Genomic DNA, 72,089 nt, shown 5'->3' with positions numbered 1-72,089 from the left:
GGCTATGAGGATGGTCCTTGAACGGGGAAGAAAAAAAGAGATAATCCTAATGGTTTAACTTTCCCCTTTTTCTTCCTAAATCCCTAATAAGGAATGAATTTTAAATTTATTTCTCCTTAAAGGACCTAAATACCCTCTATATTCATTCATTTATACAAATTGGTCATAAACACTATTCCAATCATTTCCCTTTTTATCATTTATATAATTGAGTCTTTAAATTTTAAATCTTTTCAATAAAGTCACTGGCTTGATATTGGGTATTACAAATAATCTCTCTAAAATAATAATTTTTTATTTAAGAGTTACTTCTATACATGTAATAGACTCAATTTATCATTTTTGTCCCTATGATATTTTTGCAATAATTTAAGCCCTCCAAGTTGTTTAATTACATTATCCTAAACATGGACCCTAAAATTAACTTAAAGCCTTAAATCATAAACCCTACACATTAATCTTTAAACTCTAACTTAAAACCTAAACAATAGTAAATATTTTAAACATTGATGCAACTAAACAACTTTCGAGGGTTAAATTGATGCGAAAATATTATAGGAACGAAAATGGTAAATTAAGTCTACTACATAGGCATAAGTAACCCTTAAAGCCATAATTGTTTTGGTCCCGACTTAGCCTAAGATCTAAATTAATAATTTTGATAATAAGATAAATTTATGGGCCCTTCAACATTATAAATTAATATTTCTATAAAATACAATTATAATTGTGACAACTTAGTAAAATATGATCATAGAAAATTTGTGCGACTGAGAAAGATATTGGGGTATAAAAGTTTCATCGTCTCTCTTACCTTCTCCAAAATTAGTTCTCCGGACATGCTTACATATTCTTTGTATTGGAGAAATCACTCATAGGTCTGTATTGATTGATATTCCCTCCTTTTTTTTAAAGTTAACCGAAAGGTACTCAAATGATCGCTTAAGTGTGTTCGATATAATAGCTTGACTAACTTTCTAATTAATTTTTTTGTCAATCTACTATTGTAAATTTTTTGAGTGTTAATTTCTCTTATATTCACCTTTTGCTTTATGTATTTGATTTGTTATAGTTGATTTTTATACACCTTTTAGATGTGAAGCTATAATTAGTTGGTATCTGATTTGTTATAGATGATTTTTAGACACCTTTTAGATTTAGTTGGTATCTAATTTGTTATAATTGATTTTTAGACAGCTTTTAGATTTAGTTGGTATCTAATTTGTTATAATTTATTTATTTATTTAATACTATATATTTTCCTTACGAATACAATGTTTACATGTTTTCTTTATGAAAAGTAGAAATTTCTTTAATTTAACTCAAGATCTGTATCTTGGTGTTGAAGATTCTATTATTAAAACTAAATATATTCTTCAAATAAATAGACAACTTCGAAACTTCGAAATTCACAATTCTATGAAAAATATGGAAACCAAGTTTTGCAAACCAAAAGCTTCAAACTTCAATTTCAGGGCACTTTCAAAAGAAAGAGCCCTCCAAAAATAGGCGTATGCCACTATCTACAACAATCACACGGTATTCTTTAGTAAAAGGCGAAAGAATAGTTTGCTCTGTGCTCACTGCGTGACTGCATGATTTTTTGGTGTTAACTTTCGGTTATTTATATTGGATCTAGTACTCACGGCGTCTCTGTCTTGCCAATGTGGGATTATTGCTCTAAACCTTTGTGCTAAGATACAGAAACGTCAATGAACCATGAAAATGGACCACAATGCATTGCTTTTAACTCTAATAATCATTTTTTAATAGTACATGTAATTATAAAATAATATTTATTCAAAGCCCTTTTGAATTATTGATAACGTACACACAATTTACAAACGTAATTTTTTCGAACATAAAATTTAAGAATTAAGTTTTAAATTTGATAGAGTAAAATCGAGATGCATCAGGTACGATTTATGTTATTCCTTGCAGCTTGTATATATCTATATGATAGTTTTTCATTTAAAAGATTAGCATTTAGCCGAACTGAATTAATTTAAAACAAATAGGTTCATATAAATAAATCGAACCTGGATCGAACAGTGAAATCTAATACAAATCAATTTTTTTTCTTTTTCTCGATTTCATTTCTCAATCTCATAGGTTCATATGTAAGTACATATTAAACTCCTCTGGTTATTTATTTTATTATTCAATAATAATATTCCTTGACAGCCAACAATACAATTGTCTTGTATCTGTCTTTAAAATGTGAAAGAAAAAACAATTTTACTCTCCAATTCAATAAATTCCATAGGCAGCTCAAACTTTGAAGAATTCAGCAATTGCTTTAATTTGGGCCAGAGAAGAAGTTGTTAACAGAATAACCAGAATACGGTACAAGCTTTGTCAAAATAACCAGACTTCAAAAGGAGATAAAAATGAAGGCATGCTTTTTTACCTGTAACCTCGTTCGTTGTCATATCAGGAAACGAGTTTCACCAAGTTCCCGCTCCAACCAATACCGGCCTTGGCATCGAGTACGCTCGACCTGCATCAACATTCCATTTCAGGAAAGTTTTGGAATTTATATAAATAAAATGCAGAGCAACTAGAAGTCGTTACATGAAACTTGCCTGCTGTCACCAATGAAATATGTGGAGACAACATCTTCTTCAATGTAACTCAAAATTCCTTTAAACTTGTTCACAATTTATAATAAGACTTCTCTCAAAATTCAGGTTGAATCGGATTTTACTTGAGAAGATATACTTCTCAAGTCAAGATTGGTTTGAGTGTAGAGTTATGTTTGGGTAGAGTTTAGGATTCGAGTATGTTAATATACAACTCTTAACATGTACTAAGGAGTACTTCTGGACTTTAGTTTGAATAGAAGAGACATTCTTTTGAGTTAGATCATGAAAGATTACAAGAGCTAATTAGGAGTACAACTGCACAGCTCGTTATAATACATTTTGTAGAGACCCGTTTTTGTCCGGGTTCTCGTTTTTATTTTATTATTATTATTATTATTATTACATTTTTTGTAGGCCAGCCCAATTACTGTTGAAAAGTCAACATTCAAGTGGCCAAATTGATGGCAAATTTCGGTGGAAAGTGTGTATAATAAATGCACCGAAATTAGCTGGAAATTTGGCACCGAAAGTAGCTGGAAAATGTTAATTTTTTGGACAATGGTAATATCACAATTTAGTCATTGTACTTTAGAGTATTTATAAGATTAGTCCTTAAGCTTCAACTATAAATATTCTAGCTCATTTAGCTTCAAAACCATCCCAAATCATTTTAGCTTTCTCCCAATACTAGAGAATTTAGAGAGTTTCTTGAGAGTTGTTTTCTCCTTTTTATCAAGAGAGAATTGTCATTGTTTTCTCCTTGGTAGATCGAGAGAAGTTGTAATTGCTATTTTCTCATAGTGAAATTCTTCTACTGTTGCCCGTGGTTTTTACCCTATATTATTTAGGAGTTTTCCACGTAAATTTGTGTCTTCTTTACCTATTTATTTTCTCAAATTATCAGTTGCGATTTTGCTCTATCCGATAGCCGTATTCCGCAACAATTACAACTACAAGCCCAACACCAAGCTTAGTTGACTCAACTCAGCTAACCCATTACATTAACCCAGACTCGCTCAAAAGCCCAACTGCAACATAGCAACCCAGGACCCGATCCGACTCATCTTGGCCCAATAACTGACCCGACCTGGCTTAGTTAGGGTTTTAAACCCTAATTTATCCAGCCACCGCCGCCATTGGGAATATGAGCAGTCCGTCGGCGCATGAGATGCACGCGCTCCTCCAACCGCTGCGTGAACCACCATTGATTACTTCCGAGCCGATACCATCATCCACAGTGCACCAACAACCACAAAATTAACAGAAATATCATCAACAGTGAACCAAATCAAAACCCCATTTTAAAATACCCTATAATCCCGAAAATTCGGGATTCAACCACCCAAAAATCAGAAATCTAATATCTAGCCTAGATATCATCATATCACGAGAAAATCAACAAAAAGGGACCATAAGACAGAGAGGGAGGAGGATTGGAAGAAGGCGAAAAAACCAGAAAGAGGAAAAAATAGAGAACCATTCGTGGAAAAAAAGAGATACCAAAACCATATTCAAACAAAAGAAAATACAGAGAGAAAGCCTTACCGTTCCTGGCTAATCATGGTGGTGGTGCTCGGCGGTGTAAAGGAAAATATCACAGAAGGTAAAGGGGGCCATCATTTTTTTACAGGCGGGTTTAGGTTCTAGAGGTTGGGTTCTCAAAGGAAAAAAGAGAGAGAGGATTGGGGAAGCCGTTGTCGATTCGGCTTCCTATGACATCGTCGCCGCCTTGTGGTGGATGTGGCTCTCAAGTCGTCCCTTACGGCGAAGGAATAGAGAGAGGGAGGAGAAGAGTTGAGAGAATTTTGAGTTGAGAGAATTGTTCTCTCTCTCAGGCAGAAACAAAAAAAAAATGAGGGGAGGGAGTGTTTTAGCCTTAGACTAAGGCTTATATAAGCCTTATAAAACGACGTCGTTCAGGGAAGGACCTGGGTTGTGTTTTAGCGTGTGGTTTAATTACGCTTTGGGCCATTTGTAACTTTGTATTAATTCATTTTAGTCATCAATGAATTTTCAGTTCTTTTTACTTTGAGCTCTTTATTTGTTTATATTTCATTTTAGCCTTGTATTTCTCGTTAAATATGTTTATGTTTATATTCCCATGTGGGCCATTGTATTTTCACTTATTCGCGCTTAAGCATCATAAATTGTTATTGTTTCATTTTAACCATCTTGTTCATATTGTTGTATGTTTTTGCTAAGTTTTTGTTTTGGGCATGACATTTTACCTTTTTTATATTTTGGTCCTGCATTTTGCTTTGGGATTAATTTCTGCTTTAATACTCAGGTTATATAATGTTTACACATTAGCAATGATTTTATGTTTGTTTATTATTATGTCTCTAAAGTTTCTATTTTTGACTATTTAATCCTTATTTACTAGGTATGATTAAATTCTTATTAATATTTTAATTTATCATGTTTGTAAATGTGTATTTTAGTCCAAATTTGTAACTTTGTTTTAATGATCATTTTAATTTCATGTATGTAAATTATGTAATTGTTGTAAGCATTTTTTTGTATGAAATTTTATTTCTTTGTTCTGCATGTATATATTTATATTATTATTTCCACCTTGTTTTTTTTATAAATCATTGTTTTCTAATATACGACAAAATGAGAAAATTTCATTGTGAGGGAAATTTATCCCAACTACAAGTGAAGGTATCTTTTTGAGAATTTTTCACACTGATGCTTTTTGGTTCGATAGTTTTCTTCGCTTTACATTTATTTATTTTGATTATATTTTACCTCTTTTCATTTTTATTTTGTTTCATTTAAGTTTATTTTATTTTTGTGGAAAATATGAAATAATGTCTTTTTGTGATGGGAATCTATGGAAAGTCTCATAATTACAAAGGAATGGCATTCCCGAAGATTGTTCACACAAAAGGGCATTCATTATCCGAAAATTGACACTTGTTGAATAAAGTTGAATAAATAGAAGGATCATAATTTAAATATATTTTGAAGTTGTAATTCCTAATATTTAAACACCGTATAATCGTTTAAGTACCAAATTTGGGCGTTGTGGGGGTGCTCACCCTTCCCCTCACGTATTCGACTCCCAGACTCTTAAAATGAATCTTTGGTAAAACGCATACCATTTTTTTGTCGTTTAAAGTTTCCAACCTACCTAACTTAAAGGTTGGTGGCGACTCCAAAATCAAATTATTTTCCAAATTATATCTCATCACCTTCCCCTAATTAAATTTTATAAAGTCTAACGGATCCCAGAAGGAAACATTATGACGCATTTTACTGTGGGTGTCCAAATTTTATTTGTCCCCACTCGATGCAAAACATAACTAGGGTAAATGTTTACCTGAAATTCGAATTTTCCTCGAATTAAAATTCTCTAATATTTGTGCCCACTCGATGCGATGCAAAACATATCTAGGATTAATGTTTACCTGAAATCCGAAATTTCCTCGAATCCAAATTTCTCTATATTAGATGTCAGTTGTATTCCAAAATTTTATTTGTACCCACCTCATATAAATAAATAATTTCAATAATTAATATATATCTCACTTCAATAATTAATTAATATATGTGTGCCCGCCTTACTAAATAAATCGCTAGTCCTATAAGTATAACTTCACATGAGCAAAAAAAACCTATATACAACCTTTCGAAACTGATTTCCATGATTGCTCAAACAAGTCCTCTTCTTGGGGAAGAACCAAACATAGATCACAACTCTACTCATGCTGAAGAAACAACCAATGTTTCTATAGAAATAGAGAAAAGTGATCTCTTAAAAACTCAATTTTCTTACTGAAATTACAGGCCTTGAAAAACCAATATATCGAAAAGTTAAACTCTTAAACTCAGATTTTAGGGCTTATTCCAAAGAAAAAACCCTCCAAAAATAGGCGTATGCCACTTTGAGCAGAGAGCACACGGTATTCTTTAGTAAAAGGCGAAAGAATAGTTCGCTTTGTGCTCACTGTATGGCTGCGTGCTACTCTGAGTTTAATTTGCGGATATTTATACTTTTTCTGGAATGCGGGGTGCTGTTTATTGTCCATATGGGATTAGTGCCCTGCAGCTTTATTGCTAGACGGGCCAACCAGACTAACTTCAATAAATAAAGAAAAAAGGGACCAAGATGACATTGCACTGAATACAATATATATATATATATATATATATATATATATATATATATATATATATATATATATATATATATAGTACTTCGAATAAACATTTTAAAATTTCGTATAAGTAAAACTCAAGATGCATCCAGTACATTTTATATTTTTCTAGCAGCTTGCGTCGAACCCCAGCTGTGTGCAAAGTTTTTCACTTCAGAATCAGTCTCTAGTCGCTGAAGACAACAAATTTGTCTGCTACAATGTCACAACCCTCTATGAAGCTTTGATTGGGATTGAGGGTTTCCACAAGATTTTCTCATCGGATAAAGCTCAAACGAGGAGGCAGTGCTGGAAGTATGGGACAGTCTCCATTATCAAAAATGATAAATGAAGACCAGCTCTCAACTGTGGCTTTGCTTGAGGAGGCAGTTTTGGGTTCACAGGCCAAGTGTGCTACTTTCGTCACTGAATTATCCGATTCATCGTTTTCGGAGGAGAATCATCGTTTGTATATTAAAGAAATAAGACAGAAACTAGATAGCATGCAGAGTTTACTGGTGCAACTGCAAGGTCAGATGTGAAATAGAGCAATTTTCTTACCATTCTTTGTTGTAAAACTCAGGTGGCATCATATAAGTTTGACTGTATTCTGTGTAAGAAATAGATATAGTAATTCCATAAAGTAATAATCTATCTAAAACAATAATTTTTTATTTAAGAGTTATTTTTTTATCTATATAATAGACTCAATTTATCTTTTTTACCCATATGATATTTTTACAACAATTTAAGCCCTCGAAGTTGTTTAAATATATTATCCTAAACATAGACCCTAAAAGTAACTTAAAGCTTTAAACCCTAAACCTTAGACATTAATCTTTAAACTCCAACTTAAAACCCTAAACAATAGTAAATATTTTAAACATTGATGCAATTAAACAACTTTCGAGGGTTAAATTGATGTGAAAATATTATAGGAACGAAAATGGTAAATTAAGTCTACTATATAGGCAAAAGTAACCCTTTAAGCCATAATTTTTTTGGTCTCGACTTAGCCCAAGATCTAAATTAATAATTTTGATAAATTAATAAGATAATGTTTTTTCGGAAGACTCCTATATAAATTTAATAATTTTGATAAATTAATAAGATAATGTTTTTTCGGAAGACTCCTATATAAATTTATGCCCCCTTCAACATTATAAATTAATATTTCTATAAAATACAAATATAATTGTGACAATTTAGTAAAATATGATCTTAGAAAATTTGTGCGACTCAAAAAGTTATTGTGGTATAAAAGTTCCATCATCTCTCTTACCTTCTCAAAAATTAGTTATCTGGACATGTTTACATATTCTTTGTATCGGAGAAACCACTCAAAAAAAACTTTCTTAATCTCTAGATATTTTATAGGTTTATGTTGATTGATATTTCCTCTTTTTTTTAAGTTAACCGAAAGTTACTCAGATGATCGCTCAAGTGTGTTTGATATAATAGCTTGATTAACTTTTTAATCAAATTTTTTTGTCAATATACTATTGTAAATTTTTTGATTGTATGTTAGTTAATTTCTCTCATATTCACCTATTGCTTTACGTATTTGATTTATTATAATTGATTTTCAGACACCATTTAGACGTGAAGCCATAATTAGTTGTATCTGATTTGTTATAGTTGATTTTTAGATACCTTTTAGATGTGAAGCTATGATTAGTTGGTTTTAATTTTGGTTGACTAATGATGAGTATTTTGTTTTATTATATAGCGATTGATTTCTACACCATATATGAATTTATGTTAAGTTATAATTAATACAACATATGAACGTAATTCTTTTAAAGAGATATATTATATTTAATTAATCATTTTATACATGACATCCTTTAATTAATTAATATATAATTTACTTATGACAGCAATGTGTACATGTTTTACTTTTGAAAAGTATTAACTTCGTTAAATTGAACTCAGGTTCTGTATCCTGGTGTTGAAGATAACTCTCCTATAAAAACTAAATATATATTTCAAATAAATAGACATCATTGAAAGTTCGAAATTAACACTAAAAGGAAAAATATGGAATCCAAAGTGAACAAACCAAAAGCTTCATTTTAAGGTCACTTTCAAAAGAAAGATCCCTACAAAAACAGGCGTATCCCATTATCTGTGCAGCAATCACACGGTATTCTTTAGTAAAAGGTAAAAGAATAATTCACTCTGAGCTCATTGCATGGCTACGGGTTTAACTTTCGGTTATTTATATTGGATCTAGTGCTCACGGCGTCTCTGTCTTGCCAATGTGGGATTATTGCTCTAAACCTTTGTGCTAGGATACAGAAACGTCAATGAACCATGAAAATGGACCACAATGCATTGCTTTTAACTCTAATAATCATTTTTTAATAGTATATGTAATTATAAAATAATATTTATTCAAAGCCCTTTTTGAATTATTGATAATGTACACACAATTTACAAATACAGTTTTTTCGAACATAAAATTTTAACAATTAAGTTTTAAATTTGATAGAGTAAAATCGAGATGTATCAGGTACGATTTATGTTATTCCTTGCAGCTTGCATATATATGTATGATAGTTTTTCATTTAAAAGATTAGCTTTTAGCCGAACTGAATTAATTTAAAACAAATAGGTTCATATAAATAAATCAAACCTGGATCGAACAGTGAAATATGATACAAATAAAAAAAATATTTTCTCAATTTCATTTCTCAATCTCATAGGTTCATATGTAAGTACATATTAAACTCCTCTGGTTATTTATTTTATTATTCAATAATAATATTCCTTGACAGCCAACAATACAATTGTCTTGTACCTGTCTTCTAAAATGTGAAAGAAAAAACAATTTTACTCTCCAATTCAATAAATTCCATAGGCAGCTCAAAGTTTGAAGAATTCAGCAATTGCTTTAATTTGGGTCAGAGAAGAAGTTGTTAACAGATGGCATGATCTGAGGTGGTCTCTTGCGGATAAACTTCCTCAGACCATGTTCTGCATATTTTTCACCTTCTTCAAAGTTCTCAAGAATTCCAGCAGCCCTCTTTTCTTTGGTTACCCTATGTCAGATACAAAAACGTGTGCCTTGTTATCTCAATTTTCTGCAATCCAACTTTGAATACTCTGAATCTAACTTTGGGTAAAATCAAATTACTCAATATATATATATATAATGTATACCTGACTTCAGGGTTGGTGGTGATATTCCTCACAAGTTGCATAGCACAAATGCCAACGGCGACACTCACCGATGCAAATAGCGGATACACCTAAACAGGAATTGAAGGGAAGAAAACCATGAGCAATTGATTTGTTTTTTAAGATTTGTAAATGAAACAGAGTTCTAAATACGTTGGCATTAGACAAATATTCAAACATGAATACTATACGAGTGTTGTTGATGATCTGAGTAAGGAGGCTGTTTTAAATGGTTCAATTTTTTTTTAGATTAAGCAAAAAGACACAGTCAATGATGGTATGGAGAAAGAAAATAAAAGAATTAGAGAAAACAATAAACCTATTGTGTCAAACACAAACTTTTATAGATTCAATGCTAATTTGATGAAACAAGATAAGATCCAAGTTCAGGCCTCAGATTCATATATCAGCATGAATGTATAAGACACAGTCTATGATACGAGATTTACAGATCATAACATAAAGAATACCAAAGTATAATTGTTCCTAATGTACCTAACATTTTCATAGTTTTGTTTTTACCCCAACGCGTAGATCTGTTCTAAACGAACAAGAAGTTAAACATAAAATGAATATATCGTCTTTAAAGATCACAACAAAGGATGAATTAAGAAAGAGAAGTGAAAAGAATACCTCAGGTCTGAGCCATCTGTTTGCAGAAGCCATGATTACGGATGAAACGAAGAGAGAGATATAAGACAGAGCGAGCAAAACGCAAGGGAGGGAATGACCCCTTCTCCAAGAAACTTTTTAAAAGGGAAGCAATTACACGTCAAAGGCAACTTCCCAACAAAACACCTATTCCATATATATATACGGATTATATTTCCAAGTTTGACGCGTCTGGGACACAGCTTTTAGAATTTTGAACAAACTCGTTTTCTTTTTCCTTCTTTTCCTAAACACGAAACCCTCACATGGGCCGTGAGGAAAAGTAGTAAGCAATTTACAGCCGCCGACCTTTACAGTCAAATTATTATATTTTTTTTTCAATGTATATTTTGATGCCTTTTTAAAAAAAATATTTAGTTTATAATTTATAGAATACGATTATAAATATAAATGATGTTTAGTAACAGATTTAGGATTTTAGGTTAAGAATATAAATTTATATAAAATTATATTAGAGAATATAACAAATTATCAACAATTTTGTTTTAAAAAAAAATAGAAATGCTACTGTCCATATTACTCCATAATCTATCCTTAGACGAGAGTTGTGACCACGAGAAAGATGAGTGGGTAGCCACGACCATTTGCCAAGTGGGGCTGCCGTTCTATTTATTCGGCTTGCAATTCATGCATCTATGCCTTGGAATACACTGGAAGATGTGGTTAGCGGAAATGGTTGCATTTGCAATAGGTAAGCATTTCCGGTAGCATTTCCGTTTGACTTATCTCTTGTATTATATCAATATTGTTTATCTATTTATATTTATATTTTTATTTAGGGTAATTATATAAATAATCATCCAACTGTTAGAGATTCTTTTTTCTTAAATACAAAATAAGTGTTTAAACGATAACATTTTTGACAAATAGATAGTTAAATTACTTTTTGGAATCATTTCGGCCACAGACCATTAGCGGTATTAATTTTTTTCTGTTAATTGATACATGCCACGATCTATTAATTTAAAAAAATTATTTAAAATTAAAAAAATTAATATATATATATATTTTAAAAAATACAGAAAATTTGAAATAATTCCAAAATTTTGAAAACCTTCTTTTCAACTCTTGCCCACGTCGACTGCCGCCCTTTGCCGTTGACGAAGCTCCACCTGATCTCACCTCCCTTGGCGACCAAAACCCTTATAAAATCGTGACCGATCGACGACGAATTGACGTTTTATACCCGTGAACCCTATGATGAAAATCATGATCCCACGCGATTATGAGGCCAACCGACGGCAATTACGACGGGGTATGACTAAGAATTGAGCTTTTTTTATTATAAATATACTCATATTTTTAATGTTTAAAAAAAATTCAAAAACACTAGATTGTGACACGTCTCACTTAACGGAGAAAATTAACGCCATTGACGGATCGGATGCCTAAAGTGGTAATGTTTGTAACGATAGACACCAAAATCATTCAGAAAATAGTTTAGGCACATATTCGTGAAAAACTCTATAGTTTAGGTACTTCTTTATATTTAAGCTTTTTTTTTATTTACAGCTACGAAAAAGAATGTTGATGGACCATCAATGAAGGACAGGAGAGGTGGTAGAGCTGCTTCCTTCAACATCATTCCCAGCAGCACCGATGCTGCCTAGGTATATTTTCAAACCTGATTGGATTTAGTCCTTATTTTGCGGTATTTGTGGTTAGCTTGGAAATAAGTAAAGATTTTTAATGTTGAGGTTCTTATATATGTACTCGACGATACTTGTGAATATGTTGGCTGTTGGAAAGGTTCTTCCTGCCCTCAATGGGAAACTAACCGGAATATCCACCCGAGTTTCAACTGTTGATGTATCTGTCGTGGACCTCACCGAAAAGCTCGAGAAGTCCGCACCATATGATGAGATCAAAGCTGCTGTCAAGTAAGTCTTATTATAATTTGTAGACAAGCTTAAGGGAATTTTGGGTTACATTGAAGAAGATGTCTCCACAGATTTCATTGTCATTGGTGACAGCAGGCAAGTTTCATGTAACGACTTCTAGTTGCTTCTGATTTTATTTATATAAATTTTGAAAATTTCCTGAAATCGAACGCTGATGCTGGTCGAGCATATTCGATGCCAAAGCCGGTATTGCTCTGTACGGGAACTTGGTGAAACTCGTTTTCTGGTATGACAACGAATGGGGTTACAGGTAAGAAAGCCCCCTTCCTATACACTTAACAGGCACACGCCTTAACCACTCACCATCACTTTGTTTGCACTCACACGCCTTAACCACTCACCATCCTTTGTTTGCACTCGAATCTGCTATGTATGTACGATCATCTCTCAAGCTGTCGTTGTTTTCCAGCCAGCGATCATTCTAGAAGTCTGTTGTGTTCCCGCTTCCCATATTCCATAACAATCCTACTCAAATTTCATCCCAGATATCATTAAGCCTTTCCAAACTCGAGAGCTATCTATCTTTGAAATTGAGATCGGTGCAGGTTTTACAACCCCATACTTAGCAGGTAACACTTTGGTCCAGAGCTATTCTCAACATAAAATCACCCGATATGCTAATTTCAACATAAACGTCGCATTTTTGGATTGTAGTCTTTGAATTCCTAAACCTCCTACTTTCAAAGGTTTGCTCACGTCCTCTCAACGGACAAGGTAGACTCCTCTCTTTTCTTCAAAGTTTTTCAGATAAAGTTGAATGAGTTTCTCAATCTCATTGGGCAAATGAGTTGTTTGCATTGAATATGTTGGGAGCGCAGTTAGCATGCTTTTGGCCATAACTATATATCCGCTCAGCTAGGATATAGTTTTCGCCTTCCAACCCGCTAACCTTTTCTTTACTTGATTGATTAAATAGATGTACGTTGCATGTGTCTCTTTTGTGGAGAAACGTTACTCCCAAATTTTTTCCTAGCTCATTCACACACGTGAATTGAAAGCTTCCACTGATTTCTTCTCTTAGGTGCTCTTCTGCATTATCCGAAAAGCAATATTGGTCTTTATGAGGCTCACTTTATGTTAGAAGCTATTACAAAAATATGTCAGCATTCGTTGAATCACATCCATTTGTGACAAAATCGCTTCCGCAAATAATACAAAATCATCTACGAAAAATAAATGGTATAGAGCAAGGAAATTTCTCGATAGTTTTATGAGCTTTCAGGAGCCATCATCCACAGCGACTGTAGCGCTTGTGCAAGGCAATTCATGCTAGAAAGGTGTCTGTTAAGGCTTCAAACCAAATAATTTGGGTTGAAACTATGGAGATACAACTCATAATAAGTTAACGGGTCCCCCTCGAACAACCAATATCCCATAACGTATCATCAATGTAAGACCATTTCAATCAATCACAGTTTTTTTCCAAATCTTTTAATAGCCACATATCCCTTCTTCCCTTTCTTTTTTTCACACTGAGTGACAACCTCCAAAGTGATTAATATATTATCAGGTATACTTCTACAAGGAACAAATCTTGTTTAACCTTCTGAAATTCATTTTGTCAATAAATGATGCAGGGGGATCTGAGACAGATGATGCTGAGCTGTCAGATTGCACGTTGATGGCGCTGAGATACCATGAGTTGGCAGATCAGCGCAAAGGCGGGAATTGATTGTGACATGTTCCTTATTGGGGTCGTTTTGAGTATGTTTCAGTCTTTTGGCCATAACTTTGGCTACAGGTGTCAGAATCGCGCATAAGACCCCAATCCGGAAAGCTCTTTTCGACGCGCACGCTCTCCACATTGAGCTACGCTCCATGTGGCCTTTTTTTCAACCTCAAATTCTGCCGTTTTCCCCTCCGAATCACTAGATTTAGTTATTTTTTACTATTTATGGTAATATTTCGATTGTTAATTAGGAAGTCAATTTAAATCCGATTTAGACCGGATTTTTGGGAGATTGCTTATTTTATTTCGAATTTCGATTTAGAGTGATTTTCGGGATTTTGCTATTTTTGGCAAAATTCGAATAAATACGATTTTTGCTATTTTTGGCAAAATTCGAATAAAGACGATTTTTTTTAGCTATAACAGTCCGGCTTGTGGACTGTTTTTGAGACAGTTATTGATTTTATAATATTTTATTAAACCCTAGAGACTTTTTTCTCTGGTTTTTGGGCGAATTTTCTCTTGTGAATCGTCTGTCGGAGCTAGCCTACAGGATAATCACTATTCTGTCTGGCGTCAGTTGGTATCAGAGCTTCAACATCTTCTTGGGAAATTTCACCAGTTTCAATGGCTGGAGGTCGTGGTCGTGGTCGTCGTGAGCAGGTTCCGAATGAGGAAGCCCAACGCCGTGATCGCAGCGTTCAGGATGTGATGATTGCGGATTTGCAGAGGCAAGTCGCAGAATTAACCCAGCGCCTAGCGGCGCAGGATTTAGAGGATCGTGAGGCCTCTGATCACGATACAAATTCCACTTTCGAAAACCCATATCACAATCGCGCAGGATTCCGGGGCGCAGGATTCCGGGAGCACCGTGGTCGGGAGGAGCGTCATGGAGACCTCGGTTTTCGGGTCGATCTCCCTGAGTTTTCTGGTACATTACAGGCCGAGGGATTCGTGGATTGGATTAATGAAGTGGAGCGTATTTTGAATATAAGGAAGTCCCCGATCGTGTGAAAGTGAAACTGATCGCCATCAAACTCAAGGGCAGAGCATCTGCGTGGTGGGAACAGTTACGACGTTCACGAGAAAGACAGGGCAAAGCCAAGATCACTGATTGGGAGAAGATGAAAAAGAAGATGAAGGGCCACTTCCTTCCCTTCGGCTACACGCAAACCTTATTTCAGCGACTTCATGCGTTGAGGCAGGGCGCGCGATCAGTCGATGATTACACGGAGGAGTTTTACCAATTGGTCGCCCGGAACGATTTATCTGAGACGGAGGAGCAGATGGTGGCGCGATATTTGGGGGGTTTACGCCAGCCCTTGCAAGATGTCCTCAGCCTTCATTCATTGTGGAGTGTTTCAGAAGCATACCAGCGTGCACTTGCTGTTGAAAAACAGCAAAACAGGAGACCAGTGATCAGGAGCGATCACAACAGTCGACCAGTTCGCCCTCAAGAGTCCCGTCCTGCTCAGCAGCCACCGCAGGGTAATTCTAACCCTACTATTAGATGTTTTCGTTGTGGTGAACAAGGGCATAGGGCGACTGATTGCAGGAAGCCTGCTAGTCAAAAGGGCAAAAATTTGTTGATTGAGGAAAACGTGGAAGACGAGACTGAGGAGATTGGCGAACCCGTGTATGACGATGATGAGACTGATGATGTGCTGTATGGAGATGGTCATGAGACTCTGGTCGTTCGCAAGAGTCTACTTACCCCCAAGGGCGATTCAGGGGACGATTGGTTGAGAACCAATATTTCCACACGACTTGCACAGTTGCAGATAAAGTCTGCAAAATGATCATTGACAGCGGCAGTTGTGAGAATGTAGTGTCCGAGGAGGTTGTCCAGAAATTGCAGTTGAAGACGGACCGTCATCCTAAGCCATACAAGTTGTCATGGCTAAATAAAGACAGTGAGGTAACAGTTGATAGGCGATGCCTGGTGTCTTTTTCAATTGGTAGAAAATATTTTGATAATGCCTGGTGTGATGTTGTGTCTATGGATGCGTGTCATATATTGTTGGGTCGACCTTGGCAGTATGATCGCAGTGTCATTCATGATGGACGGAAGAATACATATTCCCTTAGCATCAAGGGAAAAAAGATTGTGTTGGCACCCCGGCGGGAAGGACTTACTCCTACCCCAGTAACCCATAATACTAATCTGCTTTCTATGTCCAGGTTTTTAGATGAGATTGAGCATGGCGACGTGGTCTATGCCTTGCTACCTTGCGAGAACAATGCAGTAGACGTGGATACAGATTTACCAGTAGAGGTGCAGCGGTTGCTAGCAGAATTCTCTAACTTGATGCCAGAGGATCTTCCTCCTGGACTACCACCTATGAGGGATATTCAGCATCAAATTGACCTTGTTCCTGGGTCAAGTTTGCCAAATCGACCAGCATATCGCCTCAGTCCCAAGGAGGCCGAAGAGTTGCAGCGACAGGTGGAAGAGTTGTTGGAGAGGGGCTATATCCGAGAGAGTATGAGCCCATGTGCAGTCCCTGCTCTGTTAGTGCCAAAGAAAGATGGTTCTTGGCGTATGTGTGTTGACAGCCGAGCGATCAACAGAATTACAGTGAAGTACCGGTTTCCAATTCCCCGTCTAGATGATATGTTGGATCAGCTATCTGGTTCTAAGATCTTCTCAAAAATTGACCTTAAGAGCGGCTACCACCAAATCAGAATAAGGCCTGGAGATGAGTGGAAGACGGCGTTTAAAACGCCACAAGGGTTGTATGAGTGGATGGTCATGCCTTTTGGGTTATCCAATGCGCCCAGTACATTCATGAGATTTATGCATCAGGTCTTGCGGCCTTTTATGGGGAAATTTGTTGTAGTTTACTTCGATGATATCCTCGTTTATAGTCCGACATGGACTTCACACTTCGATCACCTCCGTGCTGTTTTTGAGATGCTGAAAACGGAGTGCTTGTTTGTCAATCAAAAGAAGTGTTCTTTCTTCACTACTTCTGTGACTTTTCTTGGTTTTGTTGTGTCTACTGATGGTGTTCATGCAGATCAGTCAAAAATAGATGCAGTCTTGGAGTGGCCCAGACCAAGAACCTTACATGACATCCGAAGTTTCCATGGCTTGGCGTCTTTTTACCGTCGATTCATTAGAAATTTCAGTACTCTGATCGCCCCTATCACAGAGTGCCTCAAGGGGCGTGATTTCCAGTGGTCTGAGGAGGCAGAGGCCAGTTTTCAACTGGTCAAGCAGAAGATGACCGAGGCTCCAGTTTTGGCACTTCCAGATTTTGACAAAGTGTTCGAGGTAAATTGTGATGCATCTGGCGTTGGCATTGGTGGTGTTCTGAGTCAGGCAGGTCGTCCGGTTGCTTTTTTCAGTGAGAAGCTATCGGGATCAAAGAAAAATTATTCCACTTATGATCTGGAGTTCTATGCCATAGTTCAGTCCCTGAAGCATTGGCGTCACTACCTAGTACAGAAGGAGTTTATTCTGTTTACCGATCATGAGGCCTTGAAGTACATCAATGGCCAACACAAGCTGAGTAGACGTCATGCCAAGTGGGTAGCATACTTGCAAGAATTCACTTTTACGCTGAGGCACCAAGCAGGGAGTTTGAACCGCGTCGCAGATGCCCTGAGCCGTCGTACCTTACTTCTCACCACCATGAGTGCTAAAGTTGCAGGATTTGAGACGTTCACAGATATGTATGCAGCTGATCCTTCCTTTGGAAGGATATTTCAGGAGGTAACTGAGGGTCACCGTCATGATTTTGTTTTGCATAATGGGTATCTGTTTCGTGGATTACAATTGTGCATTCCAGATTGTTCATTGAGGCAGCAAATTATAAGTGAACTCCATAATGAGGGACACTTTGGCCGAGATAAGACATTGGCCCTTATCTCTTCTGAATTTTATTGGCCCAAGTTGACTAGTGATGTGGCCCATTATGTGGACCGTTGTTATGTGTGCCAGCGATCTAAGGGAGTTCTCACCAATGCGGGATTGTACACTCCCTTACCTGTTCCTGAAGCTCCTTGGTTCGATGTCAGCATGGATTTTGTACTAGGCTTACCCCGCACCCAAAGGGCCTCTGATTCTATCTTTGTTGTGGTTGACAGGTTTTCCAAGATGGCTCATTTTGTAGCTTGCAGAAAGACTATGGATGCTGACCGGATTGCCCATCTATTTCAAGGAGATTGTGCGTTTACATGGTGTTCCTCGATCCATCACTTCAGATCGTGATACTAAGTTCATCAGTCATTTCTGGAAGAGCCTGTGGGGGAAACTGGGAACGCAGTTGAATTTCAGTAGCGCCTACCACCCCCAGACGGATGGCCAGACTGAGGTGGTGAACCGAAGTTTGGGAAACCTTTTAAGGTGTTTGGCAGGAACGAAGCCGAAGCAGTGGGATTTGGCATTGCCTCAGGCAGAATTTGCCTACAACAGATCAAAAAACAGAACTACAGGTTTAAGCCCATTTGAGATTGTCTATGGTCAGAACCCATCCGGGGTGTTGGACTTAGCCCCTATTCCACGTATAGGACGTTTCAGTCCTAAAGCAGATGAGATGGCAAAGTATCTTCGGGGTATCCATGAGCAGGTGAAACAGACCATTCATGAGAGCAATACCAAGTACAAGACTCGGGTCGACAATCATCGTCGTCAGGTACTTTTTGATGTTGGTGATTTGTTTGGGCTGTATTAACTCGTGATCGTTTTCCTGTTGGTGAGTATAATAAGCTTAAGGATCGGAAGATTGGACCTTGTGAGGTCGTGCAGAAGATCAATGATAATGCTTACAGGTTGCGACTTCCCAGTCACTTGAAGACTTCTGATGTCTTTAATGTGAAGCACCTGAGTCATTGTTTTGTGGATCCTGATGACACTACTCTGAACTCGAGGACGAGTTCTTTCCAACCCGGGGCGACTGATGCAGGGGGATCTGAGACAGATGATGCTGAGCTGTCAGATTGCACGTTGATGGCGCTGAGATACCATGAGTTGGCAGATCAGCGCAAAGGCGGGAATTGATTGTGACATGTTCCTTATTGGGGTCGTTTTGAGTATGTTTCAGTCTTTTGGCCATAACTTTGGCTACAGGTGTCAGAATCGCGCATAAGACCCCAATCCGGAAAGCTCTTTTCGACGCGCACGCTCTCCACATTGAGCTACGCTCCATGTGGCCTTTTTTTCAACCTCAAATTCTGCCGTTTTCCCCTCCGAATCACTAGATTTAGTTATTTTTTACTATTTATGGTAATATTTCGATTGTTAATTAGGAAGTCAATTTAAATCCGATTTAGACCGGATTTTTGGGAGATTGCTTATTTTATTTCGAATTTCGATTTAGAGTGATTTTCGGGATTTTGCTATTTTTGGCAAAATTCGAATAAATACGATTTTTGCTATTTTTGGCAAAATTCGAATAAAGACGATTTTTTTTAGCTATAACAGTCCGGCTTGTGGACTGTTTTTGAGACAGTTATTGATTTTATAATATTTTATTAAACCCTAGAGACTTTTTTCTCTGGTTTTTGGGCGAATTTTCTCTTGTGAATCGTCTGTCGGAGCTAGCCTACAGGATAATCACTATTCTGTCTGGCGTCAATAAAGGATTCAACTGATGTAAATCACCTTGGTGACAGCTTTGTATAGAATCGTGCAAAGACTGATAGGTTGGAATTGTATAATATTTTCCGACGTAACTTTTGGGATAAGAACAAGTAAGGTTCAATTCATGTCTTCAAGAATTTCTCCCTTCTCAAAACATTTGCGCACTAGTCTAATTATATCAAATCCAATCACATCCCAATTTTGTTGGCAAAGAAAGTATGGAATCCATCCACCCCGACGCCTTAGTCGGGTTCATTTCGAAAATTTCATATTTAATCACTTCACTGGAGACAGGTGCGTCTAGGGCATTCATCGTGCGTTGGGGCACGACACAAAATTTACCTCTCACGTGATATGAGTGTTAAAACCAAACCATAAATAAATATGAAAAACTAACCAGGATCTAATCATGTCAAACCATCAAGAATAAAATAAATACTAGATTTGCGGAAGCATACCTGAATCCATTGTTGAAGAATCACCTAGAAGGTTGAGATCTTGAAGATTGTCTTCTGATTGTGATCTTCCAAGAAGATATAATTATCTTGAGTATAAACTCTGTTATGGGTTTAAGAGAAAATACGAGATATATATTTCTTGGAGACCATAACCCTTTATGTAGATGATTTAAGAATCAATTATTGTATATACTTATAACTTTACCCCTCATTAAGTTATAAATACAACTTTAATAATATCTATACTTTTATTTCCATCACACTTCTAATTCCTTATGAATTTATAACACAATTGGTCACTTAATTTATGACATATTTTATTATAACAATATATATTATAAATATGTGCTCATAATTATTGATTTTAATTAACAATCTCTCGCTTGGGCAACATATGTTTCCTGATAAATGTATAACCTTATGAGCTCAAAACTTGTTATCATGCAATAGATATTCTATAATAATCTCATCCGTCAACTATATCCAAATAGCATCAAAGTAGCCTTTGCCTTATTTATCATGACTAGACTCATCAATGGTCACGTATACAAACACAATCAAATGACATAGATCAATCATGGAGCGTAGCATAGAAATACATGCAATGTGAACCTCACATGTGTGTCATAACCATTTTTTTGAAAAACAATTAAGTTTAAAAAATTTTATGACTTTATTTGAAAATTAGCGATTTTGAATTAAATTGAATAGGAGTCACCATCGACCTTTGGGTTAGGTAGGTCGAATACCAAAAAACATCTTTTAAAACAATTTAAAGAAAAATCGTTTTTAAGACAAAAATTGGTATGTGTTTACCAAAACTCGACTTAACGGGTCTGGGAGTCGGTTACGCGTGAGGAAGGATAAAACACCTACAACACCCAAAATTGGTACATAGTCGCTTACATATTGTCGCAGTAGTGGAAATTATGAATTGAATATAAAGTTAGAATATGATCCATTTATGAAAGTTTAGTTAATTTGCTTCGAATTATTTATTAAGGGAAATCCTTTAATTCGAAAAGAAAATATCGAGATTTGCTCATCCTCTGACGGGAAGACTATCTCTTCTATTTCTTTCCTAAAAAGAATATTCCCTCTTTGAATTAAAAAAACGCAAATCGAAAATAAATTAAACATCAGTATTTACATAAAATAATAATTTGCTATTTAGAGAAACATACATTGCATTATTTGACTTAAAATAAAAAATTAATTAATTAGCAAAATAAATTCGATTAATTTCAAGTTCACATTTTGTTCGAACGTCGTATTGGATCGCACTACTTCGATCAAGCAATGTTTTCCACGCCCATTCTACATATTGGTGTTCTTGAAAATATTCGATCATAGCCTTTATATGCACATAAAGGACTAAAATGAAAACAAACAAAAATATAGTAAAGATCACAAGGCAAACATCAGAAACTAGGTTCACTTGGTTATTCAAAGGACCACTTGGTTATTTAAAGGACCACAATAACAACAACAAATATTTGAGAGACCCAAACAGGAATACCAAACAAATAAAGGCTATGATCGAACATATTAAACAATATAAGTGTTGGAAACAAAATTAACCCATAAATAATATTAAAGACTAAAATAAACTAAACAAGAAACATAAAAGGGCAAATAATAATTATACCTAAATGCGTTCAGTATACAGAACGATGACTGAAAAGAAACATTTACAAATATCGTGACCAGAGTCAAACATTAACAAAAATGACATAACAGATGATGACTTAAATACAAATATTGAAAAATAAGTGCTCGAAACAAAATAATATAGTACTTCATTCAATGGCCCAAATGGTGATATTACAAAATACGGGGACCAAACATACTATTTTCCCCTAAACTTATGAAAACACGGGAATGGAGTGAAACAACGTCGTATTGCCTTGGGTATTTAAGCCCAAACCAAGGCTTAATTCACTCAACCAAGCCATTTTCATCTTTGTTTCTGAAAAGGGAGAGAGAGAGAGAGTTCCTCAAACTCTCTAAACTCCCTCTCTCGGGAGAGGGGGCAACCGTTCATCAGTGTCATTTCATGGCCACTCACGGTGGCCAGAGGAAACAAAAAAACCCTAAAATGCTCCTCACATCCTCCTCAACCCGATTCTTAGCTCCCTTTAGCCTAAAACCTCCCATAGAGTCTTAAATCTAGGTTTTATACCTTTCGAATACTTTAAAAATCGGTGACCTTTGGACTCCCGACTTGCTTCGAACTAAGGTCAGATGTTTCTCTCATCTCTTTTATTTTTTGTTGTATATGCTTTCTTTTTTTTTCTTTTTTTGTATTCGAATCTCCATTTTCTCTTGTGTTTTTTTGTTCTGTTCGACCTCTTTTTTTCTTCGAAAACTCTTCCCTTTTATCTTCTTCTTGGTCCATTTTGGTGACGACTTGCTATTTTTGAGGAAATAGGGTTTGAGTGCCCTATCTTTGCAGATTGACAGTCTCGGATTTGCCTTGGGATATCATTTTTTACAAACATATTTTTTTCTATTTATTTTTCTTCTCTAATTGATTTGCTTGGTGATTGAATGGTGGATAGTATTTTTCTATCACTGTTGATGATGACGGAAGCTCGGGGAGCTTGTGGTGGCGGCTCATGCGGCTAGAGTGATGGACGGTGAAGCACATGCGCCAGTCGATGGCTACTCAATGCTGACAGCGGTGACTGATATATTAGGGTTAAAATCCTAAGATTTTGGGCGATCTGGACCGTTGGATGGGTCCAGATCCAACGGTTGGAAATGAAGGCGGCACTAGGTAGAGAAGAAACCCTAATATATTTAGGGTTCTGATATAATTGGGTCGGGTCGGATCTTGTGTAACACCCCTAACCCGTTTCCGACCATGATACTAGTCCAAGGTGTCACATTAACTTTTCAAATCATATACTTATACAAAATCGTGAAACTTTCAACTTATATTAAATAAACAACTTAATTTACATAAATTAAACCAATAAGTTTACAAACCCGATCAGAGCATGTCCGACTCAAATCTTTAGTTACATGCCAACTGCACTTAATATAACATGATATATACACACAATTCAATTCTTTTCTGATATGATCTTTGGAAAGGAGAAGCTGACCTGTCTTGTCTATCCTTGCTCATTTTCTCGGAACCTACGTGTGAGACATTCACACGCTAAGTCGTTGACTTAATGAGGCATAAAAACGTATAATAGAAACTTAAATAAATAACAATACAATAACATTTCATACCATCATATCATACAAAATCATATAAATATTTCATATAACAAAATACATACATACACATATCTCATCATTAACATCATCAACCTTCTTATAGTTGTCAATATTATTATCATTAATCCCTCTTATCATCTAATCTTGTACTTAACATTTATACACATCATATCATACATTTCACACAGCAAAACACATAACATCAATATGATCATATATATATATATATCATGTAGCTTATGTCACATAGATCATCATCACATAACTTGTATTACATATTCATATAATCACTTATGATAATACTACATAACTTATATCATATTCTCATATTATCACATAATCATGTATTTACATAGATCATGTAGCACATAAAAGAACATATCAACACATATACTCATGCACACATAAAAATCATGTCAAACACATGCTTGTATTCATGACTTCATGCACTATATAATATGGGAAATAGACTAATCTCAAGTCCAATTTCCATATAATCCTTTACCATATCAAGATGCACTCACCTTGGCCTTACTAGTCAATTCAAACACTTATTACTCTTGTACACTCTTATAGCTTCGAATCATCTTGGACTTGTCTTCGATCAATATCTACACAAAGAAATACTAATTAAATCCTTGAACTTTTCAATTTTTCTAATTTGATCACAATTTTTTTAAAATATTACAAATTGGTCACTAACCTGATGTTTAGGATGTTATGTCTTGGGCTTTGGGTTTTTGCATCTGAGCTCTGGTTGGGTCTGCTATTGGGCTTCGGGTCAGTTAATTGTAAAAGGGTCTGAGTTGAGCAGGTCCATTTGGGTTCTTGTAATTTGGGTTTGGGCCAACTGTAATATGAAAATAAATAATAATATTAGTAATAATAATGATAATAATAATAATAAGTTAATAACTAAATTAATAATAAATTAGAACCCAAAAAAATGTGTCTAAAACTGCCCCTCTTTGACCATTCTTGTGTTAACAAGAATAGGGCAAAGACAACAAGACAATGAGTTTTTGTCTGGTTATTTCTTTTACTTTGAAATTTGATTTTAAAGATGACACTGCTCATCCATGTTAAAGATACCTGACCGTTTTCAAATAAATTATTTGCTGAAGATGACATTGTTTCTTCTCATTGAGGAAGTCGGGTCAATCTGGAGATGATTTTGGTGACAACACGGTTCCTACGTGATGAGGAAGTTTGGCTATCTAAGGATGACGCTGCTCCTGCATGTTGAGGAGATGTGGTCGGTGGACGACATTGTTCCTACGTGGTGAGGACGTCTAGCCATCTTTAGGGATAATTTGGAGACAACACGGTTCTTACGTGATAAAAAAGTCTGGTTATCTGAGGATGATGCTGCTTCTACGTGATTATGATATCTGGTATGTGGACGATATTATTCCTACGTGATGAGGAAGTCTAGTCATTTTTTGGGATAATTTGGAGACAACACGGTTCCTACGTGATGAGGAAGTATGGTTATTTGAGGTTGACGTTATTTCTACATGATGAGGAGATCTGGTCGATGGACGACATTATTCCTATGTGATGAAGACAACTAGTCGTCTTTAGGGATAATTTGTTTCAAGAGAAACTGTCTCAAGCGAGACAAAATTTGTTTCAAGGGAAACAATCTCAATTCTTTATGTTTCAAGGGAAACTGTCTCAAGAGAGACAAAACTTTGTTTCAAGAGAAACTGTCTCAAGGGAGACAAAATTTGTTTCAAGGGAGACAAAATTTGTTTCAAGGGAAACAATCTCAATTGTTTAAGTTTCAAGAGAAACTGTCTCAAGAGAGATAAACTTTTTTTCAAGAGAAACTGTGTTAATTGAGACAAAATTTTATTTCGAGAGAAACTGTCTCAATCGAGATAATTTTTTTCAAGGGAAACAATATCAATTGTTTATGTTTCAAGAGAAACTGTCTCAAGAGAGACAAACTTTGTTTCAAGAGAAACTGTCTCAAATAAGACAAAACTTTGTTTCAAGAGAAAGAATCTCAATTGTTTATGTTTCAAGAGAAACTGTCTCAATAGAGACAAAACTTTGTTTCAATAGAAACTGTCTCAAGAGAGATGAAACATTGTTTTGAGAGAAACTGTCTCAAGCGAGACAAAATTTTGTTTCGAGAGAAACAATCTCAAAGGTTTATCAATTTTGTTTCAAGTGAAACAATTTCAGAATTTGTGTTTCGAAGAAAATACTGTTTCAAGTGAGATGAAATTTGTTTTGAGAAGAATCTCAAGTGAGATTAATTTTGTTTCAAGTGAAACAATTTCAAAACTTGTATTTCTATGGAAATTGCCTCAAGTGTGATGAATTTTTTTAAGAAAAACAATCTCAAATGTTCATGTCATAATGAAGACTGTCTTAAGTGAGACGAAATTTGTTTTTAAGAAAAATTTTCTCATGCGAGACAAAATTTGTTTTTTAGAAAACAATCTCAAGTGAGATTAATTTTGTTTCAAGAAAAAATGTCTCTAGTGAGACGAAACTTTGTTTCGAGAGAAACAATCTCAAAGGCAACAGACAGTCTGCTCCTGTATATTGAGGAGATCTAGATGCTTTTAGAAGATATGATAGTTCACTTCAGGATGTCAAATCTGTGGATGACATTGTTCCTTCATGTTGAAGACATCTGGTCATCGCCAAACTTTTATTTCCTGAAAGATCAATATAAAAATGATGCATTTATGAATAACTATCCTGGATGTTATGATGAAGTTGATTTCATGTATTTGATTTGTTTTTTTTTATTTTGATAAAAATGACCTTTTGAATTTGTCCTCTTGAGAGGAGAAAATGATATTGTGAATGGAAAATTAGACGATGTCCTCGTGAGAGGATAAAAATGGCCTTTGAGAAAAATGAAATAAGGATTTCAAGGAAAAACAATCTTAAGATAAACTAGATTGATGGTTTTAGACAAACAATCTTGAAAAAAATGAAATTAATTTCTCAAAAGCAATTATAAGAGTATCCTTATGAGAAAGGAAAAACCTTTTTATTGCAATGTGATGATGAATGTATAATGCAAAAATGCAAATTTCTTGTGACATGAATATATATGTTGATTTATGTTTTCGTGATTCAATTGTTAGGGACGGATACTAGAGCACTCTTCCTTCTATCCCTGATTCAGTTGTCTTCATTCTTTGTTTGCACCAGCATGCATCCTGGCAATTCTTGACTCGTGTCAATTTCTTCTTGCCCTAGCAATTTTTTCCTCTGATAAAAAATTGGCATTCTCTGCCCGAACTTGTGTAGAAATCCAACAAAGCTTCCCTCCTGATGCCATCATCATCATCTCCAGATGGTTTGAAATGAGAATATATCATTTCAAGCTTCGGAGATTGTTTACGCACATCTGTCCTATATCAAGAAATCAAAGGCCACTGCCTGGAGCTAACCACCGCAACAATTGATGAAATATCATACTGCCTAGGAGAGCCATAAAACACATCTATGCCAAGGATGATAGTTGGAACCTTAGAAACAATTGGAATTGAAGATGTTTGTTCAATTGCTAACATCTAATTCAGCCCTCCAAGCTTTGTATTAATTTTTAAAAGCAAATTTGTAAGGTGCTGATTATTGACCCTAGTTGGAGCCATACACTGTGTGACTATGTCAAACTCGAAAAGATTCATAAAGATCAGAATTTTCGTATCAGGTAAAGCACAAAGGAGGAAATGTGGAGATACAGGAAGTTTGGATGTTCTCAAACATTCAACAACTTATTCATAATTTCTTGTGGCTTTTGTATAGATTTTTCAACCAAGAAAGCTTTTTGCATGGTGTTCAGGGCTTTTGTATAGCGTTGCAAGGACACCAAAGAACAAAACTCAGTGAAACACTTTGGCTTGGGAAATCACTAGAGTAATACATCTGTATGTTGTGACAATAGACAAAACATTCATATAATAAGCTCTATTGTCTCTGCTTCACCATTTTCAGTTGTCACACCTTTCTGACTCATTGATGTCCGCTCAATTCAATGATGTTGTACTCTTGAAAGATATGGGTCTTCAAAAATGCCCCAATATCTATCATTTATGAATGTTACAAGCCTTCAAAAAATGCCACAAACACTTATCATTTATGGCTTCAGCACTGATTCTAAGCATGAGCTTTATGTTTGGGAGCTATGTGTCAACTACCAAGATCTACTCCAGAGAGATTGTCTTGTTTGAAAATGTTTTCTTCTCCTTTTATTTTCAAAAATTTGAAAAATATCAATTAAAAGAGTTTTGAAAAATGTTTAATAAAAAAATTTGAAAAAATATTGCCCCTTTCTAGGTTTCACAATTGAAACAAATCATAAAGCTAGAATTCATTGAATATCAAAGAATTAATTACACTTTTAATCATTCTTGCATTTGAATATGATGATATCCACTCTTTAAATCTACCTTGGAAAAGATACTTGCACCACATAATTCACCAAGCATATCATCAAGACGAGGAATACGATGTCGATACTTGATAGTAATCTGATTCACAGCTCGAAAATCGACACACATTCTCCATGTTCCGTCTTTCTTTGGCACCAACAACACTGCTACAACACACAGACTCGATCTCTCTTGAATGTAACCTTTCTCCATCAACTCAGTGATTTGCTTCTGAATTTCTTTCATTTCTTCAGATTACTTCGATATGTTGGCCTATCTGGAATAATAACTCCTGGAATAAAGTCAATCTGATGCTCAATGCCCCGAATAGGTGGCAATCTACTCGGTGACTCATCTGAAAACAAATCCTCAAATTCCTGCAAAAAAGATGCAATAGACACATGTAAATCAATGGGAATTTTAGCCAATAAACAATGCTCTTTATACATTAAAATAAGTAAAGACTACTGGGAGGAAATACATTTCCTGATTTCCTTTCTGTCTGCGTACACGCTCATCTTTTTCTTCCCTTTTGCTTCTTCAGTATTCTTTTTCAAACGAACTTGATCTTATTGCACTTGACTTGGTGTCAAAGGTGCTAAGGTGATTTTTTTTGCCTACATTCATAAAAGAATATCTATTTGTAAAACCATCATGCATCACCTTTTTATCAAACTGCCACAGACATCCCACCAACAAATGAGTGGCATCCATTGACACAACATCACTTCATCCTTGTACTTTCCACCATCATTCAACCATTGTAGCTTGTACGGATTGGGATGCTTTGTCATTTTCAGTCCTAACTTATCAACCATAACAATACTTGCAATGTTAGTACAACTACCACTATCAATAATCACAACACATACCTTGTCATTTACAAGACATCTTGTATGAAAGATGTTCTCTCGCTTATGTTCATCTTAAATCGGTTGTGCATTCAAACTTTTCTTAACCACAAGTGCTTCACCCATTGCACACGTCTGTACTTGGTCATCATCTTCATCACCGTCCACTAAAGGGGTTTCTTGCTCATCATCTTCAGATTCAGACTCTATATCCCCATTTACACGCATCAACATTGTCTTTCGGCTAGGACACTAACTTACAACATGCCCTCTTCCAAGGCATTTGAAGCATTGGATGTCTCTTGTGCGTTCTGGATGCATATGTTGCTTTCCACGTCCAACTTCAACAATGGGAGGCTTCAGACTACTTGATTCTGTTCTTTCCTTAATCTTAAGTGGTGTTTGTTTCCTGGCATTGTTAGGAGTGAATAATGGATTAGAGAAAACTTTAGAAGGAGTATTACCTCGGTAAGAATATTTTCTGCGTTGTTGCCTTTCTTTTTTTATTGTCATATGCACCATGTCATCCAACTCGACATAATGTTGCAACTCGACAACGTTAGCAATTTCAAAATTCAAACTGGCAAGAAAACGTGCCATAGTTGCTTCTCTATCTTCCTTGATATTTGCACGCATCATGGTCATTTCTATATCCTTGAAGTAATCTTCAACACTTCAATTACCCTGGTTCAAGTTTTGTAATTTCTGAAATAAATCACGATGATAATGAGATGGAACAAACCGTTTTTGCATGACTCGCTTCATTTCTGCCCACGTGTTCACTGAACCCTCACCGGTTCTTCTTCTACTGATCAACAATTGATCCCACCAAAGAAGAGCGTAATTGACAAACTCTATAGCTACCAAACAAACCTTCTTTTGTTATGAGTAATTATAACACTCGAAAACATGCTCAACCTTACTCTCCCATGCCAAATACGCATCGGGATCTGTTCGTCCTTGAAAAGATGGAATTGTAACTTTTATGTTAGCCAAATTATCATCAAATACACGCCCTTGTCTTTGATTCAGTCTCTGAGGCTGATCAATTTCATTTTCATCATTAATATCTTCATTATGATGCGATTGGGATCCTCCATCGATTTTATCCATTATAGATTGTAAAGGCTCAAGTTCAGCCCTTAACATCATTTGTATCTCACGAGTAATGGCCTGCATTTGCAAGTTTGGAGGTTGGCCACCCGGATTGCTATCTCTAGAACCTGTCATATTAGTAAAAACAAGACGACACAAGATAATTAATGTATATAGGACCTCACAACACACACACACACAAAGATTCTCACAATTTCGGTCCAAAGAAATCAGAATTGGCACTAAATCACTCAACACTCGTGTTTCACTCGGGAGAAACTTTTAATGGCTCTTTTTCTGTCTCACTTTCTGATCTCACACGCTCAATATACATTTTCCACTCGTTCCCTCGTAATCAGTTCTTTTACGAACTAATTTATATCTTTCAGAATTTGTCAAGTGTGTCGGCTAAAGGAAACAACAACGATTAACTTAAATTGGAAAATAATGAAAGGAAAGGCTAAAATTCAAAGGAAACAAGGAAAGAAGAGATGAAAAAGAAATCAGTAAACTTACTACAAAGAAATGCTTACAATGAGCCTTTCACCGAAACAATCTAAGATGTTGCATTTTGGGTTGAATCAAAGCATTTCAATGTTGAAGAACACAAGATGATTGCACTTTTCTTTTCTCAAAATCAAATTTCTTTTTTTTCGGAATATCAACTTTTTTTATTTTTGGATTTTTTTTTTACTTTCAAAGATGAATTTCTTACTTGGTTCAAACCTTTGCTCTGATTACCACATGATATGAGGCAACCTGTTAAATGAGGACCTCTTCGATTGTAATGGATCTAGAACGAAGTAAGCAATTCCTTTGTAGAAAACTTACTAAAACTAAGGATGATGTTGTTGGTTGTATGGTTAAGGTTAAGGACAAAAATGGATAATAAAGGATGAAGAAAATAAGGAATTAGGTTACTGAAAATATTAGAATGGTGTAAGAGTGAAGAGATATGCTTGGTGACGATTATAATAGTGGAAAAGAAGAAATCTGAAAGTTTTGGTTAATAAACAAAGAACAAGGAAGAACATATACTAAAAAGTATAAACCCGAACCTTATATGTTCAAAGGACTTGTTCAAAATTCTAAAAGTTGTGTCCCACACGCGTCAAACTTGGAAATATAAGCCGTATATATATGGAATAGGTGTTTTGTTTGGAAGTTGCCTTTGTTGTGTAATTGCTTCCCTTTTAAAAAGTTTCTTGGAGAAGGGGTCATTCCCTCTCTTGCGTTTTGCTCGCTCTGTCTTAGATCTTTCTCTTCATCTCATCCGTAATCATGGCTTCTGCAAACAGATGGCTCAGACCTGAGGTATTCTTTTCACTTCTCTTTCTTAATTCATCCTTTGTTGTGATCTTTAAAGACGATATATTCATTTTATGTTTAACTTCTTGTTCGTTTAGAACAGATCTACGCGTTGGGGTAAAAACAAAACTATGAAAATGTTAGGTACATTAGGAACAATTATACTTTGGTATTCTTTATGTTATGATCTGTAAATCTCGTATCATAGACTGTGTCTTTATACATTCATGCTGATATATGAATCTGAGGCCTGAACTTGGATCTTATCTTGTTTCATCAAATTAGCATTGAATCTATAAAAGTTTGTGTTTGACACAATAGGTTTATTGTTTTCTCTAATTCTTTTATTTTCTTTCTCCATACCATCATTGACTGTGTCTTTTTGCTTAATCTAAAAAAAAATTGAACCATTTAAAACAGCCTCCTTACTCAGATCATCAACAACACTCGTATAGTATTCATGTTTGAATATTTGTCTAATGCCAACGTATTTAGAACTCTGTTTCATTTACAAATCTTAAAAAACAAATCAATTGCTCATGGTTTTCTTCCCTTCATTCCTGTTTAGGTGTATCCGCTATTTGCATCGGTGAGTGTCGCCGTTGGCATTTGTGCTATGCAACTTGTGAGGAATATCACCACCAACCCTGAAGTCAGGTATATATATATATATATATATATTGAGTAATTTGATTTTACCCAAAGTTAGATTCAGAGTATTCAAAGTTGGATTGCAGAAAATTGAGATAACAAGGCACACGTTTTTGTATCTGACATAGGGTAACCAAAGAAAAGAGGGCTGCTGGAATTCTTGAGAACTTTGAAGAAGGTGAAAAATATGCAGAACATGGGCTGAGGAAGTTTATCCGCAAGAGACCACCTCAGATCATGCCATCTGTTAACAACTTCTTCTCTGACCCAAATTAAAGCAATTGCTGAATTCTTCAAACTTTGAGCTGCCTATGGAATTTATTGAATTGGAGAGTAAAATTGTTTTTTCTTTCACATTTTAAAGACAGTACAAGACAATTGTATTGTTGGCTGTCAAGAATATTATTATTGAATAATAAAATAAATAACCAGAGGAGTTTAATATGTGCTTACATATGAACCTATGAGATTGAGTAATGAAATTGAGAAAATATTTTTTTATTTGTATCATATTTCACTGTTCGATCCAGGTTTGATTTAATTATATGAACCTATTTGTTTTAAACTAATTCAGTTCGGCTAAAAGCTAATCTTTTAAATGAAAAACTATCATACATATATATGCAAGCTGCAAGGAATAACATAAATCGTACCTGATACATCTCGATTTTACTCTATCAAATTTAAAACTTAATTGTTAAAATTTTATGTTCGAAAAAACTGTGTTTGTAAATTGTATGTACATTATCAATAATTAAAAAAGTTTTTAAACAAATATTATCTTATAATTACACGTACTATTAAAAAATGTTTGTGGAGTTAAAGCAATGCATTGTGGTCCATTTTCATGGTTCATTGAAGTTTCTGTATCTTAGCACAAAGGTTTAGAGCAATAATCCCACATTGGCAAGACAAAGACGCCGTGAGCACTAAACCCAATATAAATAACCAAAAGTTAAATCTGTAGAAGCATGCGATCCTGAGCACATAGCGAACTATTCTTTCGTCTTTTATTAAAGAATACCGTGAGCTCGTTGCATATAGCGGCATATGCCTATTTTTGGAGGGTTCTTTATTTTGAAATTGCCCTGAAATTGAAGTTTGAAGCTTTGGTTTGCGCACTTTGGATTCCATATTTTTTTCTTTTAGTGTTAATTTCGAATTTTCGAAGATGTCTATTTATTTGAAAAAAATATATTTAGTTTTTATAATAGAGTTATGTTCAACTCCAGGATACAGCACTCGAGTTCAATTTAACGAAATTAATACTTTTCATAAATAAAACATGTACACATTGCATTCATGAGTAAATTATATAAATAAAATATATTATATTAATTAATTAAATGATGTCATGTATAAAATGATTAATTAAATATAATATATATCTCTAAAAGAATTACGTTCATATGTAGTATTAATTATAACTTGACATAAATTCATGTATGGTATAGAAATCAAACGCTATATAATAAAATAAAATATTCATGATTAGTCCATCTCAATTAAAACGAACAATCATAGTTTCACATCTAAAAGGTGTCTAAAAATCAACTATAATAAATCAGATACCAATTAATTATAGCTTCACATCTAAAAGGCGTATAAAAATCAATTATAGCAAATTAAATACATAAAGTAATAGGTGAATATAAGAGAAATTAACTAACACTCAAATAATTTACAATAGTAGATTGACAAAAATTTTAATTAGAAAGTTAGTCAAGCTATTATATTGAACACACTTAAGCAATCATATAAGTACCTATCGATTAACTTGAAAAAAGGAGGGAATATCAATCAATACAAACCTATAAAATATCTAGATATTAAGAAAGTTATTTATGAGTGGTTTCTTCAATGCAAAGAATATGTAAACATGGCCGGAGAATTAATTTTGCAGAAGGTAAGAGAGACGATGAAATTTTTATACCCCAATAACTTTATGAGTCACACAAATTTTCTATGATCATATTTTACTAAGTTGTCATAATTATATTTGTATTTTATAGAAATATTAATTTATAATGTTGAATGGGCCATAAATTTATCTTATTAATTTAGATCTTGGGCTAAGTCGGGACCAAAACAATTATGGTTTAAGGGTTACTTTTGCCTATTTAGTAGACTTAATTTACCATTTTCGTTCCTATAATATTTGCATTAATTTAACTCTCAAAAGTTGTTTAATTGCATCAATGTTTAAAGTATTTTCTATTGTTTAGGGTTTTAAGTTGGAGTTTAAAGATTAATGTCTAGGGTTTAGGATTTAAGTTAATTTTAGGGTCTAGGTTTAGGATAATGTAATTAAACAACTTCGAGAGTTTAAATTGTTGCAAAGATATCATAGAGCAAAAATGATAAATTGAGTCTATTATATAGATAAAAATAACTCTTAAATAAAAAATTATTATTTGAGAGAGATTATTACTTTATGGAATTACTATATCTATTTCTTACACAGAATACAGTCAAACTTATATGATGCCACCTGAGTTTTACAACAAAGAATGGTAAGAAAATTGCTCTATTTCACATCTGACCTTGCAGTTGCACCAGTAAACTCTGCATGCTATCTAGTTTCTGTCTCATTTCTTTAATATGCAAACGATGATTCTCCTCCGAAAACGATGAATCGGATAATTCAGTGACGAAAGTAGCACACTTGGCCTGTGAACCCAAAACTGCCTCCTCAAGCAAAGCCACAGTTGAGAGCTGGTCTTCATTTATCATTTTTTATAATGGAGACTGTCCCATACTTCCAGCACTGCCTCCTCGTTTGAGCTTTATCCGATGAGAAAATCTTGTGGAAACCCTCAATCCCAATCAAAGCTTCATAGAGGGTTGTGACATTGTCGCAGACAAATTTGTTGTCTTCAGCGACTAGAGACTGATTCTGAAGTGAAAAACTTTGCACACAGCCGGGGTTCGACGCAAGCTGCTAGAAAAATATAAAATGTACTGGATGCATCTTGAGTTTTACTTATACGAAATTTTAAAATGTTTATTCGAAGTACTATATATATATTGTGTTCAGTGCAATGTCATCTTGGTCCCTCCCTTTTTTCTTTATTTATTGAAGTTAGTCTTTTTTCCTGGTTGGCCTGTCTAGCAATAAAGCTGCAGAGCACTAATCCCATATGGACAATAAACAGCACCACGCATTCCAGAAAAAGTATAAATATCCGCAAATTAAACTCAGAGTGGCACGCAGCCATGCAGTGAGCACAAAACGAACTATTCTTTCGCCTTTTACTAAAGAATACCGTGTGCTCTCTGCTCAAAGTGGCATACGCCAGTTTTTGGAGGGCTTTTTCTTCGGAATAAGCCCCAAAATCTGAGTTTAAGAGTTTTACTTTTTCGAATATAATGGTTTTTCAAGGCCTGTAATTTCAGTAAGAAAATTGAGTTTTTAAGAAATCACTTTTCTCTATTTCTATAGAAACATTGGATGTTTCTTCACCGTGAGTAGAGTTATGATCTTTCTTTGTTCTTCCCCGAGAAGTGGACTTGTTTGAGCAATCATGGAAATCAGTTTCGAAAGGTTGTGTATAGGTTCCTGTTGGATCCTACAAGTTAGAGCTGAAGGTACTGTCTCGAATGTTAATGGTGATTTATAAAAGAAAAAGCTCTACCTTTTTTGCTCCCTTAAAGTTGTATTTTCATAAAAGAATATGGTATTCAACTTGCTAACCCCGAGTTTTACTGACAAGCACAGTCCGTATTCAACTTGCTCCATCCACATGGAGGCGCTTGCCAGGCGATATTGCGGTAGCATTCGACTAATCTGCCATTTAGCTCTTGATTCCAATGCACGATTGGCCTCGAGACATAATCAGTAGCTCTCTCTCACCCAATTCCAATGCACGACTAATCTCTCTGTGTGTGTTAAGGATGAGTGAGCAACTTGTTGTTCATATAAGGTTGATCATGACAACAATTTTCGATAAGTGTTTAAAAGTGTATTTTGAAAGTGTATATGTGTATAATCTATGCATCATTTGATAATCTCTTGTGAACCTGGATTAATTGGATATTTGTTCTTAATAAGACCTTTAGATATGAAAATGCCTAGGAAAAAGTACTCTATGGTTTTCCATGTGTGTGAACAAAGGGTTATACGGGATAAGGTTGGTGCGTTGAGCAATGTTTCGAAAAGATTACGGGGTAAGGTTGGTGCATTGAGCTTTTCTCCAAACCATGCAGTTTTGGACCTAAGTGAGTCCACAAATAAAAAGGAGTTATATAGAGTTCATTTATCCAATTAGTGAGTTGTGTTTTGAACAAAAGACTATTGATCTTATTAAGACTATTGATCTTATTTAGAAAATATGTGTGTGAGGTGTGTGACTTTGCCGAAAAGGTAATTATGCATGAGATTTGCTGCAAGTTATATGATGATGAGAAGCATTGTATATTATGAATTTTGTGTGCATTTATGGTGCATTAGATGAATATGAAAGCATGATATGATGGTATGATTATTGAGGTAAAAACAAGTAAGAAGGGAATGCATATAGGGCTTTCCTTTAGCTTTGATGTAAGTATCACTTTGAATGTTAGTTATTCATTGGGCTTTCAGCACACACTCATTGTTAATACTTTTTTAGAGGGTTAGAGGCCGAGTCAGAGGCAAAGAGCAAGCATCTGGTGTGATCGAGCAATATAATTGTTAAACAAAGTGTATGTGGTTTGTTTTTCACAAAATGACTATGTGGAAACCATTGGGAACTTAGTTGAGCTTTGAATGATTGAGTTTGTAATAAACGTGGCATGTTAATTGGACTTAATATTTGCAATGAAGTATGTTGTTGAAGATGTTGAATTCATATGAATGTGTAATTTAAGTGCCAAATTAGTCAAATGTTGAATTATGCCTTAACGAAGTGTTTGGTCTGTTTAGACAAGTGACACTAAGTGCACTAAATGTATTAGACTCATAGGATGTATGAAATGATGACCCAAAATGCATAATTGGACTAGGTGACTTGTGCCAAAAGTGAAAATTTATACAATTTTTGACTTTTGATGCTAGATTCTTGTATAATGTTGTGACTTGTGTTATAAAGCATGCTACAAGTGTATTCTAACACGTATGATGTGGTATGATAGTGTTCAAGCATATATCTAGACCTTATGATTGATTATGTGAAATTTTGGTAGCCTATTTATACATGTTATTGAGAATTTTGTTTTTTTTCCAAAAAAATGATCGATCCCTTAGGGGAAAGGTGTAACATCCTCAATACCGGGTTAGTGACTAAATTGTAAAGTTTCAGAATTTGGTGATTTAAAGTATAATAATTGATTAGTGCAAGGACTTATATGAAATGTTGTATAGGATCAAATTATAAAGAAGAAAGAATAGAAGGATAGAATGGTCTTTTGCAAGGAAAATAATTAAAAAAGGGATTTATATATATTAGCTCCACGTGGAAGAGAAGAAAGAAAAACCAAGGTTCCAAAGTTCTCTTCTTTTCTCCCAAACGTGAAGGCTTATAGCAAAGGTGAGATTTTTCATAAGCTAATTGTTTCCTGAAATTTAAGTTTGGTTTTGCTCCTTAGATGTTAATTAAGTTTAATGAAAGCTTAATTTGCTTTAAAACAACAAGATAAAGAGTGTAGGAAGAATTAAAGATTAGGAGTGCTTGAATGGAATTTTGAAAAAGAGTTCATATTTGGAACCGGAGGTTGAATTTGACTTGTTATCGACTTAATTAAGACACACGAAGTGTTAGAATTAGATTTAGAACATGTTGGAATTTGAGGGAGATTCTTGAAATCTATGTGAAGGATTGAATTTTAAAGTATAAGAGGTATTGAATGGGTATTAATTAGTTTAAGCAGATGTATGCAAGTTAAGGAGATAAAAAGATGGGAAATATGAAGTGTTGAGAGGATTATGAAGAGATTTTCGTGCTAAAATAACATTTCTGGGCTGTGTGCATCGATGCACATTCAATGTGTACCGATGCATCAAGGGTAAAATCCCAGAAATTATTCAAGGTGTATCGATGCACATGAGGTGTATTGATGCACTCCTTTAAAATAAAAACATCGAATGTCATTAGTGTATCAATGCACAAGTAGTGCATCAATGCACCCCCTTAAAATACAAACATTGAATGGGATTTATGTACCGACGCATAGATTGTGCATCGATGCACCCGTCAAGGGATGCATCGATATATGGTGTAGTGCATCGATGCATACCTTCATTAAAAAGATGAAAATAGCTTTCTTTTTAGCCTAAGGAGTGATGGTTTAGAATATATTAATTAGTTTACTGATTAGTATCAATGTATTACTATGTAGATATAGAACGTAATTTCGTTCCGGAACAAACAAAGGATTAGGATCAAGTCAAAATAAGCAAGGCCAAGGTGAGTGCATATCCTAGATGAAATGGAATTGAGACAAGACTTGCGATAAGTCTATCTCTTATCATTGAATTTATGATTTTATATTCATGCACATGCATACATATGTGTTAATGTTATAGTGATTTCATGCATTTTTCATTCATGATTAACATGGTATTATATGAATTAATGCCATTATCAGAGAATTCTTCCAGATATGTGAAATAATGAAAATGATCATATGAAGTGACTTATGTGTTTACATGGACAGTGATGAAAGAGATATGAAATGAGAAATATATTTATAATTAAGCCCATTTTATTTAATATGAGAGCTATAGGTATAATTGGCATGCCAAGAGTCGAGGGATTATCAGTGGTCCTTCGAGACATAGTGGTTCTTCGGAACAATCAGTGGTCCTTCGGGACATAGTGGTCCTTCGGGACAAATATTCAGTGCCCATTGACGGAATTATACAAGCTGTGGTGACAACATAGTGCACAACCTCTATGTACTCACATACCTTTGTTCTCCATAATGTACATGGGCAATTCAAAGAAAGTTAAAGTGGAATTAGCATAAGAATATATGTTTTATATGTGCATGTTACCATCATATATGTTATAGTGAAATAGATGCATACAAATAAAGATGTCATGATCAGATGGTAAGAATGCATGTTCATGAATGCATTGTTATATATATATATATTTATATTATGCCTCACTAAGTCTATGACTTAGCGTGTAAGTGATTTACGTACCAAGAATCAAGAGGAGCAGTAATAGAGGCGACAAGGACAACATCACTACTAAAAGATCATATCAGAAGTAATTGACAAAGTAGATATTTTGGTTATGTATAAAGTGTTGGCATGTAATAAGTGGTTAATTATGAATGCTTTTATCGATTTTGTATTTTGTGGTCTCTTTTAAGTAAATTAATGTATTTGGTTTTAATGAAAGTTTAAAATTTCCCTGTTTTTCTTTAAGTATCAAAGTTTGAAAAGTCAATGTGACACATCGGACTCATATTCGAGTCGGATATGGGTTAAGGGTGTTACATTTAATGGTATCAGAGCTACATTTTAGTCGATTCTCGGCATAAACCGAAGTTTAGAGTGTCCTATAAAGTATGCATGCCAACAAAATAGTGAAAACTTCTGATATGATATAATAGTAAGTATGTTGTTTTGCTGATAGAATGATATGGGTATGTTTTTATAGATGTCCAGACATGGTAGCTCTAGAAGTGAAGCGGGAGATGATAGGCCCGCTGAAAGCAGTAAATCACCTTCCTTGGCCAGGCAGAGTGAAGATCAGGCACCCTCTGGAGTGCCTGTAAGTGATCAAGATGTGTTCTTCAGAACACTGGACGCGGTATTAGTGCGTTTTCAACCTTCTGTTACTTCAACTGTAAGAATGAATGTTGCAAAGGAGTTGAAGGGTTTAGAAGCACCAGAGTTTAGAGGTGAAGCCGAAGAAGGTCCTGTTGCTGTGGACCTTTGGCTTAATGATGTAAAAATCATGCTTGAGGGACTTTATTGTTCCGATCCAGAGAAGCTGGATGGAATAATCTCATTGCTCCGAGGGCAAGCAAGGATTTGGTGGACCAAAGTTACATTGAGAATGCCCGGTGATCAAGTAACTTGGTCTTTGTTCTTAGAAGAGTTTAAGCATAAATATATCGGAGACTAGTTCATCAGAAATATGAAGCAAGAGTTCATGAATTTGAAGCAATGGAATCGTACAATGTATGAGTACAAATGTGAATTCAACAAGTTGAGCCGTTTCATTACGGAGTTAATTCATACAGAGAAGAGTGTTTGTGATTGGTTTGTTGAGGGATTATGTCATCGTCTAAAAGAGATGCTTATTGTGTTGAATTTATCTTCATTTCAAGAAGTGGTGAACCGTGCTAAAGCTCTAGAAAGAGCTCAAAATAAGAGGTTCGGGGATTCCCGAGTTTAGACTTCGAAAAGATCGGGTGCATCATCGAGTGCTGCACCATCAAAAAGAGGCAGAAATGTGAGTTCTCGACCCCAAGCGAGATCAGAGTCAGTTGCATCTTCTGCAAGGGGATCAAATCAGATGAGGGGTCGAAAAACACAGTCAATGGGATCTATAGCTGGGAGATCTAACCCGAGCCAAGTCAGACAATATCCATATTGTGGAAGGAACCATTCGGGGATATGTAGAATGATTTCTGGAACTTGTTTTAAATGTGGAGACACTGGACATTTTATTTAGGATTGTCCCATGTTAGCGGGTGAATCTACTCATCCAAAGAGGTCTGCCTCGGCTACCCAGAGAGGAAGAGGTAGAGCTAGAGGTAGAGGAAGAAGTCAGTCAGAATCCTCGACTCCACAAGAGATACGCTCCATAACTCGGGTGTATAATCTCAAGACTAGTAAGGATATAGATGACCCAGAAATAATAGTAGGTATATTTCAGTTGTATGACAAGAATGTGTTTGTATTGATTGATTTAGGGTCTAAATATTCTTACATTTGCAGTAAGTTAGTGAAAGAATTGAATATTTCGTTAGAATCTACTAGCAGTGAGGTAATAGTGACTAATCCGTTAGGACGCAGTGCTCGAGTTAATATGGTATGTCGAGGGTGTCCCATACAGATTCAGGGAATTGAATTCCCTATTAATCTGATGGAATTACCTTTTGACGAATTCGAGGTGATACTGGGAATGGACTGGTTATATCGTTATTACGCTAATGTTGACTGTAGACTGAAAAAAGTAACGTTGAAAAGTTCAGAAGATATAAAAGTTATTATATTTAGTGAAGGATGTAACCATTAGCTAATGTAATATCAGAGATGTCAGTAAAGAATTTATTGCTACAGGGATGTCAAGGGTTTATTGCACGTGTGCTGGATGTGAGAGAAAAAGAGAAGGGGATTGAACAAATTTCTATAGTCAGAGAGTTTTCTGACATTTTTCTTTCAGAGTTACTGGGTTTGCCTCCAGACAGAGAGGTAGAATTTCATATTGAAGTAATGTCAGGAACTATCCCTATTGCAATGTCACCATACAGAATGGCCCCAAAAGAGTTACAAGAATTAAAGATCCAATTACAAGAATTACTGGACAAAGGGTTTATCAAACCGAGTGTCTCACCATGGGGAGCTCGAGTTTTGTTCGTCAAAAAGAAGGTTGAATACACGCGTCTTTGCATTGATTATAGGAAACTCAATAAAGTGACCTTCAAGAATAAGTATCTCCTCCCCCGAATTGATGATTTGTTTGATCAATTAAAGGGAGCTTCAATGTTTTCGAAGACTGATTTACGTTCTGGGTACCATCAATTGAAGATTCAAGATAAAGATATTCCAAAGACGACATTCAGAACGAGGTATGGTTATTATGAGTTTATCGTGATACCGTTTCGAGTTACGAATGCCCCGGCTGCTTTCATGGATCTCATGAACCGAATATTTCAACCTTATTTGGATCGATTCATTGTGGTATTCATTGACGATATTTTAGTGTATTCGAAGTCGGAAGAAGAGCATAGTTCGCATTTGAAGATTCGTTCTACAGACTTTGAGAAAAAAGAAGCTTTATGACAAACTCTCTAAATGTGAATTCTGGTTTAAGGAAGTGACATTTCTTGGACATGTAATTTATGCAGAAGGGATTCGAGTAGATCCCCAAAAGATTAAAGTTATTTTAGAGTGGGAGCTGGCTATTATCGAAGGTTCATTAAAAACTTTTCGATAATATCATTACCACTAACCAAGTTATTGAGGAAAGAGGTGAATTTTGCTTGGAATCCGGAGTTCCAAGAGAGTTTTGAAAAGTTAAAGAAGATTTTGATAGAAGCTCCAGTCTTGGTTCAACCCGAGTATGACAAGAACTTTGTAGTGTACAGTGATGCGTCTCATAACGGGTTGGGATGTGTGTTAATGCATGAAGGCAAAGTGGTGTCCTATGCTTCGAGGCAATTAAAACCACATGAGAAGAATTATCCAACACATGATCTGGAGATGGCGACAGTAGTGTTCGCTTTTAAGATCTGGCGTCACTATTTGTATGGTGAGCGATGCTACTTGTATACGAATCATAAGAGTTTGAAATATTTGATGACTCAGAATGAGTTAAATTTAAGACAACGAAGATGGGTAGAATTCTTAAAGGATTATGATGTAGCGATCGATTTTCATCCGGGGAAAGCGAATGTGGTAGAGGATGCCTTAAGTCGAAAGACGTTTGCAGCCTTAAGAGCTTTGAATGCCAGACTATCATTAAGAGGAGACGGTGCCATATATGCAGAATTGACTCTCAAGCCATCATGGCTAGATCGAATTAAAGAATTTCAAGCTAGAGATGAAAAGTGTTTAAAGAAGTTACAATAGATAAAGAGTGGAGAGGTTACGGATTATGAAGTGAAAGCTGATGGGAACCTATATTATCAAGGGAGGCTAGTGATTCCAGATGATGATGAGTGGAAGAAAGACTTGTTAACGGAAGCTCATTGTAGTCCATTGACTATGTAACCCCAACCCGTACCCGACCCGAATACGAGTCCGAGGTGTCACATTGACTTTTCAAATCTGGACACTTAAAGAAAATACCCCAGGTAATTTAAAACTTTGTTTAAAACAAAATACTTTAATTTACATCAGAGAGACCACAAAATACAAGTTTGATCAGAGTATTCATAATTAACGACTTATTACATGCCAACACTCTATACACGCCAAAATACATACTTGTTGATTACTTCTGATATGATCTTCAAGTAATAATACTGTCCTTGCTACTTCTATTCTTTCTCTTCACGTTTCTTGGTACCTACGTGTAAATCACTTACACGCTAAGTCATAGACTTAGTGAGGCAATAAATAAACATTTAACAACAAATTCATGAATGTGCATTCTTCTCATTTGATCATGACATTTCAACATGCATGTATCTATCACATGATAACATATATAAGCATGTCAAGCACATGTAACACTTACCTTCTTGTGCCACTTTCACTTTAATTTATCTTTCAATTGTATTGCCCATGTATATTATTGAGAATAGAGGTATGTGAGTTCATTGAGGTTGTGCACAAATGCTGTCACCACAGCTCGTATAAATTCCCTCATGGGGCACCGAACATTAGTTCAGTATTCGTCCCGAAGGACTGCTATATATGTCCCGTAGGACCACTACGTCCCGAAGGACTACGTCCCGAAGGACTACAGAACCCTCGACTCTTGGCATGCCAACTATACCTATAGCTCTCGTATCATATACTATGGGCATTTATGATGAATACATTTCTCATCACTTGTTCTTTCTCTTCTGTCACATACCACATGTATGTGTAACCATGTATTTCATATCATATCACATGTATCACATTTTGCATATTCATATGTCATTTCATATATTCACATAGTTTTTCTCATTTCACATGGTCATGTCTCATAGGATAATCATGTATGCATGTATATCATGTAACATTTATAATAATCTATACACATTTCATGTATTCATGCACATATAAAAATCATGAAATCAAATAACAATTTAGGAGTCACTTCTTACCGTAGTAACTCCATCACTGGCTCATCGCAAGCCAATGTTCGTTCAATAATATAAGTACAATAAAAATTGCACTCACCTTAGCCTTGTTTGATTTGAATCAATTCTAATCCTTTGATTATTCCAGAACTTGTTTAGGCTCAATATCTACATAAATATAACATTTCAAAGCAACTATCAGAAGCCTAAACCTTAAACTTGATGTTAACAACTTAAGCCAGATTATGAACCTAATTTCATTTTTCCTTTAGGGGGGAATCGATTCCCCCCCCAGGGGAATCGATACCCCCTGGACATTCTGGAAAAATTTCGTCCAAGAGGGGGAATCGATTCCCTTCATAGGGTATCGGTTCCCTCTAACCAGAATTGGTATTTTAACCCCGAAAATCATCAATTCTTCACTTAATTCTTCTATTTTAAACCCCTATCATGTCATTAAATTCAACTACCATCACTTAAACCAACTTATATCCATGAAAATCATCTATAACTTCAAAATCCTATCCTTCATATGAAATTCAAGAATCATACTCAAATTTCAATATGTTCTAAATACAATTCTAACACTTCATATTCCTTAATTAGGATAATGACAAGTCAAATTTAACTTTAAATTCAACTTATCAACTCTTTTCCATGATTTCATATAAAAACTCATTTTCTTTAATCTCTTATAACTTCTTCATCTTTTGATTATAAGACAACTTAAGCTTTCCTTAAGCTTAGTTATCATCTAATGATCAAAACCTAATCTTTAATTTAACAAATAACCAACAATTTAGAAAACCTTACCTTTGCCCTGCACGTTGGAGAAGAAGAAAAGAAGAAGAAAGAGTTTTCATAAACTCTTTCCCCAACTCACATTTATCTCTTAATAAAGAGATAAAAAATATCTTTCATGCTAAATGACCATTTTGCCCTTTAATTCCTTTGATAATTACTAATAACTTTCAGGAAATATTTCCGAACAAATCATTGGACTGTACAAATATCCTACTTAAATCACCAAACTCTGAAATTTTACAATTTAGTCACTAACCTGTATTTTGGAATGTTACAAATCTCTCCCCCTTAAGAAAATTCGTCCTCGAATTTTCATTGTTCAAAGAGATGGGGATATTGAATCTTCATGTCCTCTTCGCGTTCCCACGTAGCTTCTTCCACCTTGTGATTTCTCCATAACACTTTGACTAATGGAATAGTCTTGTTCCTTAATTGCTTGACTTCATGAGCCAATATTTGAACAAGTTATTCCTCATAAGTCAAATCTGATTGAACTTCGATCTCTTCAGTAGTCACAATATGAGATGGATCGGATCGATATTTCCTCAGCATGGAAACATGAAAGACGTTATGGATTTTCTCTATTTCAGGTGGCAAAGCCAATTGATATGCCACTGGTCCTACTCTCTTAACGATTTCATATGGTCCAATGAACCGAGGACTCAATTTTCCTTTACGTCCAAATCTCAATACTTTCTTCCACGGAGACACTTTTAAGAACACTTTATCTCCGATTTGAAACTCAATTTCTTTCCTTTTTAAATCAGCATATGATTTCTGTCTATCAGCTGCAGCTTTCAGATTATTCTGAATGACTTGAACTTTCTCTTCCGTATCCTGAATCAACTCAGGACCAATAACCTCTCGATCCTTAAGTTCATACCAGTTCAAGGGTGTACGACATCTTCTTCCATATAAAGCTTCATATGGAGCCATTTTGATGCTTGACTGATAACTATTGTTATACGCAAATTCAGCAAGTGGCAAATACCTTTCCCATGATCCTTTGAATTCAATTACACAAGCTCTTAGCATATCCTCCAGAATTTGGATAGTTCGTTCAGACTGACCATCTGTCTAAGGATGAAATGCTGTGCTAAAATTCAATCGTGTGCCCAATGATCCATGTAAAGACTTCCAAAATCGTGACATGAATCTAGGATCCCGATTAGAAATTATGGAAACAGGTACACCATGTAACCGTATAATCTCTCTAATATACAACTCAGCATATTTATCCATAGAAAAATCAGTTCGTACCGGAATAAAATGGGCTGACTTAGTTAACCTGTCTACAATCACCCATATTGAATCTCTTTTGTTCGGAGTTAAAGGCAACCCCGTGACAAAATCCATCGTTACATTCTCCCATTTCCATTGAGGAATTGAAATTGATTGTAACAGTCCCGACGGAACCTGATGCTCAGCCTTAACTTGCTGACAAATCAAACATTTAGATACGAATTCTGTAATGTCTTTCTTCATTCCCGGCCACCAATATCGACTCTTGAGATCCATATACATTTTGTTCCCTCCCGGATGCATTGTCAATGGACTACAATGAGCTTCCGTTAACAAATCATTCTTTTATTCATCATCATCCGGAATTACCAATCTCTCTCAATAATACAAGTTCTCATCAGACTTGATTTCATAATCTCTACTCTCTCCATTATTTATTTGCTGCAACTTCTTTGAACATTTTTCATCTTTTTCCTGCAATCCTTTAATTCGATCTAACCATGATGGTTTGATAGTCAATTCTGCACAAATTGCACCATCTCCGCTTAATGATAATTTAGCATCCATAGCTCGTAAAGCTGCAAACGTTTTTCGGCTTAAGGCATCCGCTACCACATTTGCCTTTCCAGGATGGAAATCAATCACAACATCATAATCTTTGAGAAATTCCACCCATCTTCTCTTTCTTAAATTCAACTCTTTCTGAGTCATCAAGTACTTTAAACTTTTGTGATCCGTATACAGGTAGCATTTTTCACCATACAAGTAGTGACGCCAGATCTTTAGAGCGAACACTACTGCAGCCATCTCCAAATCGTGTGTCGGATAATTCTTCTCATGAGGTTTTAATTGCCTCGAAGCGTAGGCCACCACCTTGCCTTCTTGCATTAACACGCATCCCAAGCCATTATGAGACGCATCACTATACACTACAAAGTCCTTGCTAGACTCAGGTTGGACTAACACTGGAGCTTCTGTCAAAATCTTCTTTAACTTTTCAAAACTCTCTTGACATTCTTGAGTCCAAACAAATTTTATTTCCTTTTTCAACAGCTTAGTTAGAGGTAAAGCTATAATCGAAAAGTTTTTAATGAACCTTCGATAATAACCAGCTAACCCCAGAAAACTTCGAACTTCTGATACATTCTTTGGAACTTCCCACTCCAGAATAGCTTTAATCTTTTGAGGATCCACTCGAACTACTTCTGCAGAAATTACATGAAAGACAATCCTCAAATGAGAACTATGCTCTTCCTCTGACTTTGAATATATTAAAATATCATCAATGAAAACCACCACGAACTGATCCAAATAGGGTTGAAAAATTCTGTTCATTAAATCCATGAAAGCAGCTGGTGCATTCGTAACTCCAAACGGCATCACTATAAACTCATAGTGACCATATCTTGTTCTAAACGCCGTCTTTGGAACATCTTTATCTTGAATCTTTAATTGATGATAACCCGAACGCAAATCGATTTTTGAGAACACTGAAGCTTCCTTTAATTGATCAAATAAATCGTCGATTCGGGGAAGTGGATACTTGTTCTTGATGGTTACTTTATTGAGTTGTCTGTAATCGATACAAAGACGCATTGATCCATATTTCTTCTTAACAAATAGAACTGGAGCTCCCCAAGGTGATACACTTGGTCTAATAAAACCTTTGTCCAGTAATTCTTGTAATTGAATCTTTAATTCTTGCAACTCTTTTGGAGCCATCCTATATGGTGACATGGCAATGGGCGCTGTTCCCGGCATTATCTCAATCTGAAATTCTACCTCTCTGTCCGGAGGTAAACCTGGCAATTCTGCAGTAAATATATCAGAAAACTCTCTAACGATAGGAATTTCTTCAATCCCTTTTTCCTTAGTTCTAACATCAAGTACATTAGCAATAAAACCTTGACATCCCTGTAGTAGTAACTTCTTTGCCGTCATCACTGAGATCACATTTGCCAATGGATTCCACCCTTCACTAAACACCATAATTTCTACCTCTTCTGGACTTCTCAACGTTACTCTTTTCAGTCTACAATCGACATTAGCATAATAACGACCAATCCATTCCCAATATCACTTCAAATTCTTCAAATGGTAATTCCATCAAATTAGCAGGGAATTCAATTCCCTGAATTCGTATGGGACACCCTCGACTCATCATATTTACCCGAGCACTGTGTCCTAACGGATTCGTCACTATCACCTCATTGTTAGTAGCTTCTAATTGAATGTTCAATTCTCTTACTAACTTACTAGTAATGTATGAGTATGTAGAACCCGTATCAATCAATACCATAACCCGTTTATCAAACAACAGAAAAGTACCTGTTAAAATCTCTGGTTCATCCCGATCCTCCTTGGTCCTGAGATTATACACTCGAGCAGTGGAACGTATCTCTTATTGAGCAGAGGACTCTGACTGATTTCTTCCTCTGCCTCTACCTCATCCCCTTTGGCCTGTAGAAATAGACCTCTCTGGCTGCGCAGATTCATCGACTACTCTAGGACAATCCCGAACAAAATGTCCGGTCTCCCCACATCTAAAGCAAGCTCCAGAAATCCTTCTACATATTCCAGGATGATTCTTTCCACAATGTTGGCATTGTCTATCTTGACTCTGGTTAAATCTCCCAGCTCCAGATCCCACTGATTGAGTTTGTCTGCCTCTCATCGGATTTGATCCTCTAGCTGAGGATACTACTGACTCCGATCTAACTTGAGGTCGAGAACCAGCATCTCTGCCTCTTTTTGACGGTGCGGAACTCGAAGAAGCACCCGCTCTCTTGACTGTTTGAGTCCTTGAATTTTCAAATCTCTCATTCTGAGCTCTTTCCAAAGCTTTGGCACGATTGACTACCTCTTGAAACGAGGATAAATTCAATACAATCAACATTTCCTTCAACCGAGGACGTAACCCCTCTACGAACCACTCACAAGCATCCTTCTCAGTAGGAACAAGCTCAGCAGCAAAGCGACTCAACTTATTGAATTCACACTCGTACTCATATACGGTGTGATTCCATTGCTTCAGATTCATGAACTCTTGCTTCATTTGGCGAACAAACTGATCTCCGATGTACTTATGTTTGAATTCTTCTAAAAATAATGACCAAGTTACTTGGGCGTTAGTCATCCTCAATGTAACATTGGTCCACCAAATCCTTGCTTGTCCTCTCAACAAGGAAATTACCCCATCTAACTTCTCAGCATCGGAACAATGAAGTCCCGTAAGCATGACCTTCACGTCATTAAGCCAAAGGTCCGCAGTAATAGGACCTTCATCGGCTTCCCCTCTAAACTCTGGAGCTCCTAATCCCTTTAACTCTTTCGCAACATTCATTTTTGGAGTTGAAGTAACAAGAGGTTGAAAACGCGTCAATACTGCGTCTAAAGTTCTAAAGAATACATCTTGATCATTCACAGGCACTCCAGAGGGTGTCTGTTCTTCACTCTGCCTGGCCAGGGCAGGTGAATTACTGCTTTCAGCGGGTATATCATCTCCCACTTCATTTCTAGAACTACCTTGTCCGGACATCTATAAAAATACAATCATATAGTTCTATTAGCACAACAACATACTTACTAGTCCATCAGATCAGAAGTTTTCACTATATTGTTGGCATGTATACTTTATAAAACACTCAAGACTCCGGTTTATGCCGAGAATCGACTAAACCTTAGCTCTGATGCCATTAACTGTAACCCCCCAACCCGCACCCGACCCGAATACGAGTCTGAGGTGTCACATTGACTTTTCAAATCTGGACACTTAAAGAAAATACCCCGGGTAATTTAAAACTTTGTTTAAAACAAAATACTTTAATTTACATCAGAGAGACCACAAAATACAAGTTTGATCAGAGTATTCATAATTAACGACTTATTACATGCCAACACTCTATACACGCCAAAATACATACTTGTTGATTACTTCTGATATGATCTTCAAGTAATAATACTGTCCTTGCTACTTCTATTCTTGCTCTTCACGTTTCTTGGTACCTACGTGTAAATCACTTACACGCTAAGTCATAGACTTAGTGAGGCAATAAATAAACATTTAACAACAAATTCATGAATGTGCATTCTTATCATTTGATCATGACATTTCAACATGCATGTATCTATCACATGATAACATATATAAGCATGTCAAGCACATGTAACACTTACCTTCTTGTGCCACTTTCACTTTAATTTATCTTTCAATTGTATTGCCCATGTATATTATTGAGAATAGAGGTATGTGAGTTCATTGAGGTTGTGCACAAATGCTGTCACCACAGCTCGTATAAATTCCCTCATGGGGAACCGAACATTAGTTCAGTATTCGTCCTGAAGGACTGCTATATATGTCCCGTAGGACCACTACCACTACGTCCCGAAGGACTACGTCCCGAAGGACTACAGAACCCTCGACTCTTGGCATGCCAACTATACCTATAGCTCTCGTATCATATACTATGGGCATTTATGATGAATACATTTCTCATCACTTGTTCTTTCTCTTCTGTCACATACCACATGTATGTGTAACCATGTATTTCATATCATATCACATGTATCACATTTTGCATATTCATATGTCATTTCATATATTCACATAGTTTTTCTCATTTCACATGGTCATGTCTCATAGCATAATCATGTATGCATGTATATCATGTAACATTTATTATAATCTATACACATTTCATGTATTCATGCACATATAAAAATCATGAAATCAAATAACAATTTAGGAGTCACTTCTTACCGTAGTAACTCCATCACTGGCTCATCGCAAGCCAATGTTCGTTCAATAATATAAGTACAATAAAAATTGCACTCACCTTAGCCTTGTTTGATTTGAATCAATTCTAATCCTTTGATTATTCCAGAACTTGTTTAGGCTCAATATCTACATAATATAACATTTCAAAACAACTATCAGAAGCCTAAACTTTAAACTTGATGTTAACAACTTAAGCCAGATTATTGAACCTAATTTCATTTTTCCTTTAGGGGGAATCGATTCCTCCCCCCAGGGGAATCGACACCCCCTGGACATTCTGGAAAAATTTCGTCCAAGAGGGGGAATCGATTCCCTTCATAGGGTATCGGTTCCCTCTAACCAGAATTGGTATTTTAACCCCGAAAATCATCAATTCTTCACTTAATTCTTCTATTTTAAACCCCTATCATGTCATTAAATTCAACTACCATCACTTAAACCAACTTATATCCATGAAAATCATCTATAACTTCAAAATCCTATCCTTCATATGAAATTCAAGAATCATACTCAAATTTCAATATGTTCTAAATACAATTCTAACACTTCATATTCCTTAATTAGGATGATGACAAGTCAAATTTAACTTTAAATTCAACTTATCAACTCTTTTCCATGATTTCATATAAAAACTCATTTTCTTTAATCTCTTATAACTTCTTCATCTTTTGATTATAAGACAACTTAAGCTTTCCTTAAGCTTAGTTATCATCTAATGATCAAAACCTAATCTTTAATTTAACAAATAACCAACAATTTAGAAAACCTTACCTTTGCCCTGCACGTTGGAGAAGAAGAAAAGAAGAAGAAAGAGTTTTCATAAACTCTTTCCCCAACTCACATTTATCTCTTAATAAAGAGATAAAAAATATCTTTCATGCTAAATGACCATTTTGCCCTTTAATTCCTTTGATAATTACTAATAACTTTCAGGAAATATTTCCGAACAAATCATTGGACTGTACAAATATCCTACTTAAATCACCAAACTCTGAAATTTTACAATTTAGTCACTAACCCGTATTTTGGAATGTTACAGACTATGCATCCGAGAGGAAATAAAATGTATATGGATCTCAAGAGTCGATATTGGTGGCCTGGAATGAAGAGAGACATTACGGAATTCGTATCCAAATGTTTGACGTGTCAGCTAGTCAAAGCTGAACATCAGGTTTCGTCCGAACTGTTGCAACCTGTGTCTATTCCTCAGTGGAAATGGGAGAATGTAACAATGGATTTTGTAACGGGGTTACTTTTGACCCTGAATAAAAAAGATTCCATTTGGGTGATTGTAGACAGATTGACTAAGTCAGCTCATTTTATTCCAGTACGAGTTGACTTTTCCATGGATAAGTATGATGAGTTATTTATCAGGGAGCTTATACGTCTACATGGTGTACCTGTTTCTATTGTTTAAGATCGAGATCCTAGATTTACTTCACGGTTTTGGAAATCATTACATAAAGCGTTAGGAACTCGGTTAAACTTTAGTACAACGTTTTATCCACAAACCGATGGGCAATCAGAGAGAACAATCCAAATTTTGGAGGATATGTTGAGAGCTTGTGTTATCGAGTTCAAAGGATCATGGGAAAGGTACTTGCCTCTTGTTGAATTCGCGTACAACAATAGTTATCAATCAAGCATCAAAATGACACCTTATGAAGCTCTTTATGGAAGAAGATGTCATACGCCTCTAAATTGGTTCGATCTTAAAGACAAAGAAATTCTTGGTCAGGAGTTGATCCAGGAACTGGAAGAAAAGGTTCAAGTAATTCAAAGTAATCTCAAAGAAGCAGCTGATAGACAGAAATCATACGCGAATCTAAAGAGAAAGAGATCAAATATCAAATAGGAGATAAAGTGTTTCTCAAAGTGTCTCATTGGAAGAAGGTTTTGAGATTTGGTCGAAGAGGAAAGTTAAGTCCTCGATTCATTGGACCTTATGAGATTGTAAAGAGAGTTGGACCAGTGGCATATCAATTGGCATTGCCACCTGAAATGGAAAAGATTCATGATGTCTTCCATGTCTCAATGCTTCGGAACTATGGATCTGATCCCTCCCACATTGTGACTCCAGAAGAGATCGAGATTCAATCGGATTTAACATATGAGGAAGAACCGGTCCAAATCTTAGCTCATGAGATTAAGCATTTAAGGAACAAGATTATTCCATTAGTCAAATTATTGTGGAGAAATCACAAAGTAGAGGAAGTAACATGGGAGCGTGAAGAGGATATGAGGAATCAGTACCCCCATCTCTTCGTGCAATAAAAATTCGAGGACGAATTTTCTTTAAGGGGAGATTTGTAACATCCTCAATACCGGTTAGTGACTAAATTGTAAAGTTTTAGAATTTGGTGATTTAAAGTATAATAATTGATTAGTGCAAGGACTTATATGAAATGTTGTGTAGGATCAAATTATAAAGAAGAAAGAATAGAAGGATAGAATGGTCTTTTGCAAGGAAAATAATTAAAGAAGGGATTTATATATATTAGCTCCACGTGGAAGAGAAGAAAGAAAAACCAAGGTTCCAGAGTTCTCTTATTCTCTTTTTTTCTCCCAAACGTGAAGACTTATAGAAAATGTGAGATTTTTCATAAGCTAATTGTTTGCTGAAATTTAAGTTTGGCTTTGCTCCTTAGATGTTAATTAAGCTTAAGGAAAGCTTAATTTACTTTAAAACAACAAGATAAAGAGTGTAGGAAGAATTAAAGGTCAAGAGTGCTTGAATGGAATTTTGAAAAAGAGTTCATATTTGGAATCGAAGGTTGAATTTGACTTGTTATCGACTTAATTAAGACATACGAAGTGTTAGAATTAGATTTAAAACATGTTGGAATTTGAGGGAGATCTTGAAATCTATGTGGAGGATTGACTTTTTAAGTATAAGAGGTATTGAATGGGTATTAATTAGCTTAAATAGATGTATGCAAGTTAAGGAGATAAAAAGATGGGAATTATGAAGTGTTGAGAGGATTATGAAGAGATTTTTGTGCTAAAATAACATTTATGGGTTGTGTGCATCGATGCACATTCAATGTGTACCGATGCATCAAGGGTAAAATCCCAGAAATTGTTCAAGGTGTATCGATGCACTCCTTTAAAATAAAAACATCGAATGCCATTAGTGTATCGATGCACAAGTAGTGCATCGATGCACCCCTTTAAAATACAAACATCGAATGGGATTTATGTACCGATGCATAGATTGTGCATCGATGTACCCGTCAAGGGATGCATCAATACATGGTGTAGTGCGTCGATGCATACCTTCATTAAAAGATGAAAATAACTTTCTTTATAGCCTAAAGAGTGATAATTTAGAATATATTAATTAGTATACTGATTAGTATCAATGTATTACTATATAGATATAGAACGTAATTTCGTTCCGGAACAAACAAAGGATTATGATCAAGTCAAAATAAGCAAGGCCAAGGTGAGTGCATATCCTAGATGAAATGGAATTGTGACAAGACTTGCGATAAGTCTATCTCTTATCATTGAATTTATGATTTTATATTCATACACATGCATACATATATGTTAATGTTATAGTGATTTCATGCATTTTTTCATTCATGATTAACATGGTATTATATGAATGAATGCCATTATCAGAGAATTCTTCCAGATATGTGAAATAATGAAAATGATCATATGAAGTGACTTATGTGTTTACATGGACAGTGATGAAAGAGATATGAAATGTGAAATATATTTATAATTAAGCCCATGTTATTTAATATGAGAGCTATAGGTATAATTGGCACGCCAAGAGTCGAGGGATTATCAGTGGTCCTTCGAGACATAATGGTTCTTTGGAACAATCAGTGGTCCTTCGGGACAAATATTCAGTGCCCATTAACGGAATTATACGAGCTGTGGTGACAGCATAGTGCACAACCTCTATGTACTCACATACCTTTGTTCTCCATAATGTACATGGGCAATTCAAAGATAAGTTAAAGTGGAATTAGCATAAGAATATATGTTTTATATGTGCATGTTACCGTCATATATGTTATAGTGAAATAGATGCATACAAATAAAGATGTCATGATCAGATGGTAAGAATGCATGTTCATGAATGCATTGTTATATATATATTTTTTTATATTATGCCTCACTAAGTCTATGACTTAGCGTGTAAGTGATTTACACGTAGGTACCAAGAATCAAGAGGAGCAGTAATAGAGGCGGAAAGGACAACATCACTACTAAAAGATCATATCAGAAGTAATTGACAAAGTAGATATTTTGGTTATGTATAAAGTGTTGGCATGTAATAAGTGGTTAATTATGAATGCTCTTATCGATTTTGTATTTTGTGGTATTTTTTATGTAAATTAATGTATTTGGTTTTAATGAAAGTTTAAAATTTCCCTGTTTTTCTTTAAGTGTCAAAGTTTGAAAAGTCAATGTGACACCTCGGACTCATATTAATATCGATATGAGTTAAGGTTGTTACAAAAGGACTGATTCCTTCACAAAAAGGTTCGATCCCTTGATTTAAAAGATCGATCCCAAACTCATTGTTTTACAAAGGATCAATCTCTTTGCTATGTGCTCGATGAAAAATTGTAAAATTGTATTCATTAAATGTCCTAAGTGTCCCTGAGTCTTAGTTTGACATTAACTTAGAAATTGATGAGACTTGTTTTTTCACTCTTAAATATACTTAGTTTCAGAATGAATGTGTCAATTGCATGTTTGTTGTTCTTTTGTGAATTTTGAATTATTTACATTTTAGTCCCTAGAAAAGCATGTTCAATTAGGTCTCCGTTTGACGCCCGATTAATTAAGGATTAATAATGAATATTGGTAAACTTAATTTAGTATTTCCAGATCAAATTATTCCATGATGTGAAATTACTAATTTACCTTAGTTAATAATATATGTATTGCAATGTATTGATTGTTTGATTGTTGTTAAATTATTGCTTTTATATTCGCTACCATGTGTCGCATGGTATATGATTTAAATTTGAATGTTTCTGCTTTATATTCATGTTTAAGGGTTTTTGTTATGTCCGACAAAGTTTGGGTTTTAATGTGCTCTCAAGTACTCAGGTTGTTCTGTGTGATCGGGTATGGGTGTTACATGGATGATTCCATGTTCTTTGTAGAAGTCTTTAAATAAATCTAATGTATACTCTCCTCCTCTATTAGATCTAAGTATCTTTAAATATTGACCACTTTGTTTTTTTGTTATTGCTTTGAATTCTTTCAATTTCTTCAGTGCTTCTGATTTTTCTCTCAAAATATAAATCCAATTCTTTCTACTGAAATCATCAATAAATGTTAGGTAGTACCTGCTTCCACCAAGTGATGGTATGTCAAAATGACTGGCTATATCTGTGTGCACAATCTCCAACGACCTTCGGGCTCGCCAGGATATGCCAATTTCAAAGCTTTGTCTATGTTGCTTTCCTTTGATGCAAGCCTCACATAGTTGATCTAGAGGGTTGATTTCTGACAGTCCTTTCACCATATTTGCCTTCGATAACATCTTCATATCTAAGAAACCAAGATGCCCATATATTAAATGTCATAATCACTGTCAACGCACCTTTTCGTCCTACTAGGATTCAAACTCCTAAAAATAGGATAGAATTTTGTTAAGATTCAAACTCCTAAAATAGGATAGAGTTCTACTATGATTTAAACTCTTAAAGATAGGATCCACAAGCACTATAAATAGCCATTGTAACTCACTATTGTAACACAGGATTTACACACAAAACACAGAGAAAAGCACGGAAAATACAAGGGCAAAGCTATTGTAAACGATTCGAAAATGAAATAAAAGGTAGCATCTTTTTTACATTGGTTCGTTCATTTCTCGCATGTGCACGTTATTTTTCTTGAGATTTGGTTCGAATAACCCAAAACGTGGGTTGCGCATATAACCAAAAAGGGGTGGGGTTTCGAAGTTTCGAACCTAGATCTACCCCGAGGCGTGTTCATTTTTTTAAAATATTTAATTCACCCCCTAAATCATTTTTTCCTACTTCATTATTCTTGTTATATATGCATGTTACTTTCTATTAATTTTATTATATATGTATATATGTTTTTTTAGTGTTATTATATATATATATATATTTATATATTTCCTATTTTACATGTATAAATACGTATATTACTTTTGATTTTCTTTTTCTTTTTATTATTATTTTACTTATATATATATGCTTTTACTTTTTTATATATTTTACTCATTTATTTATCTATTTTCTTTTTATCTTTATCCTATATTTTATGTTTTTATATTCTTTTACTTGTTTTATTTATTTATTTGCATTATCATTTTATTTTTATTTAGTTGTTTGCTATGTATATATTAGTGTTATTGTATTTTTTATTTTATATATTCTATTCATTTTATATTTACTTTATTTCTTTCTTAATCTCCTTATTTTATTTGTTTTACTTTATTTATCATTTATTCATCTCTTCTAACCTATATTTTGACTTTTAAAAGGTATATTTTTAAATCCGTCAAAGGTAAGTAATTTTGGATCATTATTTTATCTTTTAATTTAAACTTATAATTTTCTTAATCAAAGACAACTGGAAATTACGTAGTACCGAAAGGGCAGTTCAAGGGTGTTAATCCTTCCTTGACTGTAACCGACTCCCGAACCCGACACATCTTTGGAAAGACGCAGATCAGGTAAGAAATAAGGTATCCGATCAACCTATTTATTCTTAAATAAATGATCGGTGGCGACTCCAATCCACATTTTTTAAATTGAAGCCCAATCCCGGGGCCCAACCGAAAGACGGTTGCGACAGCTTGGCGACTCCGCTGGGGACTTTCAAGTGAGTCAGGCTAAGGTAATTTTCAGTTGTCTTTTCAACGAAAAGGGTAAGTTTAAATTTTAAGGTAACATTTCGATCCTTATTGCTTACTTTTGATTATATTTTTTCGAGTAAATAGTTGTACTAACCGTTTTCTCAATGATTTCAGCCCTTAAAGTCTTTTTTCATCTAAGGCTATAAACCCGAGCTCCGAACCCGTTTTAAGTGGGGGTGAAAGCGACGCATTCGTGTGAATTTATTCACCGCATATGCCTAGCAAGTAGCCTTCGGGATTCATATACCTTATGTCTTCGTGTGAATTTAATCTCCGCATAGACATAAGGGAATGTGTCCTCTCGAGTTTAACTTAGTCCACATGAGCCTATGATGGGTTTAGGACTAAGGGTCTGGCAAGCCCAAGGGGGCACCAGCAAGGAGAACTCGGGTACCGTTTTTTAGCACCTAAACCGGGAGACTTTGAAAAATTAGAGCCTACCCCAAAACCCCATTTCAAACCTTAGGATGCCAGAATTATTTCATGCTTTACTTTATGTTCAAAGCATGCGAATTAGATAAATATGCGGTTAGGATTTGTTTGAAATTAGCATGCGGGATAGAGATCATCTCCGAGTAGGAATACTAAGCATGTTCGGGTATATATCATGTGGGGTAGGATTTTTCATTTTATTATTTTGATTTACCTCACTAATTTTTTTTATTTTGTCCTTTTTTATTTTTGTTTTCATCATTTGCATCATAACAAGAGGCCATTGATCCCTAAAAAGGTGTTTGTTACATAAAATAATCTGAATTAATGGACAAAGGGGTTGTAATACAAGAGATGAAATACAAAGGATAGTCTACAAGGCGACTATGTGTCACATTCAATCCAGAAGACGTGGTGCCCACAATTGAAGAGTGTATCACTCTGCTGCATTATAAAAGACTCAGAATGAACCGAGTCTACATCAAGCACAATGAAAGCTTATCTTTGAAGAACTGACTGGCAGAGGTTGCAGGGACAAGATGAAGGATATGTATCTTGGAAGTCCCTTTAAACACGAAAATGACAAAATGATAGCTGAAATTGGAGACCATTGCTGGCGAATTCAAGAAACAGACTAATGAACTTCACATAGTTCCTATCAATTAAGGGCTCCAATGACGAATTCGTTAAGAACAAGCTCAACAAAGGTAAATGCTCGAGATGCGATCGTTCGAGACTTCTTGGATCAGTACAAAAAATAACTCAACATTTTCACGGTTCATCCAGAGAGGCCGGAGCGATTCGACGGGTTATTCAACCGGTGAAAGACGAAAGCAAAAGACTAGTCAACATGTCAGAAACTGTTAGGATATTTTTGTCTCTTAAAAGATAAAACATTTTTGTCCCCAATAAGGATTATTCATAATAACAGGCACATTTCTTAGATCAATGCCTCGAACATCTCATGCATTTTTGCATTTTGCATTTTGCATCTACATTTATTTTAAGCATTTTCATAAACATGAAAATTCTTCACGGAGGATTTGATAACACCACAAAGAAGCAAGATTGTAACATCAAAAGAAAAAAACTGAAAACAATACAATGGGAGCCCGATCAGTTGGTTGTATGACTAAGCCTGCTAGGATGATCTAAGAAAAGAATCCCCATATCTTAAGGGCTACGATGTTGAAGCTGTTAGCTGTTACCACATAAGAAGCCCCAAACATTCCTCTGAAAACTGTAAGGCGCTTGCCGAAGAAGGGGGCATGGCATATACCATTTGCACTTAGAGAATTGTTTTGTTTGAACACGTCTTTGATCTTTCATGTTTTCTTAATCTTTTGAATTTATGCTAATTTCTAAGGTAGAGCAATTGAACAAATTCTAATCTTTAGTTCTTCGAATATTAAATGAATTAAGGATTCTTTTAATTCTTCAAGAATTATAGATTTTTTACATGTGACAAGATTAGGCCTTTCTTATCCTGTTTCAAACCCCAAAATGAAATACCTCGATTCTTTACCCAAAATAACTCATGGTCATTACCAAAAGACCAAATTTTGACATACCTCCCTTTAAAATTTTTGAACATTACCTTTATCTTTTTGATACACCCACACCTTTCTTTGAGTCAATAAGATCACACCACTGTCTTTTTAGGCTCAAAATTAACCTTTTTACTATTAAAACCCAAGGCATTGAGTTGTTCATTTGAACATGAGCATTCTTATAAGACACAATTTGGGGTATCTCGCCGGGAGCCTGAACATTGAGACATGTTGGGAGCAAAAAGAAGAAGAATTCATTCGAAATAATTCTATCACGCATTAACTACACTATTTTCATGTGAATGAAGTTAATCCTAAAAATCTATCCCCCTGGGGATACCTCTTCTGTGAATACTTACATGTATGAAATGATGAACGACTTTCTTTCTTTATCCCTTCACAACAGGAGAAAATATATATCCCTTGTGTCCCCTTTTGAGCCTATAGTATTTTTCTTCTGATTCAACCCTAACCAATGATCACCCTTCACACTGGGGGGCAATGTGGAAGAAATTTGCTCACATGAGTGAAGACATCAATCCAAAGCAGATACCAAAAGGTGGACCAAATGGCAAGTGCGAAGATCCAATCAAAAACAAAGAAAAAAGAGAAACAAAAGAAAAAAGAAAGAACAAAATCAAAAAGAAAAAGGGACAAAAAGCATATGCAAAGATTCCCTAAAGAAAAATGGCACATCAGGCTTCAAGCACAATCATTCTCGAATCACTGAATCACTTCACTCGAAGATCATAGAGCATCAAGAGAGAGAAATATTTTGAGCAAGATTGAAGGCATCAAAATGAATTGATCATTGGTTCAACACCCTGAAACACTTGTTTGAGCCTATTTATCATTTTTTTCATAACCATGAACCCTGGCCTATATTACGTGCCTTAAAAGTCTCTTCTAATCATACATGGATTTCTAAACAGAAGATACTATCTTCAGATTTCATCCCGCCCATCAGGATTAATCTTTATTTGCAAAAAACAATATAATTAATGCATGGTAGAGAAAAATAACAAAGGGGGGTTCAAGACGTAAATCCTGAATAACGTATTGAAACCAAAGGAGGGTTCGAGTTGAAAACCTGAAAAGGCGGCTCGAATATAAAAATTGTGTAACTGAGGCGATCACACAAATTCCTTGATACGACATCGCACAATCCGAGTATGACCATGAAAGCTGGCAGTCGGAGAACACTTCCAGTAGAGGAGCGTGCAAGCTACCCCATCAAACCTTTGAGCATCAAATGACAAACATTTGAACATCAAATACCAAACATTTGAGCATCAAATGCCAAACCTTTGACCAAACACAATAACCTGAGACTTTTTTATCCTTTCCTTACTTAACCATTTCCCAAAGATAGCTTTGATCTTGGCACTTGTCAAATAGCTATAATTTATTGAAGGATTAACATTGTAATTAATTCTTTGATATCCGATGAACTCTAGTTTTATGATTCATCTCAATTGTAAAACCATGAAAGTGACAATATTTTCAAAACTTTGGATTAAACATTTTTCGAAACTCTTTATTGATATTTTCAGAACTTTGAAAATAAAAGAGAAAGAAAAACATTTTTTTTCAAACAAGACAGTCTCTCTAGAGTGGATCTTGGTAAATGACATGTGACTCTTAGACACAAAACTCATGCTCAGAATCAATGCTGAAGCAAGAAATGAGGAACATTTGGGGTATCTTTGGAGATTCAACATCAAATATTGGGGCATTTTTGGATATTGGGGCATCATTTGGGGATTCAACATCCTAATGCAAATTATCAGACTTTTTTCAGGAGATAAAATATAACCAATTCATGTTACATGCATCTTATGCATACATTTTAGAGTATCATATTTATCATTTTCCACATATATAATTTTTTACAGCTTTTAGAGTCAAGTTTCGACTTCAAGACGAAAGATACTCGATTTAAAAGCACCTTTAAATATTGATGTTGGTTACTTAACTCATCAGCAAGAAGCTACACTTCAACCAACTCGACAGATTGAAAGATCAACATTCATCTTCAGATTCGACATTTCCAATATAAATTTTGTCTCGCTTGAGGCAGTCTCATTTAAAACAAGATTTTATCTCGCTTGAGATAGTTTTTCTTTGAAACAAATTTCGTCTCCCTTGAGACAGTCTTCCTTGAAACAAATTTTGTCTCCCTTGAGACAGTTTCTCTCTAGACAACACAAGTTCAACTTCATGACGAAGGGACCGCTGGTTGTCAATAAATAATTTCCCAATTTCAGAGCCAATTTCAACTTCACAGCGAAGGATATTGGACTCAAGATAGCACAAGCTCAACTTCACAGCGAAGGGGCGGCTGACTGTCAACAAACAACTTCTCAATTTCAGAGCCAATTTCAACTTCACAGCGAAGGATATTAGACTCGAGACAACGCAAGTTCAACTTCATGACGAAGGGACCGCTGGTTGTCAACAAACAACTTCCCAATTTAAGAGCCAATTTCAACTTCACAGCGAAAGATATTGGACTCCAGACAACGCAAGTTCAACTTCACGACGAAGGGACCGCTGGTTGTCAACAAACAATTTTCCAATTTCGGAGCCAATTTCAACTTCACAGTGAAGGATATTGGACTCCAGACAACGCAAGTTCAACTTCACGACGAAGGGACCGCTGGTTGTCAACAAACAACTTCTCAATTTCAGAGCCAATTTCAACTTCACAACGAAGGATATTGGACTCAAGACAACACAAGTTCAACTTCACAACGAAGGGACGGCTGGTTGTCAACAATAATTTCCCAATTTCAGAGCCAATTTCAACTTCACAACGAAGGATATTGGACTCCAGACAACGCAAGTTCAACTTCACTACGAAGGGACCGCTGGTTGTCAATAAACAATTTCTCAATTTCAGAGCCAATTTCAACTTCACAGCGAAGGATATTGGACTCCAGACAACGCAAGTTCAACTTCACGACGAAGGGACCGCTGGTTGTCAATAAACAATTTCCCAATTTCAGAGCCAATTTCAACTTCACAGCGAAGGATATTGGACTCCAGACAACGCAAGTTCAACTTCACGACGAAGGGACCGCTGGTTGTCAATAAACAATTTCCCAATTTCAGAGCCAATTTCAACTTCACAGCGAAGGATATTGGACTCTAGACAACGCAAGTTCAACTTCACGATGAAGGGACCGTTGATTGTCAATAAACAACTTCCCAATTTCAGAGCCAATTTCAACTTCACAACGAAGGATATTGGACTCCAGACAACGCAAGTTCAACTTCACGACGAAGGGACCGCTGGTTGTCAATAAACAACTTCCTAATTTCAGAGCCAATTTCAACTTCACAGCGAAGGATATTGGACTCCAGACAACGCAAGTTCAACTTCACGATGAAGGGACCGCTGGTTGTCAATAAACAATTTCCCAATTTCAGAGCCAATTTCAACTTCACAGCGAAGGATATTGGACTCGAGACAACACAAGTTCAACTTCACAACGAAGGGACGGCTGGTTGTCAACAAACAATTTCCCGGTTCCAGAGCCAATTTCAACTTCACGACGGAGGATATTGGACTCGGAACAATGCTACTTACTTGGACTTCAACTTCATGACGAAGGATATCCAATTTCAGGCTCAACTTCATGAAGAAGGGAATCATGCACACAAGCATCATCCATCTTTAGATTGGATTTCAACTTCACGAAGAAGGATATCCAACTCAAAGAAGGAGTATCTGTCAACAAAGACCTTCGAGTTCGACTACGCTCAGCTCCAAGGCACATCATTTACAGCATAACTCAAGGCTAGAAGGGTTATCTGCCATCAAAATTGTCGAGTTCGATTCCATTCAGCTCGATGACACATCAACTACTTTCCGGTTGCAGTCGAGGTTTTCAAGTCGAGAAGAAAACCTGGGTTAACCGTGCCTTAGTGACAAGCAACCATTTTCAAGCAAAAGCTATTTGTCAATGAAGATTTCTGAGTTCGATTCCGATCCAAGGTCTTTAAACTGAGAAGAAGACCGAATGGCAACTAGAAACCACGTGCTGATTCAAATTCCGAACTACGGCTTCAATTTCATATCATTTCAAGATGAACTCGGCTTCATGACGGAGGAGTCATCCGTAACTCAATTCGACAGGGAGTTATTGAAACATCAGAGTCAATTTTCAACTCCACCGAACGAAAAGTGTGTCTTTTAATCTTTGCCCTATCCCCGTTACACGACTATGGGCAAAGAGGGGCAGCTGTCAACGCACCTTTTCGTCCTACTAGGATTCAAACTCCTAAAAATATGATAGAATTTTGTTAGGATTCAAACTCCTAAAATAGGATAGATTTCTACTATGATTTAAACTCTTAAAGATAGGATCCATAAGCACTATAAATAGCCATTGTAACTCACTATTGTAACACACGATTTACACACAAAACACAGAGGAAAGCACGGAAAATACAAGGGCAAAGCTATTGTAAACGATTCGAAAAGGAAATAAAAGGTAACATCTTTTTTATATTGGTTCGTTCATTTCTCGTATGTGCACGTTATTTTTCTTGAGATTTGGTTCGAATAACCCAAAACGTGGGTTGCGCATATAACCAAAAATGGGTGGGGTTTCGAAGTTTCGAACCTAGATCTACCCCCGAGGCGTGTTCATTTTTTTAAATATTTAATTCACCCCCTAAATCATTTTTTCCTACTTTATTATTCTTGTTATATATGCATGTTACTTTCTATTAATTTTATTATATATGTATATATGTTTTTTAGTGTTATTATATATGTATATATATATTTATATATTTCCTATTTTACATGTATAAATATGTATATTACTTTTGATTTTCTTTTTTTTTATTATTTTACTTATATATATGCTTTTACTTTTTATATATTTTACTCATTTATTTATCTATTTTGTTTTTATCTTTATCCTATATTTTATGTTTTTATATTCTTTTACTTGTTTTATTTATTTATTTGCATTATCATTTTATTTTTATTTAGTTGTTTGCTATGTATATATTAGTGTTATTGTATTTTTTATTTTTATATATTCATTTTATATTTACTTTATTTCTTTCTTAATCTCCTTATTTTATTTGTTTTACTTTATTTATCATTTATTCATCTCTTCTAACCCATATTTTGACTTTTAAAGGGTATATTTTTAAATCCGTCAAAGGTAAGTAATTTTGGATCATTATTTTATCTTTTAATTTAAACTTATAATTTTCTTAATCAAAGACAACTGGAAATTACGTAGTACCGAAAGGGCAGTTCAAGGGTGCTAATCCTTCCTTGACTGTAACCGACTCCCGAACCCGACACATCTTTGGAAAGACGCAGATCAGGTAAGAAATAAGGTATCCGATCAACCTATTTATTCTTAAATAAATGATCGGTGGCGACTCCAATCCACATTTTTTAAGTCGAAGCCCAATCCCGGGGCCTAACCGAAAGACGGTTGCGATAATCACGAAACTTCTTTAATTGTTGTCTTCATGCACCTTACTTCACTTGATTCGATATCGATGGTAAAGAGATTATTTCGAGTCATATTGACTTTGGAAATTAATTTTCATCTTTATTCTTTTTCTAAAAGTTGACCAAGGCTGATGATGTTTTTTAAAGCTGGTACATAATATACATCTTAGATGTATTTCTTCTTATCGTTCTTTTTGTTATCATAACTTCGCCTTTGCCTTTAACTTCTGTGTGCGAGTCGTCTCCAAATGTTGCTTGACCGTGGATTGTTTCATCTAACTTCACAAACAACTCCTTTCTGCCACACATATTGTTGTTGGAATAGTTGTCAAGATACCAAATATGTTTCTTGAATTCTCCATTTCCTTTGTAAGTTAGGAATACATGAGATTTTTTAACATTTTCTTCTTCAGTTATTGCTACATGATTTTTTTCTTCTTGTTTGGGAGATGATCTACACTCGTAACTATAATGATCATATTATGCAGTTATAACATTATACTTTAGATCTATTTCCTTATTGATATTTGCCTTGACCTTGAGCTCGAGCTCTAAATCCTCGTCTACAACTTATGTATGATAATTTTCACTTGATTGAGTGGTGTCATATGAACGACCACTACACCCATTAGTTCCTCGTCAACCTTTATATCTTCCACAATAATCACCACGATTTCCTCAGCCTTGTTTGTAGCTTCTGCTGGCTTCACTTTTGTTGAAGTTCAACTTGATTTGTAGAGCTTACTCCAAATTTTTAGAATTTTCATTTTGCTTCATCTTTTGCTCGTAGGCTTGGAATGAACCAACAAGCTCATCAATCGATATCTGGGACAAATCTTTTGATTCTTCTATTGTCACGACCACGTAGTCGAATTTTCACGTCAACGACCGCAATATCTTTTCCATCACTATAACTTCATCGAGTGATTCTTCATTCTTTTTCATTTCGTTTACCATCGCTTTAACATGGCTAACATAATCATTTACACTTTATGTATTTTTATTTTCAACATTTCAAACTCAGTTCTTAGAGATTGTAGACATACATTTTTGCTTTTTCTGCTCATTGAAGAGATTTTTGTAAAATCTCTCACGCTTATTTTGCAGTCTTCGTATCATATTTTTTCAAAGGTAGATTCTTCTACTCCTTGAAAAATGAAGAACAACGTCCTCTTATCTTTCTTACGGGATTTTTTTCAGTACTCGTTTCTCTTCATTGGTTAAAGTCGCTTCTACTGCTGCATTTTTGGACTCGGTATAACCTTCCTCGATAATGTCCCAACAATCTTGGGAACCGATAAAGGCCTTCATTTGGATACTCCAATTGTCATAATTTTACTTTGTCAATCTCAGGATTTGTGGTTGGATCATATTGGCCATATTCACCGTTGCGTAAACTCGAACCAAACTCTGATACTACTTGTTGGAAACATTGGTGGGCGTTCGATAAACTTTATAACTCGTATAATATTATTGATACAAATCAAAATATAATACAAACACAAACATACCACTAGCTTCAACTAGTTTACAAATATTACAAAGATTTGCTCTGTCAAGTCTCTTATAGTTTTTCTTTAGCTTACCCGCACTCATTACATTACAAACTAGCTACAAACACACTTATTTATAAGGGCATGTAACCGTCTCATTTGCTCCAATCTTTGTCGCCTCAAACTGCTTCATTAGCTGCCGTGTTTATCCTTATCTTTGAAACTAAGTTGTTGCTACCATAACACTTTATATTTAATTGCCACGTTAATTTGCTTGTGGGAGTTGAACACTAATTGCCACCGTTTATCCATTTGTTGTCATTTTAATTTGCTTCTTCACTGCCACGACACATTGTTGTTGCTTCAACAGTCTTCTAGCTTTGCCGACATTAATATGTGCTGTCAATATAATAATCTTGTTGCTCCCACATTTGTTTTCAATTAACCACATGTGCGTAATATTTTATTTTTTCCGACATTTAAGAAAATTAAGTTTGATTTCTAACACTATAAAAGTAAAGCGTGCTACAAGAGTAGAGTTAAAACGAAACAAAAAGGCAAACAAACAAGTATAAAATATACAACAAATAAGAGTCAAGCAAAAGATATTCTTTATTAAAAATAAAAAAACTGAATAAAAATAACAAACTAAAACTATATATGAAAAAATAATGAAAAAGTTGAACACCGATAGTCGACGACCAACACAAAGACTAATGTCGCCTCGACAAAATTAAAAAAGAAAAAGAAGACGAGGAAGAATTTACAACAGATAAAAAAGAAAAAAAACTGGATTTTTTGTATATCACATCTTGCTTTCTAGTTTTCACTTCACATATTTGTACTTTTTTTCAGCTACATGTTGAGCAGGTTAATCTTTCTGCTTGTTTCAATGTTTCGTTTATGTATTCAAGAAAATAGAAGAAATGAAAACGGTGGTCTTATGAGATTAAACCTATAAATACGGTAATTGGTAGATACCTGGTGTAATAACACTAGCTGCAGTTAGGGATGACAATAAATCAAATTGAAGTTTTTTTTTTTTTATCAATTTGATTTAAACCAAAAAATATGTCTCTTCTATTCAAACTCGACTCCAGAAATACTCCTACATCCTGTTAGTACATGTTCAGAGTTGCATATTAACATACTCGAATTCCAAACTCTACCTTAAAAATAAATCTACACCCAAACTAAGCTTGACTTGAGAAGTGTATCTTCTCCATCCGAATCCGATTCAACTTGAATTTTGAGATAAAGTCTTATTATATATCGTAGACAAGCTTAAGGGAATTTTGGTTTACATTGAAGATGTTGTCTCCACAGATTTTCATAAGTGACTGCAGGTAAGTTTCATGTAACGGCTTCTAGTTGCTCTACATTTTATTTATATAAATTCAGAAAATTTTCTGAAATCGAACGTTGATGTAGGTCGAGCATATTCGATGCCATGACCGGTATTGCTCGGAACGAGAACTTGGTGAAACTCGTTTCCTGGTATGACAACGAATGGGGTTAGAGGTAAAGAGGCATGCCTTCATTTTTATCTCCTTTTGAAGTCTGGCATTTTGGAATTCTGGTTATTTTGACAAAGCTTGTATTGTTTTGCAGTTCTCGTGTGATTGATTTGATCGTGCATATGGCATCCACCCGAGCATGTTGAAGTTTAGAAGTTGTGTTTGAAAGCAGCTGGCTGCTTGTTATTTGGAATAAAACCAAAGATTTGATCCATTTTTGAAGGTGTAGATGAACTATTTTACCAGTTTCATGGTATGAAGTAAACGGTGTTTATAATTATTTTTGATGAGAAAAATTCTCTAGTCAAAGGTAATTTACCGTTAAATTATTTTGTTTGCAGATATCAATTATTTACTTGGAATTGCATTTCTTCGAGGTGGAAGTGTTGTTCTGAATTTCTGATGCAGTATATCTAAGAAACAAAAATTCAAGACATTGGAATTGGAAGTAGATTAAGGGTATTTCAGGTTTTAAAAACTTTAGTTTTTTTTTTATTTGTAAGAAATCATATAATTTTTTTTGATTACGTAAATATAAAATTTCCAAGATAAATGTCGAGATTCAAATTTATATAAAGTAAGACAATATGAACATCATTGACCACTCGACTAATTAATGAATCTTAATCGTATAATTTAATTTAATGATTAAATGTTAAACTTTTTTTGTAAAGTCTCAAGTAGGGGTGAGTATTCGACCGAGTCAAGTCAAAAAAATTTAAGTTCGTCAAGTTAACGATTTTTATTTTTTGATTCAATTTTTTATTTTAAAAGATTTGAGTAGAACCAAGTTTATAAAATCCGAGTTGAATTGTCTAAATTTCTATTTAAATTTAACTATATTTTTTTACAGTATTATGATTTATATTGTTTTTAGTTTAAACGATTTTGTTGGATCATATATATATATATATATATATATATATATATATATCACTTGTACGTAAGGTCTATAATTTATATAATCAATTAAATAATATCTAAAATTATAGAATATTTATAATTTTATTTTAAGTAAGATATTTAAAAATATTGATATGATTATAAAGAAGATAAATGAATTGATGTGAAGAGAAAATTTAAAAAAATAAATCAACCAAAAGATCAAATGGAAAATAATAAATTTATTGTTACCAATATGAATTGAAGTTACGTCAATATTTTATAGTATTAGTAAAATGTATGATTAAATTTATTTAAAATGAAAGAATAATGGAAGAAATAAATTATAATAAGTTGAGAGGGATTAAATTGGAAAAAAGTATTTTAGAAAATTGAAATTAAAATTACATAAATATTGTATAATGAATTGGGAGTGTGTGGTTTAAATTGATAAAAAATATTTAAAATAAAAGATAATTGAAGAAATAAAGAAATTAAGGATTATGTTGTATAATTATTAAATTTATCTTTTTGATTTTTTAAATAGATAAATTCAAACTCATAAATTAAAATTAAAATTTAAGTTAATATAAATAACTCAATTCGAATAATTTAAAATTAAAAATATGAAAATTTTTAAAATCAAATTTTACTCTTAATTAATATTAAATCAAATTTAGATTATAATTGATGACAGGTGTAACCTAATTTATTTTCGCGAGTAAAGCTCCGGTGTAATGATCTAAACCCTTCAGAGCAGCAACTCCGCCGTTGAATTGCGAAGGTACCGAAATGCACCCTTTTAATCTTATACCGATTAATTTTCCCATCGTCGTTCTTCAGTCTCTTATTTCTACCTTTTTTTAACTGTTCTTGCTTTGTCCAATCACAATCCCTGGCCTTTTCTTTTTCTTTAATGCTACATTTTTAAATTTGAAAACCATTTTTTCTATCTGTTTTTTTCTTCTTGTTTTGTTGAAATTTGTGTTAGTTTCTACTGGAATCAGAAACTGCATTACTCTGATCTTGCCTTTGTTTTTTCTGTTGAAATTCAGAATTGTTGAGAGAATTGCAGCAAGGTAAAACCCAAAACTCCCATAGCTTCATTTTAACTAGTTCATCATTTATTCTATAATATTTCATTATTCTTGTATAATTTGCTTCTCTTCTACTCCATACCTATCGATATTAGTATAGTAATTGAAAGAAGAAATAAAAAAAATTAAAAGGTCGGGTACCCTTGAAATCCCCCCTTTCTTTCTCGTTTCAAATTATGCATTTAAAGACAGATTTTAATGTCATTTTTAAATAAAATGGAGCTAACTTTCCATTTTGAACACAAAACAAGGGAAATATTTTTATTATAGTAATAATCAACATGTAGTCTGTTTACGGAGAAACAGTGAAGGAGTTAATTTGTACTGTTTTCTATTTATTACTACAACTGTTATTTTGTGGTAAAATCAGAAAACTGTTGGTGGATTTTAAAACTTATCGTCACAACAAGTGATTGCTCTTTATTCTTTGTATGCTCGAATCAAACTTGTACAGGCTACTTATTTCTGTACATACTGTCTCTGTATGACCGGTTGAGACACTCATCAGTTCTGGTCCAACATTATCGTCTCTATATGTTTTTGCACTCACTCATTTGGTTGACTTTCGTCTTCTAATTTCCCAACAATTTCTGCTCGTCATATGATTCACGTGTAAACTAACTTAAAGTTACTATTTTGGATATTTTAGGATTAATGTTGCGGATAGAATTTAATCTGCTCTGCGCTTGCATGTACATGCTGTTTACTTTGGGACTCGATAACCTCAAAAATGATTGCTCCAATATAAACATAGACTTTACCGCTTTGTTAATTTATGGTCATTGTTAAACATAGTCATCTTCCACTCCGGTTGCAGGGCTTGGTATATGTTCATGGTGATGATGTCTTTCTATACATGGGAATTGAATGCACTGCATTGTAAAGACTTTCTTGGGCACTTGTCCAACTGAAGGATTCTAAGTTGAGTAAGTTAGGTTTAGCATCTCAGTGTAAAATATGGATGGAATATTTTGGTTGGAAGAATACAATGGGAAGCCACTTACTTCTGTCAGTTTGAAAAGAAAGGCCAAATCAAAGGAGCCGGAGTTTATTGGGTGGGGATCAAAGCCACTAATTGAATTTCTTGATTCCATTGGTAAAGACACCACCGAAAAAATCTCTCAACGTGATGTTAGTGATATTATAGGCAAATATATCAATGACAATAACCTTATTAACCCAACAAAAAAGAAGAGAGTAATTTGTGATGAAAAGCTTTATTATCTTTTTGGAAGAAAAACAATAGGCCGAAACAAAGTCTATGATCTGCTTGAAACACACTATGCGGAAAACCTAGATGCATGGGATGATGACTTCTTTTTTAGCTCAGGAGAGGAGAATCTGGGTGAAGAACAGAAAAGTTTGAGCCTGGAGAAAAAAACTTACCAGAAGAAAAGGGTTTTTGAAACACCAAAAATGGCTTTGCTGCAATAATACCAGAGAATATTAAACTCGTTTACTTGAAAAAGAGTTTAGTTCTAGATCTATTGAAAGATTTGAAAGCTTCGAAGCTAAGTGGTAGATAGCTTTGTGAGGATCAAATCAGACCCCAAAAGTTTCCTTCAGAAAAATTCTCATCAGCTCGTGCTAGTTAAAGGTAAATAGCATTCTTCATATTTTTATCATCACACTTGGTGATACTAATCTTGATCTGTGATGATTGTATAATTGATGCTGAGATAATACATTTTTCTTAATAGCCCAAGTAACTAGTCATTGAGCTCATTCATTCAATTATTGTTAATTCCTTTGCCATTATTATATGCAGAATTGGTTTTCTGTTATATCTTATGCTGATTATGCAGTATGTTCTCGTCTATTTTAAATAGTTAATCCATGGTATCAGCTTTCTTTGTTGTCTAGGGATGAAGAATGACTCTGGCAATGATGTAAATACAGATACTGTTCTCCAGGTTTCAAATTTTGTGAAAGATGTTAAAATTTCCATGCTTTCAGATGATGATTTCTCTCAGGTAAACAATGTTGGTTATAGATTCTATCGGTTAGAGATCCCTAAATAGTAGGCTGTTAGTTTTAGTTTTCTAAATTTTAAATTTGAAATAATTTGTTAGAGTTATCTGTTGCAGAGACCTATAAGTAAGAATAGTCTTTACTTTGTAAAAGTAGTGAAAGAGAATAAAATTCAAAAATCAGTTTAGTTTCTCTAAAACTCACATGGTATCAGTCTAGGATTACCGTTCCTATTTCTCTCCGATGGCTCCATCCTCTTGCTCGGAAATTAATTCCGGCAGCGACAGTCATCATAGCAGCGATGTCCTTGCTGTTTCTTCCCCAATAGAAG

At 34.9% G+C, this 72,089-nt stretch overlaps 2 protein-coding genes, 5 non-coding genes and 2 pseudogenes across 7 annotated transcripts; 5 read left to right on the top strand and 4 right to left on the bottom strand.

Annotated features, from left to right (window-relative positions):
* Nucleotides 1–1,476: 1,476 nt before the first annotated feature.
* LOC120149124 lies at nt 1,477–1,593 on the bottom strand. The gene has a single exon (XR_005518436.1). It is a non-coding gene; the product is annotated as a U5 spliceosomal RNA (small nuclear RNA).
* A 4,839-nt stretch (nt 1,594–6,432) lies between these two features.
* Nucleotides 6,433–6,547, bottom strand: LOC120149122. Its single transcript, XR_005518434.1, has one exon. It is a non-coding gene; the product is annotated as a U5 spliceosomal RNA (small nuclear RNA).
* Nucleotides 6,548–8,809: 2,262 nt separating this feature from the next.
* LOC120149119 lies at nt 8,810–8,927 on the bottom strand. Its single transcript, XR_005518431.1, has one exon. It is a non-coding gene; the product is annotated as a U5 spliceosomal RNA (small nuclear RNA).
* A 540-nt stretch (nt 8,928–9,467) lies between these two features.
* Nucleotides 9,468–10,698, bottom strand: LOC120148935. The gene is made up of 3 exons (XM_039161897.1): nt 10,544–10,698; nt 9,893–9,981; nt 9,468–9,771 (listed from the first exon to the last, which is right to left on the bottom strand). The coding sequence occupies exons 1-3, from the start codon at nt 10,574–10,576 to the stop codon at nt 9,624–9,626; spliced, it is 270 nt and encodes an 89-aa protein (XP_039017828.1). The 5' UTR covers nt 10,577–10,698; the 3' UTR covers nt 9,468–9,623.
* Nucleotides 10,699–11,254: 556 nt separating this feature from the next.
* On the top strand, nt 11,255–14,070 carry LOC120149090 (annotated as a pseudogene).
* Nucleotides 14,071–30,986: 16,916 nt separating this feature from the next.
* On the top strand, nt 30,987–32,072 carry LOC120148942. Its single transcript, XM_039161902.1, has 3 exons — nt 30,987–31,094; nt 31,657–31,745; nt 31,868–32,072. Exons 1-3 carry the CDS (start codon nt 31,062–31,064, stop codon nt 32,013–32,015), a joined length of 270 nt encoding a protein of 89 aa, XP_039017833.1. The 5' UTR covers nt 30,987–31,061; the 3' UTR covers nt 32,016–32,072.
* Nucleotides 32,073–32,708: 636 nt separating this feature from the next.
* Nucleotides 32,709–32,824, top strand: LOC120149125. The gene has a single exon (XR_005518437.1). It is a non-coding gene; the product is annotated as a U5 spliceosomal RNA (small nuclear RNA).
* A 2,127-nt stretch (nt 32,825–34,951) lies between these two features.
* Nucleotides 34,952–35,068, top strand: LOC120149118. Its single transcript, XR_005518430.1, has one exon. It is a non-coding gene; the product is annotated as a U5 spliceosomal RNA (small nuclear RNA).
* Nucleotides 35,069–69,401: 34,333 nt separating this feature from the next.
* LOC120149092 overlaps nt 69,402–72,089 on the top strand; it is an 8,845-nt pseudogene continuing 6,157 nt past the window's right edge.

The sequence above is a fragment of the Hibiscus syriacus genome, unplaced genomic scaffold (genome assembly GCF_006381635.1).
Source record: "Hibiscus syriacus cultivar Baekdansim isolate YM2019G1 unplaced genomic scaffold, ASM638163v2 tig00110988_pilon, whole genome shotgun sequence".
NCBI classification, from domain to species: domain Eukaryota; kingdom Viridiplantae; phylum Streptophyta; class Magnoliopsida; order Malvales; family Malvaceae; genus Hibiscus; species Hibiscus syriacus.
The sequence above is the reverse complement of the archived record's forward strand: the minus strand, read 5'-3'. Positions and strand labels throughout refer to the sequence as shown.

What these genes read in the sequence shown, in the direction of transcription:
- LOC120148942 (XM_039161902.1), top strand. Translation starts at nt 31,062, where the DNA reads ATGGCTTCTGCAAACAGATGGCTCAGACCTGAG. An exon ending in ACAGATGGCTCAGACCTGAG is followed by an intron (nt 31,095 to 31,656) that starts GTATTCTTTTCA and finishes ATTCCTGTTTAG; the next exon opens with GTGTATCCGCTATTTGCATC. An exon ending in ACCACCAACCCTGAAGTCAG is followed by an intron (nt 31,746 to 31,867) that starts GTATATATATAT and finishes TATCTGACATAG; the next exon opens with GGTAACCAAAGAAAAGAGGG.
- LOC120148935 (XM_039161897.1), bottom strand. Translation starts at nt 10,576, where the DNA reads ATGGCTTCTGCAAACAGATGGCTCAGACCTGAG. An exon ending in ACAGATGGCTCAGACCTGAG is followed by an intron (nt 9,982 to 10,543) that starts GTATTCTTTTCA and finishes ATTCCTGTTTAG; the next exon opens with GTGTATCCGCTATTTGCATC. An exon ending in ACCACCAACCCTGAAGTCAG is followed by an intron (nt 9,772 to 9,892) that starts GTATACATTATA and finishes TATCTGACATAG; the next exon opens with GGTAACCAAAGAAAAGAGGG.